The 63,367-nt window shown below is 56.8% G+C and overlaps 2 protein-coding genes across 4 annotated transcripts; one reads left to right on the top strand and one right to left on the bottom strand.

Annotated features, from left to right (window-relative positions):
* Nucleotides 1-18,699: 18,699 nt before the first annotated feature.
* CPLX1 (complexin 1) lies at nucleotides 18,700-58,067 on the bottom strand. 3 transcript variants are annotated; one of them, XM_036853103.1, is made up of 4 exons: nucleotides 57,904-58,067; nucleotides 55,773-55,874; nucleotides 27,773-27,948; nucleotides 18,700-20,489 (listed from the first exon to the last, which is right to left on the bottom strand). In XM_036853103.1, the coding sequence occupies exons 2-4, from the start codon at nucleotides 55,801-55,803 to the stop codon at nucleotides 20,292-20,294; spliced, it is 405 nt and encodes a 134-aa protein (XP_036708998.1). In that variant the 5' UTR covers nucleotides 55,804-55,874; nucleotides 57,904-58,067; the 3' UTR covers nucleotides 18,700-20,291. The 3 variants fall into 3 exon arrangements, with proteins under 3 accessions (XP_036708998.1, XP_036708996.1, XP_036708997.1); XM_036853101.1 differs by lacking the exon at nucleotides 57,904-58,067 and adding an exon at nucleotides 57,215-57,387 and having other exon boundaries at nucleotides 55,773-55,877; XM_036853102.1 differs by lacking the exon at nucleotides 57,904-58,067 and adding an exon at nucleotides 57,215-57,387.
* On the top strand, nucleotides 56,025-62,941 carry LOC118895368 (collagen alpha-1(I) chain-like). The gene is made up of 9 exons (XM_036852273.1): nucleotides 56,025-56,259; nucleotides 57,085-57,596; nucleotides 57,681-57,822; nucleotides 58,147-58,239; nucleotides 58,565-58,813; nucleotides 59,917-60,104; nucleotides 61,207-61,374; nucleotides 61,817-61,956; nucleotides 62,704-62,941. The coding sequence occupies exons 1-9, from the start codon at nucleotides 56,025-56,027 to the stop codon at nucleotides 62,939-62,941; spliced, it is 1,965 nt and encodes a 654-aa protein (XP_036708168.1).
* Nucleotides 62,942-63,367: the final 426 nt, after the last annotated feature.

The following is a 63,367-nucleotide window of genomic DNA, read 5'->3' as shown; positions in this document are numbered from 1 at the left end:
GCAGACAGTTTACTATACCCAAAACTTCTAATTTTTAAAGGTTAAGTAATTTACAGCAATCTTGAAAATCTGAGGAAACTAGAATTGAAAAAAAGGGAGAATATGTTGACCAAAATTATGCTCTCGTGGGTTTCAGATCATTAAACTTAAAAGATAAATTTAGTCTTAAGAAACTGATTTTACCTATTTTACTTACGTTTGGTAAGTCGTTTACTCCACCTAACGAATGTCAAGATGCCAAAGCCGCGTGTAAACGCCCACGTTCACCGAGGCGCCGGGTGAACAGCAGGGCTGGCAGGAAGCAGGTTTCATCCGGCCCCACTCGCTGGGCTCCACATGGGCAACGAGCCGGGGCCCCAGACGCCGGGAAAAGGCGACTCCAGGAAAGAGTGAGAAGGAGATTAGCCAGGCCCAAGGCTCCCCCTGCCCCCCAGCGCCTGAGCCTGGGAGGAAGGGCTGCTGAGGGACAGTTAGCTGCGCCCACCCGTAGCGCTCACAGGAGATCTGCTTCTCCAGCAAGACTCCGTTTGCATGAACATGTAAGTCCCGCTTTAACCGGCAGCGCTGTTACAGATGTGATCCTGCATCCCCTGCCGTGCGACAGAGGCTTTGGAGGCCGCAGGAAAGGAGCACACAGCACGCACGGCCAGGGGCCTCCGCCATACCTGCTGCCTGGCCGAGGGTAAATGTCTCCCTTTGACTTTTGGTTCTTAACGGATAAAACCCCCAGTGGGGCCAGCAGTCCTCGTAGGGGCAGCTGTGGCCAGGCCTGGGGGATGGGGCCCTCCTGCTAGGTCGGTAGCCTCGCGGCGCCCTCTCCCAGTTGCGCTGGAGCGCAGCCGTGCTCCTGTAAGTAACAGGCGACCCCTCCGTCCAGGTGGCACGCAACAGCCCGTGCATTCGGTGTGTTTGGTTTTACGTGGCAGGTGGCCATGCGATGCCTGCCCAGTGCCTGAGGCCTGCCAGTCTCAGCCACCAGCAGGCTGACGTGTCCGTCGGACTCTTGTTGCAGCCTGGATTGTCTGTGGATTTTATTTGAATGTGAAAATATAAATCATTTGACAATGGATCCTGTGGGGTTTGTTTTTTTTTAATGTGTATTGGATACTATAATAACAAAGTTGCTTCTTTAGGAACATTTTTAGTCAAAAATCTTTTGAGGCATAAACAGATCTGGCCTTTATAACGAACAGACCAAGTATAAAAATGTACCAACTAAGTACGTATTCTTGTTGGTGGGAAATGGCTTTTTCCACTAACATCTCAGGAAGCACAAAGCAGGCATTAATTCCAGCTCGGTCCTGGGAGGCGTTTCTGGCGATTCTACTGTTTACAGGCTGTTGTCTGTAGGACCCCAGGGCTTGGGCGGGGAGGTCCTGGGACCCCAGGGCTCTGGGGGGGGGGGGGAGTCCTGGGACCTCAGGGCTTGAGCAAGGAGGTCCTGGGCCTCCAGGGCTCTGGAGGGAGGGGTGTGGTCCTGGGCCCCCAGGGCTCTGGAGGGAGGGGTGTGGTCCTGGGACCCCAGGGCTCTGGAGAGAGATGGGGAATGGTCCCAGGACAGCCAGGGCTTCTGAGAGTCAGGGGTCCCCGGCATCCACACTTCTCTTCCGGGTCCTGCGTGGTGCCTTGGCTGTGCAGGTGTTACAGGTGTTACTCCTCCCGCCCCTCGGCTGTCTCTGACCCCACACCCAGGGCAGCGGGAGGGGCCCAGAGCCCCATCTCCTGCGAACGCAGCCAACACAGATTGAAATACTGCCTGATGGAGCTGCGGCTGGCCCGGTGGGGCCCCCGGGGACCTGCCAGAATCGCAGGGTGTGTGTGCTGTTTGTCGTCCAGTGTTGCCTTTTCACCCATGACGCTCGTGCGCTCAGACCCCCTTCAGGATCTTGCAAAGGGGCTTCCGGGTTTTCCTCCTACAGGCCTCACATATTTCTAGTTTGGTATATTTCTTGTATTTTCTCAGGGAGGTGGGGCATCTGGTTACGTGGAATAGAGAAAACACTGGTGTTTGTACCGCATCTGCTGGTCCCGAGAGCGGCTGGTGGGTGTCCTGGACGCCCAGCCAGGCAGCAGCGTCACAGCAAACACACGGACCCCTTTGCTCCTCTGCGGGCTGCATCTCGGAGAATATTGGCGGTGAAGGAAGCTTGCTGTGCGTTCCGACTTGAGTGAGGAGATTCTTAACGTCTCCATTTAAGCACAGTTGTGGAGTTTTGATAAATACCGTTGACTAAGTCGAGAAATTTCCTTCTGTTAAAGCTCACTAGACATTTTAGAATGTGTAATTTCCATTTTTTAAATTACAAATTTTAAGTAAAAAAAAAAAAAATTTAACCTTTCTGTTTTGTTTTTGGACTTTTAACACATACACAGATTCATGCAACCACCACTACAATCAGGACACAGAATGGCTCCATCATCCCAGGACCTCCTGAGTGCCGGTCCTTTTCTGCCACCACCCCCCGTAATTCCTGGCAACCACTGATCTCCGGCATTATAATCTTGCCTTTACCAAGGCCCAGGCGGCTCCAGCTCCCGCTCAGGTTCCCACAAAGGCTCCCGAGTAGAGACCTTTATCTGCCCATGTGAGGACAGAAGGACTAGTGTGACCCCTGGGCTGCTGTCTGCATGGGGCTGGTGTCCTGTGCTATTTGTACAAGTAAACCTGAGGCAGGATCTGTCAAAAAAAAAATGTCGTGTAAATAGAATTGTACACGTCACCTTTGAGGCTGGATTCCTTGACTCAGCGTACTGCCTTTGAGATCGATCCGAGTGGCCGAATAGCTCCTACTTCCTGTGACATGGATGGGCCACAGTTTGCCAGTTCACCTGATGAAAGGCTTTTGCACTTTCAATTTTTGATGATTGTGAACCTCATGTACAGGTTTGCATGTGGACATAAGGTTTGTTTCTCTACAAAGTAGGATTTCTGGGTCGTATGGTGAGTGTATGTTTAACTTTAAGAAACTGCTGAACAGGATTTCCCTGATGATCCAGTGGTTAAAATCCGCCTTCCAATGCAGCGGGCATGGGTTCTATCCCTGGTTGGAGAACTAAGATCCCACATGCCGCGTGGTGTGGCCAAAAAAAAGAAAAAGAGAAAAGAAACCTCCGAACGACAGTTTCCAGACTGGCTGCCCGACTTTGCATTTCCAGCTGCAAGGCCTGAGCCATTCCAGGCACCCCACATCCCAAACTGTCAGTGTGCTCTTTGATTTTAGACGTTTTTGATGGTGTGTAGTGGTATGTCATTGTGGTTTGAATTCGCATTTCCCTAATGGCTTTGACATTGATCATCTTTTCATGTGCTTATCTGTCATTATATCAACTTTGGTGCAGTATCTATTCATGTCTTTTGCCTACTTTTTTTTTTTTTTTTTGCCTACTTTTTAACTGAGTTATTTTCTTACTGAGTTTTGAGAGTTTTTGTATATTCTGGATACAAGTCCTAAGTTTGATATGTGATTTGCAAATAGTTCTCCCAGTATTTATCTTGTGTTTTCATTTTCTTTACACTGTCTTTGGCAGAGCAAGTGTTTTTAATTTTGATGAAGTCCAATTGATTTCTTCGTTTATGAATTATTTTATGGATTATGCTTTTGGTATCATGTCTAAGAACTCTTTGACAAAGGCCAGGTCATGAAGGTATTTTTCTGTTTTCTTACAAACATTTCATAGTTTTGTGTTTTACACTGATGTGTGATTCATTTTGAATTAATTGTAACATGTGAGGCTTAGGTTGAGGTTCGATTATTTGCATGTGGACGATCAACTGATCAACTTTTCATCACTGTTGAAAAGGCTGTCCTTTCTCCACTGGATTCACTTGCACTGTTGTCAAAGGTCAAACGGCCATATTTATGTGGATCTGTTTCTGGACTCCTTATCATTAATTTCTGATCATTGACTGTGTATTTGTCCTTTGCTGATACCATACTGTTTGGATTGTTGTTGCTTTATGGAAAGCATTCAAATTGGGTAGAGTGATTTATCCAACTTTGTTCTTCTTTGTAAAAATTATTTTAGCTACCCTGGCTCATTTACCCTGCCATATAAATTTTGCACTCTTCTTATCTATATCTAAAAAATGTTCTGCTGGGAGTTCTGGAATTGTGTTAATTCTATAGATCACTTTGGGGGAGATGACATCTTGACTATGTTGGTAACCGAGCAGGACCCTGGGGGGCCTTCCCGGGACAAACATCCCCCACCATGTCCTCCGCCTGCCTCTTGTTCGTAGAAAACCTTTAGCCTCCTAGGCCTTCCCTGAGTTCCAAAGAATACATTTAATCAGAGAAGTGAGAAAATGCAGAAACAAAGGAAAACAGCCAAGCAAGACAAAATAATAATAGTTTAGCCATTAAATAGTCAAGGACCTTTAGTTCCTCCTCGAGGGCTATAGATACTATTCTGAGCCATATTCTTGAGCTGTTTTGCAGATTCTGAAACCCCCCACCAGGTGGAAGAAGTTAACTGTATGCTGCCCACAAACACATAGACTCGAGACTGGCTGAAACCAGAAGGTTGATGATGTTGACTCCTAATTACCTCACCACCAACCAGTCAGAAGAAGGTCCACAAGCTGATCACACACCCCTCGACCCCCCTCTCTCACCCTGTCTTTAAAACCCTTTCCCTGAAAGCCCTCGGGGAGTTTGGGTCTTTTGAGCACTAGCTGCCCTGGACTCCTTGCTTGATGCCTGCAATAAATGCTGCACTTTCCTTCACCACAACCCGGTGTCAGAAGATTGGCATTACTGTGTGCTGGTGAGTGGACCCAAGTTTGGTTCAATAACATGTTGAGTCTTTCAGTCTATGAGCATGTTATGTCTCTTCGTTTATGTAGGTCTTCTTTCATGTCTTTTATCAGGATTTTGTGCATACAGATCCTGTGCGTGTTTGGTTAGATTTATACCTAAGTCTGTCTGTCTGCTTTTCTCTCTCTCTCTTTCTCTTTCTCTCTCTCCCTCACACATGCATTCTTTCTTTCAAGGCTGCTGTTGTTTTCAATTGCAGTTTTCAATATTTTATTGCTTTTTATTGCTTGTACATAGTAATAGGATTGATTTTTGTGTGTTACCCTGTGACCATATTGTTTTAGATTAGTCTGGGATTTTCTACATAGACAATCATGTAGTCTGTGAATAGGAGAAGTTTTGTATCTCCTTTTCCAATCTATATTACTTTTATTTCCTTTTCTTGCCTTGTTGCACTGGCTGGATCCTCCAACACTGAGTAGGAGTGGTGAGAGAGGACATTTTTACCTTGTTTCTTAGGGGGAAATCATTCAGTATTTCACCGTTTAGTGTTACACAATTACACAATTCTGTACATCACAATTCATAGAATTGTATACTAAAGGAAAAAGGTCTTAGTGTATCATAATTTAAAAAATAAATTAAAAAACCAGCAACTACCATCAGTAAACAATTGAAATTTGAAATTAAAAACACAATAGCATTTACAGTAGTACCAAAAAGAAATTAAATACATAGGTATAAACCTAACTAAATATGTATAAGATCTGCATGGGGAACTATAAAGTTCTGATGTAAGAAATCAAAGATCTGAATAGAGGAGAGAGATTCCATGTTCATGGTACAATACCATTTACAGTAGTACCAAAAAGAAATTAAATACATAGGTATAAATCTAACTAAATATGTATAAGATCTGCATGAGGAACTATAAAGTTCTGATGTAAGAAATCAAAGATCTGAATAGATGGGGAGAGATTCCATGTTCATGGGTAGGAAGACTTAACACTGTCAAAATGTCAGTTCTTCCCAACTGGATTTATAGGTTCCATGTAGTCCCAATTAAAATCCCAGCAAGTTATCTTGCTGATGTTGACAAACTCATTCTGAGGTTTATATGGAGAGGCAAAGACCCACAAAAGCCAACACAATATTGAAAGAAAAGAACAAAGTTGGAGGATTCACACTACCCTACTTCAAGACTTACTATAAAGCTACAATAACCAAGACAGTGTGGTATCAGTGAAAAAAGAGACAAACAGATCAGTGAAACAGAATAGAGAGACCAGAAACAGACCCATGCAAATATAGTCAACTGTTGACAAAGGAGCAAAGGCAATTCAATGGAGAAAAGGTAGTCTTTCCAACAAATGGTGCTGGAACAACTGGACACTGATATGCCAAAAAAAAAAAAAGCGAGAGAAAGAAAAAAGAAACTAAGCACAGAATTTAAGCCCTTCACAGTAATTAACTTGAAATGCATCATAGCCCTACATGTAAAATTAAAAACTATAAAATTCCTAAAAAATAACATAGAAAATCTAGATAATCCTGGGTTTGGCAGCAGCTTCTTAAGTACAACACCAAAAAGCATGAAAGAAAAAACTCGTAAGTTGGTCTTCATTAAAATTAACAACTTATGCTCTGTGAAAGATACCATCAAGAGAATAAAAAGACCTCAGACTGGCAGAAAATCTTTGCAAAGCACAAAACACAACACATCTGATAAAGGACTGTTATCTAAAATATACAAGGAACTCTTAGAACTCAACAATAAGAAAACAACTCAAAAAATTGGCAAAAGTCCTAACAGACACATCACAAAAAAGATACACAAATGGCAAATAAGCATATGAATAGACACTCAAAATCATATGTCATTTGAGAATTGCAAATTAAGATAATAATGAGACACCTATTAGATTGTCCAAAATCCAGGACAGTGACAGCACCGAATGCTGGCGAGGATGCGGAGCAGCGGGAACTCGCATCGCTGCTGCTGGGAACGCAGAATGCTGCAGCCACGCTGGAAGATAGGTTGGTGGCTTCTCACAAAATTGAACATACTCTCACCATACAACCCAGCAGTCGTGCTCCTTGGTATTTACCCAGATGAGCTGAAAACTTTCATCCACACAAACTCTTCACAAATGTTTATAGCAGCTTTATGCATAGGTACCAAAACATGGAAACAACCAAGGTGTCCTTCAGAAGGTGAATGAATAAACTGTGGTCCATCTAGGCAGTGGAATATTATTCAGTGCTAAAAAGAAATGAGCTTTCAATGCATGAAAAGACATAGAGGAACCTTAAATGCAAATGACTGAGTGAAAGAAGCCAATCTGAAAATGCTACCTACTGTATGATTCCAGCTGTATGAAACTTGAGAAAAGGCGACACTATGGACAGAGTAAAAAAGATCAGTGATTGGAAGGATTTGGAAGGAGGGATGAATAGGGGGAGCACAGAGGAATTTTAGGGCAGTGAAACGATTTTATATGATAATAGTGGATATACGTCATTATGCGTTTGTCAAAACCTGTGGAATGTACAACACAAAGAATGAACCCTAATGTAAACTATGGACTTTAGTTAATAACAGTGTATCAACATAGGTTCACTGTTGTAACAAATGTACCACACTAATGCAAGATAAAAATAATAGGGGAAACTGGAGGGGACATGAGGGGATGTATGCAAATTCTCTGTACTTGCCACTCAATTTTTTTGTAACTCTAAAGCTGCTCCAAAAAATAAAGTCTATTAAGTTTTTAAATAGACAGCAACTGTATTTTTATTGAAATATAGTTAATTTACAATGTGTTAGTTTCAAGTGTATAGCAAAGTGATTCAGATATATAGGTATATCCTTTTTCAGATTATTTTCCATTACAGGTTATTACAAGATATTGAATATAGTTCCCTGTGCTATACAGTAGGTCCTTGTTGGTTATCTATTTTATATGTAGTAGTGTGTATCTGTTAATCCTAAACTCCTAATTTATCCCTCCCCTCCTTTCCCCTTTGGTAACCATAAGTTTGTTTTCTATGTCTGAGAGTCTGTTTTGTAAATAAGTTCATTTGTATCATTTTTTTTTAGATTCCACACATAAGTGATATCATAGGATATTTGTCTCTCTCTGTCTGACTTACCTAGTATGATAATCTCTAGGTCTATCCATGTTTCTGAAAATGGCATTATTTTTTTTTATTTTATGGCTGAGTAAATTACATTGTATGTGTGTGTGTGTGTGTGTGTGTATCACATCTTCTTTATCCATTCATCTGCCAATGGACACTTAGGTTGCTTCCATGCCTTGGCTATTGTAAATAGTGCTGCTGTGAACATTAGGGTGCATGAACCTTTCCAATTTTTTTTAATAGATCTTTATTGGAGTATAATTGCTTCACAGCACTGTGTTAGTTTCTGTTGTACACCAAAGTGAATCAGCCATGTGCATACGTATGTCCCCATATCTGCTCCCTCTTTAGCCTCCCTCCCACCCTCCCTATCCCACCCCTCGAGGTCATCACAAAGCACCGAGCTCATCTCCCTGTGCTATGCAGCTGCTTCCCACTAGCTATCTACTTTACATTTGGTCATGTATATATGTCCATGCCACTCTCTCACTTCATCCCAGCTTACCCTTCCCCCTCCCTGTGTCCTCAAGTCCATTCTCTATGTCTACTTTATTCCTGCCCTGCAGCTGGGTTCATCAGTACCATTTTTTTTAGAGAGACACATGAAAAGATGCTCAGCATCACTAATTATTAGAGAAATGCAAGTCAAAGCTACAATGAGGTATCACCTCACGCCAGTCAGAATGGCTATTGTCAAAAAGTCTAGAAACAATAAATGCTGGCGAGGGTGTGGAGAAAAGGGAACCCTCTTGCACTGTTGGTGGGAATGCAAATTGATACAGCCACTATGGAGAACAGTGTGGAGGTTCCTTTTTAAAAAACTAAAATTAGAACTACCATATGCCGGAATTTTTTTTAACGGACAAAAGATTTGATCAGAGACTTCTCAAAGGAAGACAGACAATGGCCAACAGGCACATGAAGAAGTGTTCACCATGAGCTTCAGACAAGCAAGTTAAAGCCAAGAAGAGACACCATTACAAACCCACCAAAACGACTAAAACTTTAGACTGTTACAGACTGAATGTTTGTGTCCCCCGCAGATTCATGAGTTGAAATCCTAAACACCGGTGTGATGATGTTACGAGGTGGGGCGTCAATTGTGGACGGGATTAGTGTCCTTTTAGAAGAGCCCCCGAGGGCTCCGTCCACCCTTCTGTCACGTGAGGACGCAGCGAGAAGTTGCCCTCACCAGACACCAAACCTGCTGGCACCTTGATCTCGGAATTCCAGCCTCCAGAACCGTGAGAAGTAACTGTGTTGTTAAAGCTCCCGGTCTGCAGTGCTTTTTGAAAGCAGCCCAAACAGACTGAGAGGCTGACAGGCCAGTTGACGAAGACGTGGGACTGGTTCTCCAGGCATCGCTGGCTCCGCTGACCCCCCCAGAACAGCTCGGCTGTTTCTTCTCAGTTGGGCCGGACCCGCCCACAGCCCAGCACTGCCACTCGTGGGAATTTAGCAAAGAGAAGCAGAGGCGGGCGTCCATACGGGGCTCTGCGGCAGCTCCTCGCGACCGGGCTGCACGCGACCCCATGGTCATCCGTGCGGACACAGCGAGCGTGGGGCCTCCACGGCCCGGCTCCGCCAGGTGGGCACACCCGCCTCCAAGACACGCGGAAGTGCTGGGCACAAAGGGGATCTACCACACGACCCCACTCGTGTCCGGGTGAGAAGCAGAAACACCAAGAGCTGGTGGAGGGAAGAAGCCCCGCAGTTGCTTCTGTCGGAGGATTGCGGCTGCACGGGAGGGGCATGGGGGACCTTCCTGGGGTGACGGACAGATCCTGCATCCCGACCAGAGGAACAGGTGACTAGAGTTTGTCAAAAATCATCAAACTCTGCACTTAAGGTCTGTGCATATTTCTGTATGTAAATTCGTCCACGCTTTTAAAAAAGAACGCAAAAGGAGACTTTGGTGTCGTCGGCCCCTGGATCTCTAGGGTTTTCTCCACCCTCTCAAGCTTCCGTGCCCTGTTCTGCCCGCCTTGATGCCACGGGCCAGTGGGATGTCCTGCAGGGTGTCCAGGGGACCTGGGCACTCTTCAGACGACATGGCCACCAGGAGGAGGGTCCACGTTGAGTGCACACTGCTGGCTGTTGCACGGAGTGCAGGCTGCCCACCCCCGAGACACACTGACCAACGGCTGCGCGCCAGGTGCGGGGGCCTCGCTGACCCCCGGGGAGGGGGTGTCCTCCAGCACGGCGGCCGCTCAGCTTGAACTGTTGGTGCCTCCGGCACCTGTGAGGTCACAGGCTTGGTGAGGGTCCGGTGAAGTAAAGGGGCGTTGGGGACCACCGGCCGCGTCATTCTGGAATCTGTTCTGGAATCCGCACCCTGCAGCTTGGGGTTGGGAGGGGCCCTCGCGGTGTTTGCTGGGGGCAGCTGCAGCGTCTCCATCCCATCCACGGAAGGGCACTGGTTTTCTCCACACTGCGCTTTAGGACCAGCTCCAGAGTCCTTGCCGGGACTCAAATCTCGGAGCCGCAGGAGAGCACCCGCCTTGTGCCCTGCCTGCCGCCCGGCACCCTCGGACCCAGATGGCAGAGCTCGGGGTCCTGTGGCCCTGCCCCTCCGACCCAGCCCAGTCTGGCTGAGGCAGGACCCCACTCTCTGGGCAGCAGCTGCAAGAGGAGGGCGACAGCTTGTGGGGAGGCCACCCTTCACGCTCAGGCCTCCAAGGGAACGGGGTTCAAGACGGCCCCGGGCTCCCTCCGGGCACTTCAACCCAGTGAACTTTGTCCCCAGCAAGGCCCAACTCAGCACGGGAGACCTGGTGGCCTGCCACCCTCACAGCCCTGTCCTGGGCAGTGGTAGCCGGACAAACAGGGTCTCTGGATAGGCTGCCCGAGGCCCCTAGAGTCAGGGTGTCAACACCCTTTGGGACCCTGGTGGCACCAACAGTGACCAGCTGCCTTGCAGCCTTGCCATGGCTGTTATGGCCTTGGTGCTGGGCACATCACCAGGTGACAGGTGTGGTCACTGGGTGTAACCCTCCCCATTGGCCAAAAGCCACCCCTTCTGATCTCATCCTGAGGGCCTGCTTTCTCAGTCCACTTTTGGTGTGGACAGTTCACCCAGAAGTCACCCCAAAGACAAAGGCTGGTGTCCAACTCCTTCACTTGGAGGTGCGGGGATTACCACATGAGGAGCAGGGATGAGATTCGGGGTTGGAAGGCAGCCAGTGAGAAAGAGGAAAGCAGCCCTGACGTCCAGGAGCTAAGCCCTCACCACCCCCCCGGGAGCCGGCCCCACCCCCCACCAGGTGCTGGCGTCCCCCTTCGATCAGAAGCAATTTCACACGACACACCACCAGGCAGAGCCGCCCTGATGGATCAAGACATAAACAAGAGCACATAGTAACTGCATCTGAACACAGACAAAATGTAAACTTTGACCACAGAAATGACCCAGCATCCCCACCCTGGCCGTGTTTAGCAATCACAGTGTTACCCACTAGCCCTCTCCCCTCCAGATGAGATGTACTGAGAAGCCCCATCACAGAAAGTCTCCCAGTTCCTGACAGCACCTGAGCCAGGACAAAGCCCGCTTCCTCAAACTCTCCACCCAAATCACCCACCGTCCCCCAAATACTAGCGGTCCCTTCTCACCGAGACGCCCATCGTGTGTTTTCTCTCCCTAACTCGTTCTGCTGCAGGGCACTGCTGGTGGATTTTGGCTGCAGGACGTTGGCACAGAAGAGGCCGCCTCTTGAGCCATGGTGACCAAAGGTTACTCCTGTGGGGGGAGCTTGGGACTTGGGGGACACATGTGCCTTGGAGATGTTCCCTGTCTGGTTCCAGGGTGGAAGGAGCTGGGGTAGCTCACCCGTATCCCCCCCGTCCCGGCCGGTGCTAGAGTGTCAGCTCCCTGGGACTTCTGGCTGCACGCAAGGGCGGAGCTGCCGTCTGGAAAAAGGCGTCAGACGAAGCAGCGGATGCGGGCAGCTGGGAGGTGACCAGAGTGACCAGCAGAGAGTCCCGGGACACAGGCGGCCACCCCGTCAGCTGCTCTGATGGCTGATGTAACTGGATATATTGGGACTTGGATTTGCCACCTTTTTTGTACTTTCTACTTGCTTCTCTCCCCCCCTTGTTTCTATCCCCTATTAGATTAACCAAGGTTTTTTCCATTTATTCTTCTACAAGTTGGTGAGTTAAATATACATATTTATATTCTATTCTTTCAGTTTTTTAACCAATTTATAATGACATACTAAAAACACAACAATCTATTTTTATGTCTTCTCTGTCCTGTGGATAATTTAGAAGTTTAATTTCCAAACACAGGGTTTTCTGAATCTCTCTTTGTTGTTCATCTCTAGACTAGCTGCCCTGAGGCTAGACCACATGTTTGGTTTTTTGGGGTTTTTTTTTCATTTTGCCATGCTGAGTGGCTTGTGGGATCTTAATTGCCCGACCAGAGATTGAACCCGGGCCCCCGGCAGTGAAAGCGCGGAGTCCTAACCACTGGACCACCAGGGAATTCCCCCACGTGTTCTGCTTTATGCCAGTTCCATGATTTGTTGGGACTAGCTTTATGGCCCGGTCAGCAGTTAATTTTTGTAAATATTCATGGAACTTGAAAAGAATATATTTTTCTGTAGTTTTCAGTTGAGTGCAAAGTTCTATGTATGTTCAACACGCCAAGTTTGCTAATTGCACTCTGAATCTTCTGTATCTCTTCCTGATTTCAGCTGCTTGTTCTGTGTTCTATTTGTTACTGAAGGGATGTGTGAAATGCTTTCCCACAGAACTTGATGGTGATTGAATTCATGTTCTTACGCTGTGTTTCCTGAGTTATTTTTCTTGCAGGGGAGGCCCGGGTAGCCGCTTGTTTGTAGCCTGGCTGTTCCTGGCCCTGCGGGCTCCCCCCGTCTTGCTCCTGCTGGGCCGGCTCTGTCGGCAATTGGGTTCCAGCTGAGACGCAGGCGAGGTTCTGCTCTCTCCCCGTCTCTGAGGCCGGTTTGCTTTACCGTCTGCGTTGGGAAGGAGGGCTGCTGGGCTTTCAAGGACCCTGCACACCTCAGTGGCCTGAGAGGTTGGCAGGGGCCAGGCCAATCAGGCGAACCTGTGCTGGACCAAGACGGTGTCAGGCCACCTGGCCAGGTTCACCCCACGGGGCGGGGCTGGGGCGGCATCAACCAGAGCCGGGAAGGAGCCAGGACTGCCCTGTGGCTTCAGGCTGTGCGGGTGTGTGAGCTGGCTCGGGGCTGAACCCGCGCTTCCCTCTCCTGGGCCGGTCTTTCATTAAGGGGTTGGTTTTAATGTTAACTGAATTGGATCACGCCTTTTTCAGTGAACTTTTAGAACAGTTTTAGATTTACAGGAAAATTATGAAGATAGTGTGGAGTGTTCCGCACACCCCGCCCCCAGCCTCCCCTCCTCTTAACATCTTGTCACATGAATGAACCAACACTGATACATTTGTATTAACTGAAGTCCGTTCTGTGTTCAGGTTCCCTTAGTTGTCTTACTTGATGTCCTTTTTCTGTTCCAGGATATTGTTAAGGAACCGAACTTGGGTCCACTCGCCTGCACACAGTAAAGCCAGTCTACTGACACCAGGCCGTGGTGAAGGAAAGGGCAGCGTTCATTGCCGGCGCCAAGCAAGGAGTCCAGGGCAGCTAGTGCTCAAAAGACCCAAATTCCCTGATGGCTTTCAGGGAAGGGGTTTTGAAGACAGGGTGAGCGAGGGGGCGTTGTCGGGTTCCTGATCAGCGGGTGGACTTGCTTCTGATTGGTTGGTGGTGAGGCAACTGGGAGGCGACATCATCAGCCTCTGGTTCTAACTGATCTGGAGTCTACGTGCTTGTGGGCAGCGTACATAGCTTCTCCCACCTGGTGGAGGTTTCAGTATCAGCCAGACAGCTCAAAGACATGGCTCAGAGTATTATCGATAGCCCTTGAGGAGGAACTACAGGTGCCTGACTTTGTTTAATGGCTAAACTATTATTACTTTGCCTTGCTTGACTATTTTTGTCTCTGCATTTTCTCACTTCTCTGATTAAATGTATTCTTTGGAACTTAGGGAAGGCCTAGGAGGCTAAAGTTTTTCTACAAACAAGAGGCAGGTGGAGGACATGGGAGGGGGGAGGTGTCTGTCCCAGGAAGGCCCCACAGGGTCCTGCTCGTTACGATGTCACATTAGTCGTCATGTCCCCTCAAGTTCCTCTGGGCTGTGACAGTTTCTCAGACATTCTTTGTTTTTGATGACCTTGACAGTTTTGAGGAGCGCTGGTCAGGTGTTGAATAATGGCCCTCAAATGGGGTTAGTCTGATGTTCTCCTCAGGGTTACACTGGGGTTACGGGTTTGGGAAGGAGGACCCCAGAGGTAGGCTTTCTCTCTCATCACATCACATCATGGGCACCTGTTACCAACTCGACCTGTCGCTGCTGACGGTGACCTCGATTCCCTGGGACCTCCATCCCCTGGAGGTGGTGGTGTCAGTCAGCCTTCCCCACTGCGCTTACTCTTTAACTCCTGTTCCATACTGTGTTCTTCGACAGGAAGTCACTACGTGGAGCCCACACTGAAAGAGTGGGGTGGGGAGTTTGCTCCATCTCCTTACGTGGACCCCTCTGCAAGGGAGATTTGTCTCTTCCCCCCCACTTACTTATGTGTTTAAACCATGTACCCTAGCGTGGACTCATGGGTTATTCTCCAGCACGACTTTATTTCGTTGCTCACGTTGGTCCAGGTTTGGGAGCTCAGTCAGTGGCTGCTATGTCCCTTTCTCATGCCCCATCATTGTGGGTTCGGTTTGTTATTAGCATTTCCTTATTTCCAGGCTCATCTTGTGTATTTCCTGCCCCAGCCATCGGTGAGTTCCTCCTGATTGGTGAATTTTGCTTACTTACTGAACTTTATTTCCACTCACTGTATGAATAATTAACTGCAGGAGAGAGAACCCGTGCAGAGTGTCAATCTCCCATCTGAGCCTGGAAGTTCTGGCCAGGTGCAGCCCCTACTGTCTGGCCCCAGTCCTGGGCGGGTGAGGGAGGGGGCCAGGAAGTGTGATGGGGAGTGCCTGCCCACCCCTTCTTGGGCCCCACGGCCCGTGCCTGGTGGATATGTGTGGACAGAGGCTGACTTCTGGCTGACAGACCCTAGAATCTAGGACTCCTTTGAGAGAATCAGGGGTTTGGCCGCCTGGATACAGAGCCCAGGGCCCTCCTGTGGGCAAGCTCTCTCTGCAGCAGCTCTGCTCAGGTGCCAGTGGAACCCACAGATTGAAGCAAATTAAAGGTCAGCACTTGGGCTGGGCTTGAAGGCCAGTCGACAACACATTAACATTTGCCTTTCCAAGAAGCCATCTTTGCACTGGGCACCTGGGAGAGAGCCAGGCAGAGGGAAAGGCAGGAGCCGTGCGCAGGATCTCCCCCAGCCCCTGGGTCTCCTGCTGCAGCAGGACGGCAGCCGGGAGCTTCTGCCAGGGCCTCACCCTGTCCCATCCCAGCCTCAGGCCTTTCCCCAGCCAGGCCGGGCCCTTCTCTCTTTCCTGGCATCGTCCTTTGCCCTCTCCGCAGCATAAATCTCAATGCCCTCACTCAAGGGTGCAAGAAACATTGTTTATTTTGTAGAAATCAAATTAAACTTCATCTCCCATCTTCTGAGCTGAGAAAAGTCACCCTGGGCACCATTGGGGCCTGGTGCTCAGCCCTGAGTGGGGACCCTGGGGCACAGCCAGGCCCCACCCTCAGGGACAAGCTGTGTGATAGTGCAGGATTCTGGGTGCCCAGGACTGGTTCTTCCCCAAGCCTCAAGCAGCAGAGTGAAGACCCACTAACGGCCCCAGCATTGCCACTGGAGCCTACTCCATCCCCGAGCCCCCTCCTCAGCTCCAGCTCCCACGGTGCTGCAGGGACCACTGTGTGGTCCTCCCCCAGCTCTGTCCTTAGACAGGCATAAACCTCTGCTTAGCCAGCTTGGGACCACCTGGGCCTCACACCCTCACCGCCTCACCTCGCGGGGCCAGTCTGGGGGCAGGGCCGGTGGGCGGGAGGGATGACCCCACCGGAAGCTGGCTTCAGCTCCCCGGGCGAGGGTGGAGACCCTCTGCTGTCCGTCCCAGGACAAGCTGTGCGCACCAGGCTGGGCGCGTCTCCTCTCCAGCGCTGGGCCTCCTAAGCACTGGGTCAGTGCCGCGCCTGGACCTCGCTGCCCCCCACCAGGCGGTCCTCTGGGACACGGGCGTTCCTCTTTTTGCCGCAGCTCAGCCTGGCCCGGGGAGGGCTCGGAGGACGCGCGGGGGTGGGCAACGGGGAGGACACTCGGGTATCGAGGCCGAGGACAGTCCCAGACCTGCCGCGGACCACGCCTCCTGCTTTGGCGTCTCCCGGGCTCCGATTAAACAGGCTCTGCCACGTGACCCTCTCGGAGCCAATCGCAGCGGCCTGATCCGGCACGCGCTGATTGGCTCAGGCCGTCCAGGGCGAGGGCGGGGGACGCCAGGGGTCCGCGCGTGGCCCAGACGCCTCGACTTAGCACCCAGGTCTAGTGGCACTGTGCTGGGTCCTGCCTTGAGGCCCTTCCATCCTCCGGGCCACGCAGATGTTGACCGACACTGGCAGGCATTTCAGCAGCCCGAGCCCATCCCCAGTCCCGCCCCCAGCTCGGCCCCTCATCCTGGCTTCCCGCATCCCGCCTCCGATCCCGCCCCCAGCCGAGCCCCCCGGCTTGAGCTCCCCCCCAAATCCCGCCTCCAGTCCCAGCCCAGCCCGCCCCCCCAATCCAGTCTCCGATCCCGCCCCAGGTCCCGCCCCCCAGCCTGTCTCCCACCCCCGCCCCAGTCCTGTCCAAGCCAGGCTCCCCAGTTCGACCCCCTCAACCCCGCCCCTCGGCCCGAGCGCGAGCCCGGCTCCAAGAGACCCACCCTTCACCCGAGACGCTACCCCTCCTTTCGGACCTGACGGGAACCGGCTGAGGCAGGAGTGGAGCAGGTTCTCAATTGTGTGGACACGTGGCCCAGACCCAGGGTTCACCGAGCCCCGCTGGCTGCGATTGTGGACGGCAGGATTGTCTAGCTGCGGATTAGCACAACTAGACAAAATGGTCCTTTATTGCCGCATCTTTAAAAATGTGTCCGACAGCCTTGATGGTTAAGTGGCTGGTGACGCGTACAGCTGGGTGGGTGCAGGGCGCCTGAGAGGAGAGACGACAAATCCTAGCAGAGCGCTGCCCCGGGCTGGCTGCCCGCAGGGACCAGGGCGAGGCCCCGCCTGCCCGCGCAGCGGAGGACGTCTCTGGGGGGCCAAGTATCAAAGCGTGCTCTGCTTTGTCAAAATAGAGTTAACTGTTCTGAAAGGAAGGAGGCTCTGTGAAGAGGCAGTGTGGTCCTCAAGCAAGCCCAGGGGCAAGGGCACGGCAGGCGGAGTCCCCGTGCCACTGTGAAATGCTCAGCTGGCTCCTGCCTCAGGGCTCTGCCTGGAATGTTCTCCCTCCCGAGGCCCACGGGGCTCCCTCCTTTCTTCGTTGGGGCCTGTCTGCACATGTCACCTCCTCGGAGGTGAAATAGCTACCCTACCATCCTCTCTGCCCCCTTATGCTGCTCCATTTCCTACACGGAAGAAACCACCACCTGACTTATGTGTTTATCATCTGGCCACTGGAACAATCAGTCCCAGGAGGAAGGGACCTCAATTACCCCCGGTGCCTAGAACAGAGCTCTGCACAGCATGGGGGCTCGGCAAGCCTGACGTGAACGAGTGCCTCTCCCTGGAGTCCTGGGACCGGGCACCCAAGGGGTCTGCCCCACCAGGCACTGAGGAAGGGCTGGCTGGGGTCCCAAGGGAAGGCGATCCAGGTCGCCGGCACACCTGGCTCCTTGCTCAAGACTCAGATGAGTCCAGGCCAGGCTGGGGGTGAGTGGGGGGGGGGGTGGAGACTGATGATGGGGGCTGTGTGGGGTGCCCTCCTAAGAGCAGCTACGCTGGGGGCGGTGGCTCACAGATCCCAAAGCCAGAATTGGCTACAAAGGCTTCTGTCCAAGTTCTGAGGCAGAGGCAAAGGGGCAATGGGTCCAGGGCAGTATTCTGGGCACAGCTCGGTGGGGAGGGGAAGAGGAATGGGGGTGGGGAGGGGGACAAGTGTGTCCTTTCTGTTTGCTGAGACTGGGCAGGTTCTGCTGGAAGGCTCCCGTGCGTTCTCAGCCAGCAGTGTAAGGAAGGTCACAGATACCACTTTCCTGGAGAGAGGCCCCCAGAAATGGAGGTCAAACAAGGCCTTTCTGGGGACACAAGTGGCCGTGGCATCTCGGGGTGGGGTCAGGGTACCCCGGGCCAGGCTTCAGAGCCAGCAGGTCCCACGGGCACCTCGTCAGGCCTCAGCCTTGACAGGCAGGCGTGGGACACAGAGGCCTCCCTGAGGGCACAGGGAGGACCCCCAGGGCTGAGCCTCAGCTCCCCGCTGGGCCCAAGGTGTGGCCAGCACAGTGGGACCTGGGCCCCAGGGCCCGGTATAGCTGTGGGGCAGGACAGGCCTGGGGTGGGGCCTGTGCTGCAGGTGGGAGACTTGGGGGCAGGGGGCGCTGAGGAAGGGGCCGGGCTGCATTTCAGGGGGAGATGACTCTGGCCGGGACCACCTTAGGGAGAAAGGGCGGCGGGGAGCCCCTGCAGCGGCCCCAGCGAAAGGGGAAGGTGTTCCCATCTGGCCGGGTGCGGGGGCTAGTGGGGGTCGTCCGACAGGGCCCAAAGGGTGTGCATCCCGGCGGGCTCTGGCCCTCCCGCCATGACCCCGGCTGCACCCTCCACCCGCATCGCCTCCCAGGGAAATCAGGGCTCCGGAGGGAATGGCCGCACGCCTTAAATCACTGTGGTGTTTATTGGCTGTGATTCCATCCAGAGAGAACACACGCATTGGCCCCCGACATGCAGGAGGAAGCGCAGGCGCCGGGACAGACGGACAGAGGACATCCACGGTCTACACTAAGCTCGGCTGCTCGGGCGCCCCACGCGCTGGGGACGGGATGCGGGGTTTCTACGAGACGACGCCCTGTCTGCTCAGAGCTGGCTTTTTAAAGTGTGAAAACAGGCATTTAAAAAAGACGAGGAACCGGGAGGTGTCGGGGCGCAGCGCGGACGGCGGGGGATGGTGGGGGTGAGCGCCAGGGGTCGGTATTGCAGTCTAGTCGTTATGGCTTCTCTAAGGAGCTGGGGAGGGCCGCGCCCCTGACCCGCGACACTGGACACGATGAACTTTTGATGTGGACAGAAAGGGCCCCAGGGACCGAGGTGATGGGCTTTCTGTCGAGATAAAACTCCTCAAATACAAAAGACCTCATTTACCTGAGATTCGACATATTGTGATGCAAATTACACAAGGGCAGAGGCCACGGGGACGCTGGGAGGCCCGCGGTCGTTTCCGTCCAACCGGGCGGGCTCTGCGGCTGGGACGACACCCTCGGGGGCCTGCAGGGCGCGGGGGCGGCCTTCCGCGCCACGCCCTCCTGCCTGTGCACAGCGCTCGGCCCACAGGGCTCTGGGCCTCCTCCCGGGCTCTGGGTGAAGGTGTAGGTGTTCGGAGGGTGAGGGCAGGGCGTCCCCCGAGCAGCCTCGGAGGGGACGGGAGGTGCCAACCAGGGAGGGGAGTGGGCCGGGCTCAGCTGGGCTCACGGACGCCGAAGAGCTTGAGCGACAGGGGTGTGTGAGGGACGGGGGTCTGAGCGTGTCCCCCTAAGCCTATCGCTTTCTCTCCCTTCCTGGAGAAGAGAACAGGCCCCAGCAGTCCTAAGAAGCAAAGCCTTCCCGAGGAGGGGGCCGAGGAGGGAGCGGGAGGACAGACACAGGTGGACGAGGAAGGGAAGGGGTGCAGATGGAGATGGGTGGACGGCAGATTCAGCAACCCGGGCGTCGGTGCGGGGTAGGACTTGGGGTCCAGGCTGACCCCGGGGGGTTGAGCCCCAGGCGCCAGCCCCAACCCCGGCCTCACGACCGCGCCGCCTACTATGGCTGTGCTCCCGAGGGTGGGCCCGACAGGCGCCCACGACGCAGGGCCGGCCCTTTTGGTGTCCCTGGCCATGGGCCCTGCTGGGTGGGCGGTGAAGGGAGGAGCGAGAAGGGGCTTCCCAGGCTCTGGGGTAGGTCCAATCCACCCGCTGCCGGAGGAGCCCGGAGGCTAGTCCCCGGGGCCTGCAGCCCGGACCGCGGGGGCCGTGGGGGGCCGGGCGCCCCTCCCTCGGAGGCGGTGGCGATGGCGCTGCGGGGATGGGGTGAGAGGCGGGCGGAGGCTCCCAAGGCTTGAGGGGGCCAGGCGCGGACAGACCTAGGGCTATGGCTTATATTGGCGTTGGGGGGCTGCACGCTGCGCCCGACATCCCTTCAGGCGCCTCCGCGGAGGGCAGGACGGGGGTGGGCGAGGGGCCGGGGCTCCGGGCTCCTGTCCAGCTCCAGGGGCGTTACTTCTTGAATATGTCCTGCAGCGGCCCGGGCAGGTACTTGATGACCGTGTCCAGGATGCTCTCCTCCTCCTCCTCCGGCTCGTCCCCGCAGCCCGGCGGGATGGCCTTCTTGGGCCGCGTCAGGCTGCCCTCCGAGTTGGCCTCCATGGTGGCCTGGGCCTCGGCCTCGCGCTCCTCCTTCTTCTTGATGCCGTACTGCGGGGGACAGGGCGGGCGGGGTCAGACGGGCAGGTCCCGGACCCGGGTCCCAGCCCCGGGAGGGGCGCTCTCGGGACCCGGGCGGGCTAGACCCACCCTGCGTTTGCGGGATCGGCCGAGGGGCCTCTGGAGGCAGCACCTGCGGCTGAGAAAGGCGTGTGCGGGAGCGGACGACCACCAAGACCCCCGGCAGGAGCGGTCCCCACCCCGGAGGCTGCCTGGAGGGGCGGGGAGACCCCCTCGGAGAAGGCGGGGGCGACGCCGGGAGCCTGGACGGGGGACCCCGCTGAGGGTGGAACTGCGGGAGAGGGAGCGGGGGGGAAGGACGAAAGTCGCGTTTCTCCGTGGGGGCGGGGCGCTGAGGCCGTGACCCCGCCCTCCTGCGGTCCCGCCTTCCGGGGAAGTGGGCGCAGTCCTCAGCCCGCCTTGGGCTGTGGTCCCGGAGCCGAGGGAGCCGGGGCGGAACGCCTGCCCACAGCGGTGGAGAAGCCGGTGTTCTGTGGCTGGCGGGCCCCACGCAGCCCAGATCCTCGGTCCGGCGACACGTGGCCACACCCTCCTGCCTGGCCAAGTATCCCCGGATGCCACCAAGACCCCAGTCCCTGGAGGGTCACTCTGCATGCTCCGTGTCCGGCGGTCACTTCCAGGTGGATGTCCTGGAACCCCATCTAGGTGTGCCCTCAGCAACACCCCTGGGCACTGCTGAGCGCCCCCAATTCTGGTTTCCTGCGTGTGTCTCTGCCCTGAGCCCTCTCCCGAATCTCCCCTCAGCAGTGGATTGAATGGTGTCCCCCCAAAATTCATGTCACCTGGAACCTCAGAATGTGACCTTATTTGGAAATAGGATCTTTGCAGATATAATTAAGGTAAGAATAGAGATGAGCTCTTCCTGGGCCCTAAATCCAAAGAGAGTTTCCCTGTAAGAGAAAGAAAAGGATACACAGAGTAGAAGATGAAAACGGAGAAAGGGTTCGGAACGACGTTGTCACAAGCCAAGGACACAAGCATTGCCGGAAGCCCCCAGAAACTAGAAGAGAGAAGAATTCTCCCCCTCAGGTTTCAGAGGGAGCACAGCCCTGCTGACATCTTGATTTTGGACTTCTAGCCTCCAGAACCGAGGAAATAAATTTCTAGGAGACGAACCCCCACCTCCGCCAGGCCCATCAGCACCCTCACCAGCCCTCCCGGATGAACAGAGCCCTGATGGCGTGTGAGCCTGCGGTCATGCGGCCATGAGACACGGGAAACACCTCCTGCCTTAGGGCTGGTGGGAACCAGGTGGGACCAAGCTGGCCTGGTGTGTTGCGGGGCAGGTCGCCCATCTGGTGGGCAGAGCTCAGGACCCGCCCAGGCTGGGGAGAGGGGTGCCCCTTGGCCAGGTCTGAGGTCCTGGCTTACACATTAGGGAATGTCTGGGCGCAGAAGCATTGATGAGGGTAAAGAGGAAGCACTGGGGAGCACGTGGGTGTCAGCGATGGTCGATTATCAATTACTGACAGGCTGCAGAATCCTCCTGGGAAGCACACAGCGCAGGATTGCTGGCCCTGGGGAGGATCCCCCATGCCCGGTCATCTCTCCTCACCAGCCCCTCCTGAAGGAAGCGGTGGGCTCTGCTTCTGGTGCTCGTGGCAGGTGTGTGTGGGGGGGTGTGGAGGGGAAGGGCACCCTGGCCCTCCAAGAAGACCCTTCCCTCTGTTTCCAGACTTGGGGGTTGGGGGCTGGCTGTGTCCTACTCCCCAGCTTACTGAGGGAAACCTCGGCACCCAGCTCCTCCCTCAAGGCTGCGGATGGCTTCAGGCATGGGGGGGGGCAAGGCCCACGTTCAGCAGAGTCTGAGAGAGGGAAGCCATGCTCTTGGCCCACCGGTGACCAGAGCGCAGCCGGGGTCCCCTCAGCCACTGAGGAGGGAGGGAGGAGGGTTTGTCTACCCTTCTTCAGCAGGGGCCTTAGGCAGCCTGAAGGCCCCCCTGCACCGTGAACAAGAGCCAGGAGCGGGGAAAGGGTCTCCATGCGGGGTGGGGGGCGTAGGGCACCGGAGTATATTCTGAGCAGCGGCACGCTGCCCAGAGGGCCTCCCCACTGAGCACCGTCAGGTCAGCTCAGGGCAGAGAGTGCGACAAGCCGACCAGACTGCAGCCACTCGGGTGGACTGGCCCTAGGAGCATGGCCCTCCTCCAGGGTCACCACACCTGCCGCGACCCCGTCACCATGGGGGGCTGTGGTGGCCGAAGCCCACACACACTCACAGCAAAGGTGCACATGCTCAGGGAAACACACGGCGCTGGCGGAACGGGCGGGTGACAATGGCACACACGTAAGGGCGGGAACATGTGGTATATGGTCAAGCAGAGGGACCTCCCTGACTCGGGGTTGGGAAGGGACCTGTGTCAGGGTCCTCCCCTCTAGGGTCTAGGAAGGAGACTCCAGGCCCCAACCCAGTCGCTCCCCTGAGGCTCAAGATCATTCCGAGGCTAACGCCACTCTGGGCAAACCTGAGGGCCGCCTTACTCTCTGGGGTCCCTCCCAGAGCCTGGCTCTGATGTCGTCTGGCTGAGAGCAGGTTTGGACACCCCCCATCCTCCTCAACCACTGAGCTGGCAGGGCCCCACCGCACACCCTGTGGCCGGGAGGGAGCCCAGGGCGGCCAGCACCCTGGGCAATGCGGTGCTCGTTACTGGTGAGAATCCGTATGTGCCCACACCTGTTATTCTCAGCACAAACCTGGGGTGTGGGGGCCGGATCGACTCGGACCCACCAGCTCGGCGCTGGCTTGAGGGTGGTTGTGGCTCGAGGCTGCGGAACGTGGGCAGCTGGAAGCACCAAACCTGGCAGTGCGTGCGCAAACCAGAAGGTGGGTATGCAAATCAGGAAGAGCGTATGCAAATGACGCAGGGGGACCAGCCTCCCCTCCCACCTGGACCCGCGCAGCGCCAGCCGGCGCGTGAGATGGTAAGTCCCGAATGCAGACGAGATCGCCTGGGGAGCTGGGCGCCCAGACGACGCGTGACCCCGGCCTGGCCCCTCGGCCCCCATCTGATGGACCCCCCCGACCCGATGGGGCCCTGTATGGCGCAGCTCGGTGGGATCCCGTGCCATGCAGCTCGGCACCCTCTTCTCTGACCAGACATGAGGTCTGGGGGTGGGTGGGGAGACACGGCACCAGGAGAGGGCTGGAAGAAGTGGGTCTGGAGCCCCGGGGCCAGCGAGGGCCACTGGGGGAGCCACACCTGAAGGCCAGGGTTCCCACCTGTGGGGAGCAGGAGGGCAGTAGGGGGTTGCCTAAGCATGCCGGGTGGAGAAGGGCTCTGAGGACACGGGTGTCCGGTGGACTTCGCGGGGGCAGGGCCTGGGGGCGTGGGGAGGGGGAGGGGTCGGTGGGCAGGGGCGCCATGCGCTGAGCTCCCCTCAGAGTCAGGACAGCCGGGGCTAGGCGGGTGCTCTGGCCTGCACCCTGCACCGCCAGGGAAGCCTCTCCTCCCACTCTGAGCGCCGTCCACTTCTGGGGGGACCTGGGGCTCCTGGGGCTCCAGCGTCCAGAATGTGGCAGACCTGTCCTGAGCCACCTCTGACCCACGAGTGGGGGCAGCTCACCATCGCCCTCTTCCCTGCACACCCCCAGGCCTGGCCCAGTGGCTACCGCCTTGGTTAGCTCTGCAGTCACCCAGGAAAGGCCCCCACCCGGCGGACTCAGCTCTGTGGTGGCCGGGGGGGCCCCGGCAGGCGTCTGTGTGCTCCCCAACGCACCCCACACCGTCCCTGCAGGCCGCCCTCCAGGAACGGGCCCTGGCCCACTAGTCCCGCCTAACCCCGCGACAGCAGGAGAACTGCTCTGGCAGGGCCGGTGAGGAAACCTGCGCCCAGCCAGTGTGTGGGGCGGGGGCCAGCTCTGACCCCTGCCCTGGCCACTGGACTCAGCAGACACCACCCCGCCCCCTGGGCGGGCCAGATCAGACCCTGGCTGTGCACACGAAGCAGGCCCCAGGCATGGTGGGGTGAGGCCTGCCGCTGCGGCTGGTGGTGCCATGGCGGGTCTGGGGGTTGGCGGGGGTGAGGAGCAGCCTGGGGCCTATGGAGGCGGTTCAGAAGCGAAGGTGCTCACCCACCCAATGCGGGTCCCAGATGGCGGGGTGCTCGTCTGGGGAAGCAGGACCCCTGCCCAGGGGACCCACGGGGCACAGGCTGGAGGGCCCTGGGGCTCTGCCAAGGGTTGCAGCCTTCCATGTGGCCGCCCCGGAAGCTGGGGTCCTGAGGACAGGGGAGCACATGATCCATCGCCTGCCCCTGGCTGGCGGGTGGGGGTGGGTGAGGGTCACCCTGCCCCCTGGCCTCACATGGAGCTGCAGGACCTCAGGTGCCCTCAGGGTGGGGCACATCCCCACTTCCACTGGGACTCACTCTGTGACCTTTAAGTCCCACTAGATGTCTCTGAGGAAGAAGAGGACCCTGGAGCTGATGCTTATTCACTCACTCATCACTCACTCATTCATTCATTCACACACTCACTCATTCACTCATTCATTCACACACTCATTCACTCATTCACTCATTCATTCACATACTCATTCACTCACTCATTCACTCATCACTCACTCATTCACTCATTCATTCATTCACACACTCACTCATTCACTCATTCATTCACACTCATTCACTCACTCATTCAGTCACTCATTCATTCACACACTCACTCACTCATTCATTCATTCACTCATTCACTCATCACTCTCATTCATTCATTCACACACTCATTCACTCACTCATTCTCTCATTCATTCATTCACTCATCACTCATTCATTCATTCATTCACTCACTGCTAGCTCAGCATCCAAGCGCCAAGTGCAGGCAGTCAAAGCTCCTGCCCTCCCCGTGAGGGAAGGACAATGAACAGCACACAAGTAAAAAGCATGAGTGCGTCAGATGAAGGCAGGTGCAGAGCAAAATAAAACAGGAAAGGAGGGGGAGGGGGCGGGGAGGGAGGAGCCTCAGGGAGCTCCAGAGAGAAGCAGTCACACAAAGGCCCTGCGGCAGTGGGAGCCCCGTTGGGGTGGTGGGGGGGGAAGAGGTCACTGCACACGTAAGGCTGGGGCCCTGGGAGAAATGGGGGCCACGGGCGGGTCTGGAGAGAGGAGGGACAGAAGGGCCTTTGCTATTAAAGGCAAAACGAGCGGAGTGTGTAATGAACAGAAACCCACACCGTCAGCGCCCGCCCCCACCCACACCCTGGCTGAGCCTTGGCCCCTATCTACATGCATACCTGAGCCCCTGGATAGTTCCCGAGGCTTGGGGCAGGGGCTCACTGGGCACCTGGCTCAGAAGGGGGGAGACTGGGGAAGCCATGCCCACAGTGCCACACCCCCAGGGGGCTCCGACCTGGCCACACATTGTGACCTGTTTTGGGGGCTCGAGGGCTGGGACAAATAAGTTCACCCCCCAGGATTCCCCACTAGGTGTCCACCTGGGGCAAAGCCATGGCTGGCAGGCTGGCTGAACACAGACGGACAGTGGACAGATGGTCCTCCCCATCCTTCCCCCCGCATCGCTCAGTCTCTGTCCCTCCCTCGCGGCTACCCCCCATTACTCCCCTCTCAGAAGACACTCTGCCTGGGCGGCTCTCAGTCTGTCTCTGTCTCTCTTTCTCTCTGCCTCTCTGTTTCTGTCTGTATCTCTGTCTCTGTCTCTCTATCCTCTGACTCCCCCCAGCCCTGTCCTCCATTTCCGGATGGCTACGCTGCTGTCCCCCAGCACAGCCTGAGTGGGGTCTGGCTGTCTCTGCTGTCTGATCCATGGTGCGCACTTCCTGGCTCTTCCGCAAACAGCTCAAAAAGCCTCGAGTCCTCAACTCAGGACGGCAGCAGGGCTGGTCCTGGGGGTGGGGAGCTCATGAGCTGCCATCCCAGCAAAATCAACTCGAACTTTCTGCAGGTCCCAGGAAAGGTGTCCAGTGATCAGCGGGGGGACATCAGGGTGAGTGGCCCCCACGCCCCCATCAATGTGGGGGACGCCTCAGAGACCTGCAGGCGCCCCGCCTGTGCCCCGCCTCAGCTTCTGCGTCAGGCTGAGGTGCTGAGACACCAAGTAGGTGGGAGGGTTCTGCGGCCTGAGCCGTCCCGCCCCGAAGCCTGGGCATCTTGGCTGGTCCCCCTAGGGCTGGGGACTGTGGAGATGCCCTCGGGAGGCCCGACCGCCCCCCACCTGGCCCCCTACCCACAGATTTCATCCCCAATGTCTGGGAGCGCTTCCCTCGGGCCCAGAGACGGGGTGTCGGGGTGAGGGGCCAGGACAGAAGCAAGCGAAGCAGCATCCCCCAAACTGAGTTCCCCACCTGGGCTCCAGGACCCAGTGACTGGAATCGAGCACCTTCGATGGAGGGGCCTGGCCTGTGCCGGGCCAAGGGTGGCGGGCGAGCCCCGAGATGGTGTGGACCTTGGGAGGCCACGTGGCTCAGGGACGCCCTGGGCTCCTAGGGAGGGCTCCTCTCCTCCACCTGGCGCCCAGCCCAGCCCACCCCGGACAAGGCCAGAGCTGCTGCCCCACACTTGCCCTCTCCCGGCCTCTCCAGCGCTTCTGACCCAGGCGCTGGATGGGCAACTGAGGCTGGGCAGTGGACATGCCCCTGGGGCACAGCCCACCCGTGGCCTAGCTGCCGACTCAGCCTCATACACCCGCCCCTGCTCTGGGCCTCGGTTTCCGCACCTGGGACGATGCTCTCACTGCCCTCACACAGAGGGGAAGGTCGCCCAGATGGTTCTGGAAAAGGTCGTGGCCTCCAGCTTGCAGCCAGCCCCCAGCCAGACCTCACAGCTCACAGACCCGCTCCCCCAACACCCTGTCCGAGGCCCACCCAGGGGTGGTGAGGTGCCTCCCCCGCCCATGACGACTCACCCACCCAGGGCCTGCCTGTGGGCCAGCCCCTGACTGCCCTGCCCCTCCCCTCCGGGCGGGCCTCCCCTCCGGGTCCTTTGGGGCAGTCCCGGGGCTCAGCAACAGGAAGAGTTGGGTTAGGGTTGACCCCGTCTAAGGAGCCCGGGAGGACGGGACCGGGTCCCTGCCGTCAGGGCCAGGAAGGACTAGGGGCCCCACAGAGTGGGCCCCAGTCCTGGTGAGCCCGTGTGGCAGACGTGGACCCTGGGGGGCGGTGCCCTCAGCTGCCTGTTCCCCTCCCACTGGACCACCCCCAAGGTCTGTCCTAGAGCCGCAAGGAGGGAGGGGCAGCCGGAGGCCCTCGCCTGGCAGCACCCGGTCCGCGCGGCGCAGGGGCCGTCCTCGTCCTCGCGCCCACCTTGTCGCGGATGCCCTGGCGCATGGCCTCGCGCTCCGCCTCCATCCTGGCGCACTTGGCCTTGCGCTCCGCCTCTTCTTGCCGCAGCGCTTCCTGCCGCTCCTCCTCCCTCTTGGCGGCATCGGGGTCCTTCTCCTCGTCACCCCCGAGCATCTTCCCCATGTCCTTGGTGGCCCCTGGGCACAGGAAGGCGGGAGTCAGGCCAGGCCCGCCCTGTCCCGGCCCCACTCCCGTCCCGCCCGGCTCCCCCGCGCAGCAGGGCAGCGGCCTCAGGCTGTGCTTGTAAGGGGGGCTCAACTGCACACGCAGGCCTCTGTGCTGCGGCTGTGTGTGCGGCGGTGCGTCTGTGTGAGCTCCGGGGGTGGAGCGTGTGTGTCTGTCGGTGTCTGTGGGTTGCTGTGTGTGTGTGTGTGTGTGTCTGTCGGTGTCTGTGGGTAGCTGTGTGTGTGTGTGTGTGTGTGTGTGTGTCCGTCGGTGTCTGTGGGTGGCTGTGTGTGTGTGTGTGTCCGCTCTGGGCCCGGAATGCAGCAGAGGCTCAGCCTCTCGAGGTGGCAGCATGGCTGGGCGAACGGCTGTGTGGGCTGAGGCGCGGGGGACAGGCGACAGGCGTCTGGCGGGCTCTCGGCCACTGTGTAGGGCTGGGGGCCGGCCTTGGCCCAGAACTGCTGGCAGCTGCATGTGGCAGCACCAAGGCCATAATTTCTCTGCCTCGCCAGCCCCACTTTCCTCGTGAGCTCCTGATTCACAGGCGACAACAAACACCTCCCTGGATGCTCTCTCCGGCTCGGCCCCTGGGACAGAGATGCATAATTACAGCCTCAGAGCGTGGTCCTGGCCCACAGCGGCCCCAGCCCCGCTGCACCCGGATGCACGGGCATCATGGGGAGGGGAGCGCAGTGGTTAGCGCTGCGGGTCAGCCGATCTCAGCCCCTGCGGCCAGTCCCCCAGAAGCGCCCCGCACACACCCACACACGGCCGACAGGTGTGAAGCCAGCGCCCCGTCACCCCTGCACACCCCCTGGGAACCAGCCACACTCCTGAGGGGACCCCGGGCCAGGTTGCTGCCCTGTGCCCGCCGTCCTGTCCCCCGCCTCTCTAGCCACCGGTCTCTGCAGGTCCTGCCTCTGTCCTCTCATCCCGTGATGGTCCCTCCCAAGCGCGGCCCAGGGCTAGTTGAGTCCACGCCTCGGGAACAAGCCACGAGGTGGGTGGGTGGGTGCTGACACCACCACCTCTCTACACCCATATCCAGGGGTGCCCCCTTCCCCGCCCTGGCTTCGAGGCCCGGCTCTGTCCTGCCCGCTTCTCTCGGAGTCTCCACTGCACTGTCCTCCGCGCTCCAGGGACTCCCGTTCTGTTCTGAGGCTGCACAGGTCCGTGCTGCACGGAACCTGGAGAGACTCCCTGCCCTGCAGACACCTGCACCAATGCTGCATCTGCCGGTTCCTCGGGAGTGACCCCCTCCCCCCGTGTGGGCAGAGGGAGCCATTTGGTGGGAAGGCGGCAACTTCTGGTTGAGTGCTCTGGGCTGAAAACTGGACCTCCGTCGGGCCGGGCCATGCCTGCACCACGTGGGTCTTCCTAGCTGCCGAAACTACTACAGGGTCGCAGGGTAGTTGCCACCACAGACTGTAGGGACGGGGAGCCCGCCTGGACGGGGCTCGGCCGACGGCGCAGATACAGACGCGAACAGAAAAGCAAGAGCCTCGCGTCAGTTTCCACCCACATCTGCAGAATTCTGCGAGGAGGTTTCAAGCCAGTGGCTCAAGGAGACTGGTCACAAGCAGGGCTGCTGATACACTGTCTCATCGCTCCCTGGACGAGGGGCCGGCATCTCCCCGCCCCTGGGGCTGCCGTCCCCGGCAGGCGGTGGGGGAAGCAGGAGCGAGCCCCAGTCCGTTAGCAACTGCAACCTTCCCAGCCTCCCTGGCCGGGGGGGCCCCCCACAGCTTCGGCGGGCAGCTTTCACGCAAATCTCCCCCCTTGAACGAGCTCGTTCACGCTAAAGTGAGAGCGACTGATAGCTCTTTCTCCCCCCGGAAAGTCCTGGCATCTTAAGGCACACGTGAGTGAACCAGTCTCGTCTACATCTCTGTCCCAAGAGGGAAAGTGGGTGGAGGCTGGGGTGGGGGCTGGAGGGGCCTCCCTGCCTGGGTGGTCTGGGTCCCCAGACCTGCTCCTCCAACGAGCTGTGTGGGCTCTGGGCCTAGTGATCCAACAGGCGTTCACTGAGCCCCCGCTGTGTGCTGAGCTCTGCACACCAGGAGCCCCACCCCGGACCAGGGGCCTGGCCCTGCCCCCACCGGAGCGCTGCGCTGGCCCCCAGGAGGCAGAGAGGGCCCGGGGGGAGCTACCCCAGCACGCGGAGGGGACGCTGGAGGCCGGATGGTCTCTCCACGGCCGGGGCGGGGCACCAACGCTCACTCTACCGCGGTGTGGATGCCCGGCACCAAAATCGGCACGGACGCTGCGGGCCCTCCCCCGCGGCCCCCGCCCTTCACCCGACCCCGCCTCCGCACGCGGCCCCCCGCCCCGTCCCCACACGGTGCCCAAGGCTGGACCGCCAGCCGCAGCCCAAACCTCCCGAATCCCAGGCGGGGGTCCCGCAGCCGGCCGCGCCGGCCACGTAGGGGTGTGGGCACAGGGGCTGACCCCCCCACTGCCCTGGCCCTTCTCGCAGCCTCAGCTTGCCGGTGACTAGCGGGGAGGGGAGCGCCGGGGCGGGGGCGGGGGTCCCAGCCCTCCTTGACAGTCAGACAAAGCCCCGGGGACGACCTCAGTGCAGGAGGAGGTGGCGGCACCTTTCTAACGCTGGAGCAGGTCCCACACTTGGGTGCGGGGTGCGGGTTACGCAGAAACCCAACAGCTAGAGAGAGCTCTCTAGAACAGCGTCCGCGGGGTGCCCGCACAGGAGGAGACGGGGTCTGCCCGCACCGCGGCCTGTGGACAGGGTCTGGCCCGGGCCTGCCCTGGCCTCCGCCTGCCGCAGCTCTGCCCTGTCCCTCCGTCCACGCCCCCCCCCACCCCCGGTCCTCCTCCCTCCCTGACGTAATACCCACCCCGACCCTGTAGGAGATGAAGGTGCTCAGATTTCTCTGCAGGCCCGCGGTGGGGGGAGGCGGGGCGGGCGGCGACGTGGAGTGAGGGGCTGCGACGTCCCTACCTTGGGGCCTTTGCACCTGACGTTCTTCCTGGCGCTGAATTCCCGAACCGCCTCCTACTTGCTCCCAACCCAGGGTCTTTCTAGACAGGTTTTCCTGGGACTCCTTGGGTGCACTGGTGGCCCCTGTGGTCAAAACCCTTCTCAGCATTCACCACCTTGGCTGCATCCGTTTACGCTACCTCATACGTGATGGAAACGATGTCCATTTAAACAGTACGTAAATTAAAGCTGATCTCTAAAACTTCATTTGGAAATAATTTTAGGTTTACAGAAGAGTCACGCAGGTAGTCCAAGGGCTCCTGAACGCCAGTGGCCACCATCACCCCGTGTTAACCCTGGTACGTTCATCAAAGCGAAAATAACCTACGCTGTGCTGTCAACCAAACCGCAGGCTGTATTCAGATGTCACCACTTTTTCCACTAATGTCCTTTTTCTGTTCCAGGATCCAATCCAGGGTACCATGTTGCATTTAGACTAAAGTCAATTTTTTAAAAGAGAAAAATACTTTTTAAACTTGAAATAAAACTATGGGAAAAATTATGAAATTTAATGAAAAACTAAAAAACACCTAAGTAAAGAAAGATACTTGTCATGCTTATGGATGGGGAGACTCCGTAATGTAATGTCTGTTCTCCACAAACTGAGTCACAGATCTGTGCAATCGCACTCAGACTCTCAAGAGCTAGAAAGGAAATTCTGTGACAATTGGCAAGTGAAGAGTGTTGCATAAAGAAATGCGAAGGCCCCTGGTCAGGAGACACCGCAGGGAGACGCAGAGGAGGTGAACCCGCCAGGGGCTGCCATGCGTGGGACACAGCGTGCAGTTCTGCAGGGGAGGGAGGCAGAGTGACCGAGTGGACAGACTGCCTGCAGTCACACAGACACGGGGCTCGGACACGTGGCCAGTGACAGCAGGGGCCTCAGAACCCTGGAGAAGAGAGCCATATTTCCCTGGGGTGATTGAGCCCTTTGTGGGAAGCATGAAACTAGACTCTCACGTAACGCCACAAATTTTTATTGATTATCAATCTGAATATGAACCCAAAATAAAGTGGGCAAAGAAAAACAGCCCTCACCACCCGCCGTCCCATCACCCAGCTTTATGGTCCTACATAGCCCGTCTCGTTACCTGAAGTGACACTATATGCTTGCTGGCTTCTTTGTGTCAGTCTCTGCCAACAGAAGGTAAGCGCCTTGAGAGCAGGGACCCTGACCAGCGCATGGCTGTCCTCCCAACACCTGCAACAGTGCCTGGCACATAGTAGGTGCTCAGTGCATATTTGGCAAATAATGAGTTTTAAACATTTAACAGCTATGTATTATGTACTCAGCCACAAACAAAACCTTAGCAAACCCTTCAGCTAACATCATAGTCTGTGCTGAAATACTGAACACTTTCCTCAACTCAGTAACGAGCAAAGGATGCTCCCAATCCCCTTGTACTGGAGGGTCTGGCCATTGCACTAAGACAAGAAAAGAAACAGAAGGCATGAAGATCGAAAAGGAAGAAGTAAAACTGTCTTTGTTAACAAACAACATATCATCTGTGCAGAAAAGTCGAAGGAATCTATAAAACCACTACTAGAACAAATAAGTGAATCTTGCAAGGTCACAAGATTAATAAACAACAAACAAATGGATTGTTATATATTAGCAGCTAACAATTGGAAGATGAAATTTAAAAACAATTCCAGGGCTTGGCTGGTGGCGCAGTGGTTGAGAGTCTGCCTGCCAATGCAGGGGATGTGGGTTCGATCCCTGGTCCAGGAGGATCCCACAAGCCGTGGAGTGGCGGGGCCTGTGCGCCACAACTACGCTCTGGAGCCTGAGAGCCACAACTGCTGAGGCCCACGTGCCTGGAGCCCGTGCTTTGCAGCGGGAGAGGCGACCGCAATGAGTGGTCCCCGCTTGCCACAACTAGAGGGGGCCCGTGCACAGCAGCGAAGACCCAACGCAGCCAAAAATAAATAAATAACTAAATAAATTTATTAAAAAGAAAAGTAATAAAAACAATTCCATTAGCAATGCTGACAAAAACATAAAAATCTATGACTATATTGTTAATAGATGTGCAAGCCTGTTTTACCTAAGACTATAGAATTGTTGAGAGAAATTTGAAATGACCTAAACGAATAGAGAGATACACCATGTTCATGGGCCCAGCATTGCTATGAGATCAGTTTTCCCGAGACTGATCTATGGATTCAGTGCAATCCCAAACAAAATGCAAATAGGCCTTTTTGAACAAATTTACCAGCTGATTCTAAAGTTTATATGGAAATGGCAAAAGACCTAGAATAGACAAAACAATTTAGCAAAAGGAGAACAACTTTAGAGGACTTACCCTGCTTGCTTCCAAGGTCTACTATAATCCAGACAGTATGGTACTGACAGGAGAATTGACGTGGGGACCCACGGAATGGAATAGACAGTCCAGAAATAGACCCACCCATATATGGTCAGGTGAGTTTTTGACAAAGTTGCAAAGATTGTTCAGTGAAGAAAGGATAGTCTTTTCACAAGTGGCACTAAAACAATGAGATATTCCTATGCAAACGCACAAACTCAAAAATGTCTTCCTTAACCTCACACCTTATACAAAGCTCAGTAATAGACCTAATGGAAAAGCTAAAATTATAAAATTTCTAGAAGAAAGCATAAAAGAAAAATCTTTGTGACCTTGACCTAGGCAAAGATTCCTTACATAGGTGACAAAAAGCATGAGCCTTAAAAGAAAAACTGATAAATTGGACTTCATCAACAAAAAACTTTTGTTCTTCAAAAGACACTGTTTAAAAAAAAAGGCAAGACTGTGAGAATATATTTGCAGACCATACGTCTGATAAACTCTTATATCCAGAATACATTACGAACTCTTACAACTCAAGGACAAGAACACAAACCACCTGATTTTAAAAACAGAAGATCTGAATACACATTTTACCAGAGAAGAGATACAGATGGCAAGTAAGAACCTGAAAAGACGTGTCTGCTTTTACAAAAAGCTGATCAACACGCTCGGTCGTGAGGGTGCAAACTGAACTCACAAAGCGAGACCACCAGGCGCCCACACGAGTGTCTGCGATGAGAAAGACCAAGCACAGCATGTGCTGGGAAGCCGGGGAGGACCCAGGACCCTCGCCTGTGGCCGGCCGGAAGGCGGGGGTGTAGCCGCTTGGGACGACAGTTTGACGGTTTCCTGTAATTAAACGTGCACCTCCACCGCAATCCCACTCCTTGGCATCTACCCAGAGACATGGAGACGCAGTGTGAACGGCCTGTGCAGCCCAATCTGTAAGAGCCCAAAAGAGAGGCCCCTCAACGCCCGTCAGGAGGTGAACGGACACACGAAGGCTGGTCCGTCCACCCGAGGGCACTGATGCTCTCGGCAGCGTAGAGGAATCTTAAAACCTTTACGCTGAGTGAAAAAAGCCAGGCACAAATTCTATGATTTCACTTAATGTAAACAGAAGTGCAAATCAGTGTATGGTGACCGCAAACACGTCAGGGTTGCCTGGGGCCCAGGGCAGGTGGGGAGCTGCGGGTTGCCAAGGGGCCGTGCAACAGTCAGAACCCAGGGAAACGCACTTCACCCAGGCAGTGCTCACCCGGCGTCAATCACATCACAGCCAAACTGATCTAAAACCCTAACAAACGAGCAATGAGAGATGTTATACAGGCCATCTTCCCCAGTCATCACCCGGTCAAATCACAAATAATGAAAAGACGACCAAACCCATAACTTTACAAGTTTGACTTTTAGAAACATGTCCCTAATTAATCCTTAAGTTGAAGGGGAAATAAAAACTGAAATTGTAAAAACTCTAGAAAGCAAAGAAAAATAAGCACTTTCTGTCTAAACTTAGGATCCATGGCTAAAACTGTTTTTGGAGGAAAAATTATAGCCTTTAATTTTAAAGAAGAAAAAGAGAAAATTTAGGAACTTCATTGTTACCTTTAAAAAATTGTTTTGGAGGGTCTACTGAATTTCATAAGGAGAAAAATTAAGGGGTATTATACTATAAAAGGAGATATCAAATTCTCTCTCTCTCCGCACCCACCTCTTTTGCCGGTGACATGATCATATACCTAAAAAACTCATGACATTCCAGTGAAAACCAACCAGAACCAATGATGGAATGTGGCAGAATGACTAAGTGCAATATTTATAGATAAATATTAATTTTTAAAATTTGCCTCATACTATCAGTAACAAGCTAGAAACATAAATGGAAACAATGGTCCATTTACAATGATTATAAATGTAGAAAATAGGAATACGTTTAACAAAGAGACCTATGGCACGTGCATGTAGAAAATATCACCTCCTTAAATGTGACGGCTTTGCACAGACTCCTGAGGTTCCTGACGGGCTGGCTCAGTGTCATGAAGATGCCAGTTCCTCCAAAGTTAATACGTGATTGTACGCAACCTGGGTTACGCTTCCAACGGAAACTCCAACAATTCTTTCTTTTTTCTTTTTTGGGGGTTTAGATAAAGTTAGGGTTCACGTGGCAGAATAAATGTCAGAGGAGATCTGATCCAGGTGCCTTACGGATGGGAAATGGCATCCCTGCTGTGGGTCCTGGAAACACCTGGAGAGTAACAGTGAGAAGGTCATTGACTGGAGATTTTTTTTTTTTTTAATTAAAAAAAAAAATTCATTTTATTTATTTATTTTTAGCTGCGTTGGGTCTTCATTGCTGCGTGTGGGGTTTCTCTAGTTGCAGCAAGCGGGGGCTATTCTTTGTTGCGGTGCGCGGGCTTCTCTTTGCAGTGGCTTCTCTTGTTGCAGAGCACGGGCTCTAGGTGCATGGGCTTCAGCAGTTGTGGCGCGTGGGCTGTAGAGCACAGGCTCAGTAGTTATGGCGCACAGGCTTAACTGCTCCGCGGCATGTGGGATCTTCCCAGACCAGGGCTCGAACCTGTGTCCCCTGCACTGGCAGGTGGATTCTTAACCACTGCGCCACCGGGGAAGCCCTGGGGATGTTTTAAATGCGACCATGTCTATTGCTGGGGAGCCCAGGAAGGTGCCCCCATAGTCTGGGCGGGTGTGTGCTCGCAGTGGGTTGGGCCGCAATCACACTCAAGCGCATTCAGAATCCACTCACCCATCCACCCCGCCGGCCCCTCCCTACATCCATCCCAATAAACTACACCCGTCCCTGGAGGAGCCCCTGCTGAGGCCGCTGACTTGGCCTGTTTGTTTCGGTTGCGGCCCCTGCAAATGGCTGGAGACGAGCTGACCTCTAGGGCACAGGGCCACGCGGCCACGATGCCCCCATGTCAGGGAGTCCCAGGCGGCCGCGTGCGGGAGGCTCCACCATTCACTACGAGGGCCGAGTGCAGCCAAGGAGAAAAAAAACGCTGTGTACGTTTTTATGATTATCTAAAGACAGAAAACAGATTGGCAGGTTACAAACCAGGTTCATGCCAAACCTAGATCCTAAAAAAAAAGCCTGTGTTTTTTTCAGACTCATGGAATGTTCACAAAGAGCAATGAAATGTCCGTCCACACCACGAAGAGGTTCACCTCACAGTCATTATGATGGCCATTATTTAAAACACAGACAAACCAAAACCAACCCCGGGAACAAGTGTCGGCCAGGATGTGGAGAAACCGGAGGCCTGTGCACTGCTGGTGGGAACTTAAAATGGTGCAGCTGCGTGGAAAGCAGTATGGAGGTTCCTCAAAAAATTAAATATAGAATTACCATGGGATCCAGCAAATCCACTTTTGGGTATAAGCTCAAAAGAACCGAAAGCAGGAACACTGAGAGAATCGAAAGTAGATGCACGTGCCCCGTGCTCACAACAGCAGCCTCACAGTAACCCAAAGGTGGAAACAACCCAAACGCCCGCCGACAGATGACGGATAAACAAAATGTGGCCCGGCCATACAATGGAATACTATGCAGCCTTTAAAAGGAATGCAATTCTGACACGTGCTACAATGCAGGTGAACTTTAAAAATATCATGCTAAATGAAACAAGCCAGATACAAAAGAACAAATACTGTACGATTCCACTTACACGAGGTCCCTAAAGTAGGCAAAATCAAAGAGACAGAAAGTAGATGGTGGGGGCCAGGGGTGGGGGAGTCAGTGCTTCATGGGGACAGAGTCTCAGTTTGGGAAGATTGAAAAGTTCTGGAAACGGATGTTGATGGCTGCACAGCAAAGTGAATGTACTTAATGCCACTGAACTGTACACTTAAGAATAGTTAAGGGACTTCCCTGGTGGTGCAGTGGTTAAGAATCTGCCTGCCAGTGCAGGGGACATGGGTTCGAGCCCTGGTCTGGGAAGATCCCACATGCCGTGGAGCAGCTAGGCCCGTGTGCCACAACTAGTGAGCCTGCACTCTAGAGCCCGCGAGCCACAACTACTGAGCCTGCACTCTAGAGCCCGCGAGCCACAACTACTGAACCCGCGCACCTAGAGCCCGTGCTCCACAACGAGAAGCCACCACAATAAGAAGCCCGCACACGGCAACGAAGCCCCTGCTCGCCGCAACTAGAGAAAGCCCGTGCACAGCAACGAAGACCCAATGCAGCCCCACTCCCCCAAAAATAGTTAAAACGGCAAGTTTTATGTCATGTACGTTTTATCACAATAAGAAAAGAGAAAATTTAAATCGATTTATAATCCCATGTCTCACAAAAAAATGTCAGACTGCAGAGACAACCTCAACATGTTTTCAAAGTAGGAATGAGACCGAGTGTCTGATGGTGTCAGGAAAGCAGACAGCACGAGAAACAGGGAAACTGGGAACAAGAGCCCTCCTCCCAACCCTACAGACGTGAAGTTTCTCTTACTCAATAGAAAACACGGGTGAAACTACAGTCACTGCATTTCTGGGAGCTTGAGTTCGATGCGATGCAAGATCTAGTGAGATCTTCGGGGCAGCCAGCCCGCAAACCCCTGGGGCCATAGGGCCTCACACCTGGGCTCCGGCCTGGGGGCGGGGGGCGGGGGGAGGGCGAGCCCAGCCTACAGCAAGGGCACCGCCCTAAAGAGGCGGAGCTTCAAACACCGCGGACGTGGACAGGCAGGCTGCTCGGGTCGAGGGGACGGGAAAAGGGCACAAAGATACGCGAATTCAGGAAAAAATGCGGGAGAATCAGCTGCATTAGACATTAGACGTTAGAGTGATCAAATAACACCTTTACACTCTATCCATACACTTGAAAACCTGCGTGAAGTAGATTTTCTAAAAAATGTTGTCAAAAACTCAGAACTGTGTCTAAGAATTCACAGATGCATTCTTTCAAACAGTCAAGAAACAGATAATTCCTACGATGTTTAGAATGTTCTTGGAAGGGAGGAAAAGAAGGAAATCCTCCTGGCTATTTCTGTGAAATCAGCACAAGAACGATGCCAAAACTCGGCTGGGGTGGGCCAGGCTCCCACGGAAACAGCAGTGCCAAATGCTAAGCCAGAGCTGGGACTGAAGGTTGGCATTTCTTACAGAATTCTACAGAAAAGGTTCGTTTTAGGGAGGCAAAGGTGGCCCGATCAGAAAGCAGTTATGTGCCGACGCTGTCGGGCCCCCAGCCCACCTGGTGCGGCAGGAGCCGTGCGCCTGTTCCCAGCCCCCGCCCAGGGTCCCGGCACGGCCTCTCCCTTCCTCTCCGGTGGAGGGTGCTGAGCTGATGGGCCGCCCCGCAGGCACGAGGGCAGGGGCTGAAGCTCTCGCTGTCCCGGCCTGCCTGGAACCCGCCTCAAGCGCCGTGGTCCACACACTTGACCATCCCAACGGCAGGCGTCCTCGGTAACACAGCCCATCTTAAAGCAGCTTAATGGAGGCATAGCGGCCATTCTATAAATCACGCAATTAGACAAACACGCACATCCAAGGAGCCATCACCACAGTCAGGATACTGGACACGTCCGTCCTCCCGAAGCTCCTGGTGGCCCCGTGTAATTCCTCCCACCAAACCACGTGCAGACGACCTCTGGTCTCCTCTCTGTGCCTGCAGGTCACTCCCCAGAATCTTATATAAACACAGTCACAGCACAGGCGCCAGCGTGGGAAGGGGCCGGCTGCTCCCCGAGGTGATCTTTGCTGAGTGCCCACCGCTCCTTCCCTTTAGGGCTGCGAGGGTGAGCACCGAGGGTGTGTCCAGTCACCGGTAACGGACACTGGGGAGCTTCCAGTTTGGTCTTTGTGGATAAAGCCGCACGGACAAGTCTTTGTGTGCGTGCCTGCTTCATTTGTCGCGGGGGGATACCCACGAGTGGACACGGAGTCGTATGGCAAACTGTTTTCCAAAGTAGCTGTACCATTTTAAACTCCCACCAGCGTGTACGGGGGCTCCCATTGCCCCGCGTTCCCGCCAACACGTGCGCCTAACTGTCCCTGAAGTTCTAACCACCGTGGGGGGTGTGAAGCAGCCGCCGCACTTCTCTCCTGAACAGGGATGTGAAGCATCTTTTATGTGCTTAGTAGCTATTTTTATATCTCTTTTGATGGAATCCCTTTTCAAATCGTTTGCACACTTTCAAAAATGCACTTTTTATTTTGGAACAATCTTACATTTACAGAAAACTTATGAAGAAAGACAGTACAGAGAGTTCCCCCGTGCCCCGCAAACACGTAACATTAGAGTAGCGCAACTGTCACAATCGAGGAGCCCACGTCAATAACGTTATTATTAACTGATTTCCATAGTGTCTGCCTGAGGTTCCCTCTCTGTTCTGGGATCCCATCCAGGGACCATATACGTCAGTCATCACATCTCCTTAGGCACCTCTGGGCTGCGACAATTTCTCAAACTTTCCTTGGTTTTGATGACCTGGCCAGCTTTAAGGAGTGCTTTTTGGGAATTTTGTATGTCTCTCAATTAGGATTTGTCTGATGTTTTTCTCTTGATTAGACTGGGTGATGGGTTTGGGGAGGAGGGCCCCAGAGGATGCAGTGCCCTTCTCATCCCCTCCCATCCCATCTAGGTCATACTCTCGTTGTGACCTGCCACCTCGATCTCCCAATTTGAGCTGAGGGCTATGGTCCACCTCCTTGAGCCTCTGCCCATTTCTTTCTTTCTTTTTTTTTTTAAAGTCATGTGCATGATATATATATATATATTTAATAGATTTATTTTATTTATTTATTTATTTACTTATTGGCTGTGTTGGGTCTTCGTTGCTGCGCGTGGGCTTCCTCTAGTTGCGGCGAGCGGGAGCTACCCTTCGTTGTGGTGCATGGGCTCCTCATTGCGATGTTTTCTCTTGTTGCGGAGCATGCGCCCTAGGCGCGCAGGCTTTAGTAGTTGTGGCATGCGGGCTTCAGTAGTTGTGGCTCGAGGGCTCTAGGGCACAGGCTCAGTAGTTGTGGTGCATGGGCTTAGTTGCTCTGTGGCATGTGGGATCTTCCCGGACCAGGGCTCGAACCCGTGTCCCCTGCATTGGCAGGTGGATTCTTAACAACTGCACCACTAGGGAAGCCCCTTCTGCCCATTTCTTGATTGGGTTGTTGATCTTATTATTGAATGGTAATTGTTCTTTATATATTCTGGATACAAGTCCAATTTTATTAATCTTCTTAACTAACTTTTTTCATCCCCACCCATTTCATTAATTTCTATTTTAATTTTTACTTCCTTTCTTCTACTTATTTTGGGTTTCATTTGATTTTCTTTTCCTAGTTTCAGATGTCAGAAGTTAAGGGACTTTCCTGGTGGTCCAGTGGCTGGGACTCCGCACTCCTAGTGCAGGGGGCCTGGGTTCAATCCTTGGTTGGGGAACTAGATCCCACATGCCACAACTAAGACCCGACGCAGCCAAATAAAATATAAATAAATAAATATTTTTTAAAAAAGAAGTTGAAGTTCATCATTTGAGACTTTTCTTCAGTTCTATTGAGGTGTTTAGTGATATAAATTTCCCTCTAAACATGACTTTCCTGAATCCCACAAATTACCTTTTTAAAATTTCCATTCAGTTTACAATAATTTCTTATTTCCCTCTTGATCCCTTCTTGGCCCCATGGGTTGTTTAGAAGTGTGTTGTTCAGTTTCCAAATACCTGGGGGGAGTTCCCAGGTATCTCTCTGTTATGTACTTCTTGTTTCATCCCAGTGTGTACAGAGAACACATTCTGAATGACTGGAATCTTTTACGTTTATCGAGACTGGTTTTGTGGCCAAGAGTAAGGTCCATCCTGGTAAGTGCTCTGTGAGCTGCCATCTGAAGTGCCTGTAGAATAAGGTCCATCCTGGTAAGTGCCCTGTGAGCTGCCATCTGAAGCGCCTGTAGAATAAGGTCCATCCTGGTAAGTGCCCTGTGAGCTGCCATCTGAAGCGCCTGTAGAATAAGGTCCATCCTGGTAAGTGCCCTGTGAGCTGCCATCTGAAGCGCCCGTAGAATAAGGTCCATCCTGGTAAGTGCCCTGTGAGCTGCCATCTGAAGTGCCTGTAGAAGCAGCCGGCCAGGTCAGCTGGCAGTTTGCTCAGGTCTGTGCGCCCTTCTGAGCGTCACCGCCCGAACCTGCAGGTTGTCTGTTTCTCTTCTAAGTTCTACCGGTTTTTGCTCACATGTCTTGAAGCTCAGTTATTACTTGTAGAAATGGTCGGGACTGTGGTGTCCTCTTCATTAACTGGCTCCTTTCTCACTAGGACAGGGCCGTCTTCACCCTTGGTCACAATCTTTGCTCTGAAATCTACTCTGTCTGACATTGATGTGGCCCCTCCAGGCTTCTTTTGATTAATATTAACATGGCTTCTCTTTTTCCATCTTTTTACTTTTCCCTTATTTGTGTCTTTATATTTCACGTGGGTTTCTTACAGGCCTCATAAAGTTGGGTCTTGATTTTCCACCCAATCCAACGTCTCCGCCTTTTACGAGAATGCTCCCAAGAGGAAGAGCAGAAAAAGCCGCAGATCAGCAGGCACCCCTGAGAATAAGAAGAAGGGGCAACCTCGGCTGTGGGGAAAGTTATCCTCGACTAAACATGGCTCTGATCCCACCTAACAAAGCTTAAAAACAAGACAGGAAAGAATCAGACTGTCTCTAAATAACCTGATCACATACTGAACAAAGTGAGTATATTTAGGAAAACAAAAATATCCAGCAGTGACAGGGTGAACTAAGTCACAATGTGTGGCATCCAGTGAAAATTTTCCAGGCATGCAAAGAAGTGGGAAAACACAAACCATGACGTGGAAGCACTGACAGAGCTGACTATATAAATACGTATGGTGAAAACATCTAGAACATCATAGAGTTAAATGGCAAATGACAAACATGGAATGGTTAAATAACAGAAAATTCACCTAAAATGTATAAATCATAAATAATGGCAAATACTGGGTATTCAAAAATTTTGCTGAGTGAATGAAAGATGTTAAATCACACTGTTATCCCCAAAATGTAATTAAAAATAAGATCAACTTTATCCATCCAATCAGCAATAGTTTGACAAAACCCCATGTTGGGGAGCGTGTGTGTGATCTGCGTGATGGAGCCTGGCCGTGGCATATTTTAGCGAGATCTACTTAGAGGGCAGCTTGGGAACGTGTGGCAGAAGATTAGCCGTGCACATCCTTCTGCCGTATTGTATTCATGTCAACAAAGATATCGCGTGCTATTGGTACCATGTATAAAATAGATAACTAATGAGGACCTACTGTATAGCTCAGGGAACTCTACTCAGTGGTCTGTGGTGACCTAAATGCGAAGGAAATCCAAAAAAGAGGGGATAAGGACTTCCCTGCTGGAGCAGTGACTAAGAATCCGCCTGCCAATGCAGGGTACACGGGTTCGATCCCTGATCTGGGAGGATCCCACATGCCGCGGAGCAACTGGGCCCGTGAGCCACAACTACTGAGCCTGCGCGTCTGGAGCTTGTGCTCCGCAACAAGAGAGGCCGCGATAGTGAGAGGCCCGCACACCACGATGAAGAGTGGCCCCCGCTTGCCGCAACTAGAGAAAGCCCTCGCACAGAAACGAAGACCCAACACAGCCATAAATAAATAAATAAATAAATAGACCCCAAAAAGTTAAAAAAAAAAAAAAGATATGTACACTGTTTTTTTAGACATAATGCTGTTGCACACTTAACAGACTACACTGTAGTGTAAACACATCTTTTATTTGTACTGGGAGACCAAAAAATTCACACAACTCACTTCATTGTGATATTCTTTATTGCAGTGGTCTGCAACCAAACCCGCAATATCTCTGGGGTCTGCCTGCACTGGTCTTCCCGACACCCGGCGGGCTCACTCCAGCTAACCCTGTGCTCCATGTCCTAATTCCAGGAGGTCTAACAACTGACGGTACCATGTTCTAGTTAAACATGCTGGATCGAACGCACGTGCTTATCTACACCGCTTTCCACAACCCCACTAAAACTGGAGCAAGGAAATGTAAAAGTATAATTCCACAAGGACAAACAGAACAGGAGAGGAGAGAACAAGGTAGCCGAGGTATCCAATTTGGGGAAGTGGAGAGCAGACGTGCAGGCGGCACCCAAGCAAGAACGGGGGGAGAGGCCAAGCTGATGTGCTGGCAGAACCCAGGACGACTCTGGGATCAGAGGCGCTAGGCCCTGGGGGAGGTGGGGCGCGAGGGAGGGGCTGAGGTCCGCATGAGGGGCACCTGCGCTCCACGCCCTGGGGACCAACCACCCAAGCGGCAAGGGGGAATCAAAAACCCGTTTCGCTGGAGAAACTGAACCAGAGCCCCTCCAGGGTCAGACCAGTCTCAGGCACTGTGCGGGCAGAGGTGACGCATCCACCTGCAGACAGGGGTCAAGGGGATATTTGTTTCCTGAACTTGGGGACCTCACCAAGCCCCCACCCACTGCCCTGCTCACGGAACCCGCCATCCAGCCACGCAGAATCTGTTTCTGGAGAAATGCAGCCACGCCCCCCAACAAGACGGAAAGACGCTACCATCTGGGGCTCTCCAAACGTAAAAGCCAGCTTCCCACATGTTTCTCCCACAGGTAAGTCAGAAGTCCCCCACAGCACACAGGACCTCAGCCAGGCTTTCAGAACTCACCCAGAGAGCCCCCAGCATGAAGATGGCACCCAGACGGGCAAGGGTGCTCAGAGGAGACAGGACAAGGGCCAGGGGAACTCTTGAAAGGGAGGGTGTTCAGAAGGCATGGAAGAGATTTTGGAAGTTAAAAATGTAAATGCAGAAATGAAAAATTCAGCTGAAGAGTTAGAAAATGAAAGTAAGGAAATATCCCAGAAAGTAGAACAGAAGATAAGGAGATGAACAATGGGAAAGAAAACACGAGGAAACAGAGAATCAGAGCAGAGTGGCCCGGAGCTGAGAGGGGCCGGTGAGGGACCAGCAAGGAGGCAGCCAGAGCCCTGCCCCCAGGCTGAGTAAGTGCACCCGAGGGGGATGAAAGAAGACCCACAGCAAGGTCCTGAGAGCCTGAAATTTCAAAATGCCAAGTCAAAGAGGAAACTGTAAAAGCCTCCAGAGAGAAAAGCAGACTGGTCATGTAAAAAGCACTGGAAGTGAGAAGAGCATGGGACTTAATAGCAGCTTTAGAACCTGCAAGACAACTGAAAAAAGGTTTCAAAATTCCCAGGAGGAAATGCTTTAAAATCTACAACTTTATACCCAGCCCAACTGGCAGTTATGCCCCGAGGCAGAATAGACTCCATGGCCCTCCCGCGCGCCCTCTGTTGGAAAGTTCCCAAAGGCCCCGCAGGAGAGGAGCAAGGAGAGGGGCCTCGTCCATGAGGCGGGGACAGCGCACAGTGCCGAGGGGGCGGAATGTGCCCGAGTCCCGGGCAGCAGCTCCAGCAGTTTGTCTGGGACCTTCAACCACGTGGCAATATCATGAGGGGGTGGGGCTGCTGGAGCACGGGAAGAGTTAGAGAGAACACAGAACGTCAGACAAACAGGAAACGAGATACGTGTTAACTCAGGGCAAACCACAGGTTCAGGAAGAAAGAGTGTCGTCAAGGCGCCTGTTGCCGAGGGGACATGGGGGGAGGGGAAGGAGGTCTCTCCCAGCTCAGGGCCCCCACCCATTCCAGGAAACTAGCAGAATGTCTGAGATGATCCACGAGCGCATTACTGAGGAACAGCGGGGACGCGTCCACGAGGACCGCTCCTTGCTGGCACTTTCCATTCCAATGGGCTCCTTGGGTCTGGATTTGAATTATACCTGCAGCCCCGCCTCTGCCAGGAGGATGGGAGGAAGGTGGGCAAATATGTACAAACTGTTCCTGGAACTTGGAGTTAAGTCTGTACTGATTCTGTAGCTAATCACCCAAAGGGCGAGTTTCGTCTAAACCTGTCTACACAACAGACAGAAACTTCCCTGAAACACGCACTGTTCAAAGAGCTGCTGTCAGGAAACAACGTTGTCCAGCGTTTTCTGTCTAAAGCTGTTTTAAACCACAGTCACCGTGGCAGGCTCATCCTCCTCCCCCAGCTTTGGAATAGCCAGCTGACCCCCGAACTAGTTCTAATAAATGGACAGCATAAAGAACTTTGCAGAGTCTTTTAAAATTAGAAATAGATCTGAAGGCACTTCTCCTGGAAAAAAATAATATTATTTCAAATAAGTAATGAGTGATTCTAGCAGATGAGTTTGAAAGCAATGCGGTGTCTCAATTTTCCATATCACTTCTTTATGCTTTTCTGTATTATTTCAATTCCCTACAATGAACATTTATTAGTTTCATGGTAGGAAAAAAACCCACTTTCATGTTAAAAAAGAAATGTGGATAAATAATTCAACAAATTGAATGCAAAGATAAAAATACGTTTATGTATTAAGAAAACATGGGCTGTAATACCAATCCTCCGGATCGAAATCACAAAGAACAGAGGTGGGTGTGGGTGAAGGCCGGACAGAGGAGCTCACAGAACTGCTGGAAGGACTTGGCAAGAGCTTGAAACACACAGCGTCGCTCCTGACAGCAACAATTAGAGCTTGAATAATATTTTCAAAGGGCGTGTGGGTTCCAAAACACTGCAGAAGGTTTTTAAAAAGAAAATTTAGTCCATGTATTAAGATTAAATAAGTGAAATAGCAAGGAAGCATTTTAAAAAGGTGAAAGTTAAGGTGACACAAGTTGGATCAGACGTTAATTGTGATGATACACATTCAACAGTTAGTGTTCTTGCAAAGCGAAACATAAAGCGACGCCCCTCAAAGACGCCCACCCCACTGCCCTGTGGAGGGTGCTTGGCCTGAGGGGCCTGTGGCCGGGGTCCGCGGGCACCGCCTGCCTGGCCTGCGTCAGAGTCTCCTCGACACCCCGGGCCAAGGAGCAGCCCAACCTGCCTCGCCCCCGTCCACTGCCCGTCGTCCACCTGCCTCGCCCCCGTCCACTGCCCGTCGTCCACCTGCCTCGCCCCCGTCCACTGCCCGTCGTCCACCTGCCTCGCCCCCGTCCACTGCCCGTCGTCCACCTGCCTCGCCCCCGTCCACTGCCCGTCGTCCACCTGCCTCGCCCCCGTCCACTGCCCGTCGTCCACCTGCCTCGCCCCCGTCCACTGCCCGTCGTCCACCTGCCTCGCCCCCGTCCACTGCCCGTCGTCCACCTGCCTCGCCCCCGTCCACTGCCCGTCGTCCACCGCCCCGGGGCCCGGCTTCCGAACGCCTGCCCAGCCGCACTCCCACCCACTGGCCAAGCTCCAAAGGAACCGGAGGAGGGCGAGTGGGCTTTCTGCCTCATCCTAGCCGGCAGACAGGGCCCACCCCCTCCTGAGTGTCTCTGCCCAGCCCTCGGGGACGGGAGGCACAAGGCACGGGCCCTGTCTCACCCTGCTGACCACCATGCTCTGGCCCCAGGCCTGGCGGCCTCGCCTCCTGAAGCTGGCCGAGGGGCACGGCCGGGGGGCTGGCCGGCTGGCTGGTCACGTGGAAGGTCCCCGCTCTAGTCTTGACTAAATCAGACCCCAGCCTGCACTGCCCTCATCTTCTGCGGTGCTCCTCCTGCTTCTGTGGCCTTGGAAACCTCTCTTGCTGGTCTGGGGCACCGGTCAGATGTTCCACACCCGTCGGGGAGAGGCCCCAGGCCACCGCTGTCCCTGCCTGCTAAGCCGGGTGCCAGGTGGCGCGTCTGGTCTTGGCTTCAGGAGGGGACACATGGAGACAGAGGCGAGATGAAAATGCCGATTAGCGAGTCCAAACAGAACCAGGATCTGAGACAGATGGCGCGGCCGCCGGCTTCCTCGCGCCTGGACCCCAGCTCCCCTGCGCTCACCCGCTGCCCAGTCTGCCAGGGGAGGGGCACAGGGCCAGGGGGAGGGGCCCGGGCCCTGAGGCCACCTGAGGCGGGAGCAGAGGCTCGCGAGCTTCTGCCCCCCAGCAGCCCCTCCTAGCCACCTCCACGCAGGCCCGGTGCCAGGTGCACAGACCCCCTTGACCACAGCCCGATGCACAGCTGGGGTGGGACGGCGAGGCACGGGGGCACCGGGGTGTTACCGTGTGGGGACTCAGGGACCCGGCCGTGTCTGCTCCTGCGCAGGGCGGGCTCCGCCAGCAGGGTGTTGGCAGGCAGCAGCCCGTGGACCAGGCGCAGAGCAGACCCATTTCCAGAGGCTTCCTTCTGAAGGACGCTAAGCGCAAGATGGTCCTCGGCCCCAAGGACCCTCCAGGGCCTGAGGCTGGCAGTCTGCTGGGGCTCCGCCCTCACCTTCTGTTAAACTGTTTCTATTCTCCTTGCTTCCTCCTCCTGCCCGCAGCCCTTGCACTTCTTCCTCTCCCAAGAGGCCCCCCACCTGTGGCCTTCCCGCCAGTTCTTGGGCCGCTGGGGGCCACAGGGTGAAGGCAGAGGCCTGGGGCTGAGGCGGCCTGGGGTGCACGCGATGGACAGCACCCTCTTGGTGAAGCCCACCTCCCAGCCCAGGAAGCAAAGCTCAGCACGCGGTTCTGACGTTTCCGCTCGGACAAGGCCACGGCTTTCCCAGGGAGATGTTAGGAGCAGCCATTAGCACCGAAAGATGCAGAGCCGGGGCTGCTCCAGCCAGCTGCCCGACCCCAGGGTGCTTGACCTTCCGAGTCGCAGTCTGCACTGGCACCCAGCACCCAGCACTAGCACTCAGAATCCAGCCCACAGCACCCTCGTCACCCAACATGCAGCACCCTCAGAGCTCAGCGCATAGTACCCAGCACCCAGCACTCAACATGCTGCACTCAGCACCTAGCACCCAGCATTCAGCACCCAGCACTAGCACTCAATCCAACCCACAGCACCCTCGTCACCCAACATGCAGCACCCTCAGAACTCAGCGCATAGTACCCAGCACCCAGCACTCAACATGCTGCACTCAGCACCTAGCACCCAGCATTCAGCACCCAGCACTAGCACTCAATCCAACCCACAGCACCCTCAGAACTCAGCACAGAGCACCCAGCACTCAACATGCTGCACCCAGCACCCAGCACTAGCACTCAGAATCCAACCCACAGCACCCTCGTCACCCAACATGCAGCACCCTCAGAACTCAGTGCATAGTACCCAGCACCCAGCACTCAACATGCTGCACTCAGCACCTAGCACCCAGCATTCAGCACCCAGCACTAGCACTCAATCCAACCCACAGCACCCTCAGAACTCAGCACAGAGCACCCAGCACTCAACATGCTGCACCCAGCACCCAGCACTAGCACCCAGAACCCAACCCTCAGTACCCTCAGCACACAACACGCAGCACCCTCAGAACTCAGAACGCAGCACGCAGCACCTGGCACTCAGTACCCAGTATCCTAAGCCTTCCGCTGGCCCCCAAGGAGGGGCCTGGCCTCAGACACGACAGTTCATGGTCTAGTCCAGGGGACCAAAAGGGACCCATAGGGTGGGACGGGGGCTCTCCCGGACCCTGCCGGGCTGCCCCCCTAAGAAGCAGCCAGAGGTCCTGACTGATCCCTGCAGGGGTGAGAGAAGCCGCATTCTACCCTGTCCAGGAGATGAGAACAGTGAGGGCAAAGCTGGAAAACAGTGATCTGTACAGAGCCCAAGCACAGGCAGGCCAGGAGGAGGCTCTGGAGGGACCCCAGCCAGAGTCCCCCGCCCTCCCCGCAGACAGGATCCGGGGGCTCTGAGCAGCCGACAGCCAACGGCAGGAGCCTCAGGAGGACCCCATTCTCCTCTCCTCTGCCACGTGGAGCAGGAGCCCCGAGGGGGGCCGCCCTAGGGAGGGGCCGCTCGGAGCTGCCGGGAGCCCCCTCCCCTGATCTGCTTTGACCTGGGTTTGGGTTCACGAGGCCGAGGTCTCTGAAACTTTGTCAGCATTGGGATTTGCCTGGACTTGATGCTGGCTCTGAGGTTTTCATTAAGTCCCTGCCTGCTCTGTAAAATGTCCCAGCATTAAATGCAGGGCGACCCAGAGCCAGCCTGGCAGCCTCCGATGTCAGCACAAGATTACTGAGAGCTCGTCACGCAGGAACTATTCAAACAAGCGCTTTAATCCCAACCAGAACTCCTCGCCAACCAAGGCAAAAAATAAAAGACTTTATGCGTTGAAGTGCATTATATGCAGTTTATTCCCTGGTTGGGGCTAAAGCATTTATAACTGAGTGGCGGCTGAATCACCAGGAGTGCCCTCTCCTGAGGGAAGGGCTGTCCAGGGCTTCGGGAGAAAAGGCAGTTTCTCCAAAGTGCCCTTTCAGCCTCTACGAGACAAAGGGTAAGAAGCGTCTTCACTGAGCCCCATGAAGTAAGCTAGCACTCTCTCGATCCAACATGGCATCTGGGAAGCCCATTCTGAATGAAAATTGGTATTTTATCTTCAAGTATTTGCCAGCCGCCTGTGGAGGAGGAGCCCGGCTCTCAAGGGTGAGCAGGGGAAGGAGGAGGCACCTCTGCCCTCTGAGAGCTCATGGTCTGGGGCTCCCGCACCTGGAAATCAAGGTTTCCCAAGCTGATGCACGCTGTGCTGCCTTGTTTGGAGGGTGATGTGCCTCCTTGGCCCTCACCTTCTTCCCAGACCTTCTTGCCCAAGACACAGAAATGGAAACCATCTACAAGATTCCATAGACACACTTGCCAAGCAGACAAAGGGATTGTCTCCTTCTTCCTCCCCTAAGTGTATATGTGATGCTGGAGCAGCAGCAGCCACTTTGTGACCGTGAGGAGCAAGCTGACTGCTCCACTAGGATGACAGGAGCACAACGAAAGCCAGAGCCAGGTCCCTGATGGCACCGCTGAGCAGCTGAGCCACTTCCTGACACCTCATCATGTGAAAAAAACAAACTTCGATTCAAAGCACTCTCTGTCTGGTTCTCTGTAATCTGAGTCAAAAGCATTTTCCCCAGTGCAGAATTCTCAAGTTTCCCCTCCCAATCTGCTCCTTTCCCTGCAGCACAGCTCAGCTTGTGATGCTCATCCTACCAGATGCCAGAGAACTGGCCTCGCCTGGCCAGTGTCCCAGCAGAGCAGCCCTGGGCATGTGGGAGGCCCCTGATAAACAGAGTGAACCCTGAAACAGACAGACAGGGCAGGGGAGCCTGTGGGACCAGCCCAGGCCTCAGGACCTGGGTCTGGGACAGGATGGGGACGCCTGGCCTCGCCCTCGATGTAGAGTCCCATGGGTGGACACTGGGGGCCGGGACAGGACTGCCTCTGCGGCCCTGACCTGAGGTCCTAGGAGGCGAGGCAAGGGAGGGTCTGGGGAAGAGCCACGTCTGACCGGCAGAGACCTCAGGAGCCCCAGGTCTGGGCCCCCCAAGCAGCTGCAGACAGGCCTCAGCTGGGCGCTGTGGAGTTGGCAGCAGGGAAGGGGGGCTCCGGCTGCTGCACAGGAGAGGAAGGGGGCCCCCAACAGCCCAGGGGTGGGGGAGGTGCTGGCCCTGAGGGAGGGGCTCCCCTGCCCAGGGCTTCTGGCTCACAGAGGGGGCTCTCCCTCATGTGAGCCCCGAGGTGGGCGCTGCCCCCCTTCTCCTGGATCTGGTCCCCGTGGCCCCTAGACATCTGGGAACTGATCCCCACGAGACCCCCGAGGTGTCCCGGCCAAAAGCGCATAGCCCACCACCAGCAAGGCGTGGAGGCCCCCGGCCCAGGCTCTCCCTGGGGGGTGTCAGTAGAGCACTTTCCCTCCCTCCGTGCAGGTCTGGGTGATAGAGCCCCTGCTGCCCGCACACGCGCAGACGTGCCGGCCTCAGGACAGCGGCTGGTCATTCCCTCGTCCTCTCCACGCACCAGGCACAGGCCCCCTGCCCTCCCGCTCCCCGAGAGAGGGCAGCCTCTCAGCTGAGCCCAGGCCAGCCTCCCTGCCCGCAGGACGGGCCCAGGGCCGACTCACCGCAGGACACCATCCACACTGACCGAGCCCCTGGATGTGGCCAGGGCAGACCTGAGCTCGGGGAGAAGACCCCTTAGGCTTGGGCACTGGGCTGCCTTCCAAGCCCGTCCCAGCCCCTACGGCCCCTGGACCTTTGCATGCACTGTGTCCCATTCTGTCTACTCCTCCTTGGAGCCCACCTCGGAAATGCCCTCCTCCATGAAACCCTCCCCTACCCCTCACCAGCCCTGAGGACCTAAGCAGGTTCCAGACACAAAACATGCCACACTGAGCAGAACAATGGGACAGACAGCCACGAACCGGGTCACTTGGGCCAAAATAGACACACTGCTCCTGATTTAGTCTGATGGGCGTCTACAGGGACCACGTTAACCCGACAACTGCCCACGCTCTTGTCCACGAGGTAAATATAGCTCCAGGGCCATTTGCCACTTCCTGGTCTTGGGGGAAAACAGTTTCTTCAAATTATACCCTTGAGGACCCTGAGTCCCAGATCTGTGCAGATGTGGCCGGAGGGCCTGGCCCTGGCTCAAGGCCACTTTGCCGCAGACAAGCTCCCAAGCCATCACGTGACTGTGCATCAGTGTTTTCTTCTCTTGGGGATGGAACGCTGGCTCATTTAAACGTGGGGGTGTGTTGATGGATCTCAGGAGGCCCAAGACCCGTCAAGTCCTCCAGGACGTTTCTCTCGGGGAGAACAAGTTTGCCAATAGCTGCTCACTTTCCTCGACTACTTGGCCCCAGAAGAATGCTCCCTGGCCAGCCCCGAGGGCCCCCAGCTCCCTGGCCTCTGGGCAGACGCCAGCAGAGCCATGTCCCAGGGATCATGTCTTCTGAGTCTGAAGGAACCCAGGCGCCCTGTCAGTCCACGGAGAACTCAGGCCCTAAGAGCAGACACTCCAGGGGCCCCGCCCGGTCCCACGCGGGCTGCGTCGAGAGAGAGGGAGGGAGAGAGGTGGGCCCTGAGCAGAGCCCTCCAATGTCCACTCCAGGGGCCCAGAGGCCGGGCGTCTGCGCAGACCCTGCCGTCTCACCTGTCCCTTCCTCTGTGGCCCACGCCACCCACCTGCTCTCAGAGGAACAGCTCGAAGCCGGGAGTCTGCGTGAAGTCACGATTTGGGGCCGCTGGCCTTGCTGAGACGTGACAGGGCAGGACAGCTGATGTGCCAGCACCCGAGTCCCACTGTTCACCACCCACAGCCGGGCCGCGGACAGCCCCCGCCCCCACGCCCGCAGCCCACCTGCCGGCCCCTCCCAGCGGCCCTCCCCCGCCTGCCCGCACCGCCCCCGGCAGCCCCTCGTCACCACGACGTGACACCTCCGCACCAACCCCCCGTCCCTTCCCTCCAGCAGTAGGTGCCCCCGAGGTCCATGCCTGCTCCCACGCGACCTGTGGTCCCCAGAGAGGTGGGCTCTGCGTCCGACCAGACAGGCCAGTGGAGGAGAGGGCCCTCAGCAGGGCCCCGCGGCGGCCACAGCGGCAGAGCCAGAAGCCCGCCGGCAGGGCAGGGGCCCCAGTACGGGCTTGCCCGGGGCCCAGCCCCGCCTCGTGGTGCCCAGATCGTGCCGACAAGCAGGACGGACGGGGCAGAGGCTGCCGGTGGAGCGGAGACCAGACGATTGAGGGAGTGAGAGGCGTGTGTGCCCCGGACAAGCCCCGTCAGCCCTCCCCGGAACGCTCAGCGCTCGAGGGCGCTGGAGGGGGGCTGAACACGTCAGGGCCAGACGGGTGGAGGCCAGAGGTGTGGAGGGCGTGCACCTGTCCGCGGCCCTGCAGGTCCCAGGCAGGTCCCAGGCTGGGCTCCCCCTAAGAGCCCCAGAGTGGACAGGCTGGGCAGACACAGGCCTGCGTCTCGGGGGCTGTGGGCGCCCCGTCTGTCTGTCTGTGTGACGCGGGATTCCTGAGTCCCGCAGCTGCTATCCCCGCCAGGCGGTCACCTGGAAACCTCTGCCCCAACAAAGGGCTTGCCTGAGATGCAGGGCCAAGCAGATGGCCCAGCTTAATTAGGGCGCACGGAGTCTTGTCCCCAGCGCGGCAAGCAAGGCCTGCCCGGGGCTCCCTCCAGGCCCGTCTCTCCCCTCATGTCCGCTGTGAGCCTTTCTCTGAGTGAGTGTGTGTGTGTGTGTGTGGACGTGTCTCTGCTTCTCGCCCTGACTCTATTTCTCAGTTTGTTTCTAATACATCCCTGTCTCTGTGTGCCTCTCTGTCTGCCTGTCTCTCTGTTTGTGTCTGTCTGTCTCTCTCTACCTGTCTGTCTCTCTATGTCTATGTCTGTCACTGTCTGTCTCCCTGTGTCTGTTTTTCTGTCTCTCTGTTTCTGTCTCTCTGTTTGTCTGTCTCTCTCTGTGTCTCTCTGTCTCCCTCTCTGTCTGTTTCTCCTTATCTGTCCCTCTGTCTATGTCTCTCTGTCTGTCTGTCTCTGTCTACGTCTCTTTGTCTGTCTCTCTGTCTGCCTCTGTGTCCTGCATTTACACTTCCTGACCTGATTCCTCGGGTTCCCCAGTCTCCGTCTCGGCCACCCCGTCTTTTCCATGGTGCTTTCCTCAGCTGTCCTGCTCTGAGCCTCTGATCCCCCAGCCGCCTTCCCTGCCTGACCCCCGCAGCCTGGCTCCCGCTGTCCCGCTCCCGCACCCATCTCCCTCCCGTCCCATTTCCCCACATCTCTGTGTCTCCAGTGTCAGAGGCATTTCCCTTCGTCTTTTTCTCGGTCTGTCTCTGGCCGTATCCCCTCTGAGTTAGCCTGTCTCCGGACGGCATCCGGGGTTCGTCCCGCCTCTGTGTCCGGGGCTCTGGCCTGTCTCTCTTGGAATCATCTCTTGGTCTCCATCTGTCTCTCACCCACACTCATCCGGAGAGAACAAAATGACGCCCACCGGGGGAGAGAAAACACGGCAACAGAAAGCAAGGCCTCACCTGGAGCAGCCCCTGCCCCCAGCAGCACTGGGGTGCGAATGGGGTGGGAGTTGGGGGGAACGCCGGGTCTGGGGCCCCAGGGAGTAGCTCCTGCCCGAGGGGCCTCCGCTGGCGGCGCCCAGGCTCCCACATCGCTGGTGAAGCCGCCCTGTTACCGCCGCAGGAGAAACTTTGGGCTGACACGGAACAAAGGGAATCCAGGCTGGCAATTACCCAGCTAATTTCAGTTATGCAGACAGCGAAATCAGATATTTCAGTTTTCTTACAAGCCCACCTCGGGGCCTGAATTAGCCACCTAATTAATTACCTGTGACAGCCTGGGACTGGCTGGGTGCAGCCTGGGTCCCTCCTGGTGCCAGGATGCTGCTTGCCCCTGAATCACGTTCCAGTGACGTAACCATTATAATTAGACTCAACCTGCAGCCTATCCTTGACCACGAAGTCAGGAAATGTGGCCCCGGGCCAGGCCCAGACGTCTTTCCATTTAATTTGTGTTGAGTGGAAATGCAGTCACTCTCCAGGAGACAAGCCCACCCGTGGGGCTCCTGTCCTGGGCACGGTGGCACTGGTCCCTCTATCCTGCCCCTCGTTCCTAGCACGAGAGCCCCCATGGTGCCCCACCTCTGGTGAAAAGCTCTCCATCACTCCTGCCAAGAGGTGGCCTTGTCATGCATCACCTGACACGTGCCCAGCTGTGAAAGGCATCAGGTCAGAGTGTGACCCACAGAGGCCACGTATGGCCCCAGGGTGGTCCCGTCGCACAAGGAAGACATCTCTAATGGCAGAATCAGGCAGCGGCCGCCAGCTCCCATCACAGGGAGCTCCCAGAGCTGGCGCTGCACCAGGGGAGCCAGGGTGCACAGGGTCGGCCCCGTGGGCCAGGCTGACCAGTATGCAACTGTGCCAGTGCGGACCTCGATCCACTCCCCCGCCCACCTTCTGGGCCAGGGTCTCAGCTCACTGTCCTACATCATCTTCCTCTCCTGGGCCAGGCTCTCCGGCTGTGGTGATGGCCTTGACCCAAGGAGGCACAGGATTCCTTTCAAAAGCCTCAGCAGGGTTGGAAGCGGGGTCCCCTCCCTCAACACACAAAGAAGCTGCACTGCCTTCACGGGGGCGGGGAGGTGGGGACGCAGGTGGGCACACACAAGCTACCCGGGGCCTCTTCTCTCATCCCCTGTGCTCAGCCAGCCCCGGCTCCCTGTGCACGCCGGTGGCCCCTCCCTCGTGACACCACAAAGTCCTTGCTGGATGCCACAGGGCCAGCTCTGCTCCTTACCCCACTCTCCCTGCTGTGGCCACTCTGCGGCCTCCTGCACCTCTGCTCATCAGAAGCAAAGTCCCTGTGGGGGGCCACCGGATCTGACCAGTGAGACTGACCCCTGGCGCCCCCTGGGGTGTGCTCCCGAGGCCGACGGAGGTGCCGCTGCTCAGCACCATGTGGGGGGCTCCGCCTGGCCACGGCGCACTGGCATGCCTCCTCCCCCACCCCCAAAGCTGGCCAAGGGGATTCAGGACGCACTGCCTTTGGCCCCTCCCTGTTCGTCCCCCCGCCCCACCTTCCATCCCCGGTCCAGAGGGAGCCTGCAGGTGTGATTGCGGGGGTTGTGTGGTGAAGTCCGACGGTGACCATGTGCTGCGTGAGACCCCGTGTGTCTGCGTGCTGCTGGGTGTGCAGGGTGCCCCCCTCTCCCTACCTCCCAGGGCCTGTTTCATCACGAACTCCATGGTGACGGCTTTGAGTTCTCAGCGGCTCCTCGGAGGGTCACAGCTCACATGCGAACGTGGCCAGGAGTTCTCTGCTTGGGGAGAGGACATGATCACAGGTCACCAGCGGGGCTGGGGGAGGGCTTCTTCCTTGTCCCCTCCCAACTTCCCCTAGGAGCAGGTCTGGGGCGTGAGAGAGCATCATTCGTGGTCCCCCCAACACCTGGAGGCTGGACCTCAACATGGGACAGGCACCTGGGTCTGGGAAGGTCCCTGCAAAGCGGTCTCTCTGGGCCCCTGGGGTTTGTGAAGCCGGCATCCGGCTGCTACCGCAGGGATGGGGGCGTGCAGCTCTGAAGGAGCCTGCCTTTGAGAAGCGGGGGCAGGCCCAGGGGCGTTTGGAGGTGACTGGCTCTGCTGCCTCTTTGGTGGAGCCCTGGGCCACAGGGGCGGGGACCCATCTAAAGGATGGGAAAGGTCAGTGTGGATGGGACCTGGGCGGGAGCTCCCTTTAGCTTCCGATGGAAGAGTCTTGGGAGACCAGGTTTCACCCAGGGGAGAGGCCAGCACCCACTGCCCCCTGCACACAGCAGAGACTGGGGTGGAAGGGAGAAACGGCAGGGGGCCCAGCCTTCGGGGAACAAATGAAATGGGGGGGCAGACCACCCCTCCACCTGCATCCGCATGGGTGGGGACCTCCAGGGTCCAGGCCAGCTGCAAGTCTGGTGAGGAGGTGCTTCCTGTAAAATCAGCAGCTGCAGTGCCCCCCCACCACACCCGTCTGGTGAGGTCTCTCCTGGCAGGGAAACCCAGGTCCCTAGAGATCCACTGTTTTATGGGTTTTTTTTTTTTCCTTTTCAGATGAAGGAGACCCGCGTGTGTGCAGGCTGGGGAGGGGTGGGGGGGGGCGGGCGTCCCCCTGCCTCCCCGCAAAGCGCTGGCGCGCAGGGGCGCCTTTGCCGCAAAGCAGATTCTCTTCCAAACTTCTCCCCTGCCTCCTGGTGGGGAGGGAGTCTCAGGGCCCAGCCCTGAGAGGCCGGGGCGCTGCTGGAGCTCCCCCAGTGCTCCCACCGCCCCCCCCCCCCGCACGGCTCAGGGCTCCCGCGGCCGCCGCACCCCTTGGCTTTGCGGGCGAGCGAGTTGCCCGGCTCTGCCAAGCGGCCCTCAGGCGGGAGAGCGCCAGGAGAAAGAAAGAAAGAGACAGAGAACGAGGGAGGGGAAGGGGAGACGCGAGAGGCAGGAGACTCGGAGAAGGAGCAAGAACGAGGGAGGGCGCGGGCCGGGACCCCTGGGCCGCTTCAGCACCGCGCCGGCGGACAGCGCCCGCCGGGGGCCGACTGAGCGCCCAGCCCGGGCCGGGTAGGGGGCATCTGGGGCCGAGCGCCCGCCCTGCGGGTCCTGGGAAGGAGCTGCGCGCGGGGGCGCCGGTTACCTTCCTGGGGCTGGGGCCGGGGCGCGGGCGGGCGGTCAGCGGCAGAGCGCGCTCGGGCCGGCCGGGTCCATGTGGCGCCCCTGGAACTGCGGCGGCAGCTGAAGGGCACCGCGAGGAGGGCGCATCACATGTAGGCGCTCCCCGCCCCCCGCCCGCGTCCGAGCGTGACGAGGTGGGCGGGGCCGCGGCGGCTGGGCGGGCGCCCGCGGGAGGCGGGGACCGGAGGGGCGGAGCCGCGCCCCCCTTACCCTCCGAAACGCTGCCCCCGGGCCGGATTCGGGGGGGATCCCGGGGCGCGAGCTCCCGAGCCAGCGCGCACGACCCCGGCCCACCCCTCAGTCCAGAAGCCCAGATACTGCCCCCAGCCACCGCCACCCCCTCTGTGTGGACCGGGCGGGGGCCGCCCCCCCAACGGCTAGACAAGGTCCCGCACTCCCATCCGCTTCCGCCCGTGCGGGGCACCTAGCGTGCGGACGGATACGTGCGCAGCGCCAGTGAGCGAAGTCCTTTCCCGTCTAGCCGCTGTCGGGGGGAGCTGGGCGTCGCGGCTCTGGTCGCCATCCCACTCTCCGCCGACGCGCGCGGGAAGGGGTTCCCCGGCGCAGCCGGTGACAGCGGTCCCCACCGGGCCGAGTGCCCCTGAGCGCTGTCCTGGCCCCGGACCCCCGCCGTTCCCGGGCCTTCCGCACCGCTGGGCGTGAGAAGGGAGCCCCCAGACGCCAGAAAACCCATCCAACCGTTGGAGGAGAGCAGCCCGCAGACCACCGGGACCTATTTTTCTGCGTAACAGAGTCGCAGAGAAGGAGCCACGCCGTTTCATTTTAGTGGGACAGAGGCCGAGAGACCCTCGCCCCCTCGGCCGGCGGCCCCACGCCGGGCAGGGACGCGCAGAGGTCACTGCGGACCGGCCGCTCCGCTCCGTGTGCCCGCAGCCCCGCCCCCGCCGCGGCCGCCCCCTCCCCGAGGCCTCCGGGATTTCCTCTGCGGCGTTAACCGCGCTGCGGGGAGACCGGGGTCGCTGCAAGGTCGGCGGCTCGGCCTCCAGTCCCACCGCCCCTCCTGGGGTCACAAGAGTGTTGTGGGAGGGGCCCGGGTCTCCGCTGGCCTCCTGGTTGGTGGGCGGACACCCCTGGTGGCCGCTGCGTTAGCTTTCACCCTCCCCTCTCAGCTGAGGCATCAGGACTCCCTGGGCCTGGGTGGAAGGGGCAGATGCTGGAAACCCCACCCCGAGGGAGCACTCCTCACGCCGCTCCCCCGGACAGTCGGCCTGAACTCCAGGGGGCGTGCCTGTTTCCCCCCATCTGCTTGGAGCCCGGGCTCCCAGCGCCCACCCCTCGCTGACCTCTGCAGGCCCAACTGTGCGCATCGGTGGCCCGCAGGGGCCCCAGCCGGCAGGGGTGAGGAGGGGAGGGGACGGAGGAGGCCAGGGGCACCGCCACTCTGCAGCTGCTCTGGCCAGCGAGGGCCCGGCTGGCCGTGGGGGAGGCTCACATCCCAGGACGCACGGGGCTGCAGCCTCCCCGGACGCAGGGGCCGTGGGAGCTGGCCGCGGCTCTGTCCATTCCTCCTGCCAGCTGGCTCTGGGCAAGGAGGTGCAAGGTGGGTGCAGTGGGGCTGCTCAGAAGGGGGGGCCTGGGGACCGAACGCGAGGCTCACAGAGGCTGCAGGGAGCGCCTCTTGCTAGCCCGCACTGGCCGACCCCTGGAGTGTGAGAAGCGCGTGTTCATTGCACCTCTACCCCCACCCTTCACGTGACGTGGGTCGAAGCCCCAGGCCTTTTGCAGGTCTGGGGACAGGTGCTCTGTGGAGGGAGTGGTCGCCTGTTTCCAGGTGTCTGGGGGTCTGAGGTTCCAGCCTGAGCCCTCAGGGTCTGCTCAGCCTGGCCCTTCAGTGTCCTCAGAACCTGGGTGTGGACGCCGGAGGGAGAGGTGTGGGTCCAGGAAAGAGAAGCCCCTTCTCCCCACTGGAGCCTCTGCCCTCCGCCCCTACCACCACGTGGACCTGGGGGATGACCCACAGCTGAGTCCAGAGCAGCCCCACGACCCATGAGCCCAGCTGCCCTTACAAGCCACGGAGACACCCCGTTGACCTTGGGGCATCCAGGCGGGGTGTGACTGGGTGTGCACATCACCAAGACAGGAGTGTAGGGGTCCGTGCTCGGCCCACAGTTTCCATGACCCCAATGACCCTGTGACCCAGGCCTGTGCCACGTCGGAGGACAGAGGACAGAGGCCCTCCGCTGGCCTCGCTGCCTGGCCCTCCATCCCTCTTTCTCTTTTTCCTCCCCTCCTTCTCTCTCCCTGTGGGGTCACCATTCAGAGGTCACCTGTGGGGTCATCACCTATCTTTCTGTCTCTGTCTCTGTGTCTCTGTCTGTGTCGTTACCCCTCTTAGACCCACCACACACATAGCTGCCTCTTCAGTTCTCACATTTGTCCAGGCCCTGGGCTGGGGTTGGGGGACCCAGCAGGGTCTCAGACCCTCCTATGGAGAAATAGACAAGGTTGGTGACAGTCCCAGGTCAGGATGACTGGCACTCTGGGAGAGGGAGGCCGGGCGGCTCTGGGACCTGAGGAGGGCTGGAGGGCGGGGGACCCCTCTGGGCATGAGATGAGGGGAACTGCCCACCAACCAGGCCAGCCCCCACGGCAGGGAGGCAACTCAGCCCACGGCCTCCGCCTGGCCTCGGGGCCACACTCCAGGTGGGCGCTCACGGCCCCATGAGCACCCAGAAGAGGACCTGGGTTCCGGTGACCAGTGCCCAAGCCTGCAGCCGGCCAGAGAGGCAGGAGCTGAGCGGGAGACGTCCATAACGGCAAGAAAGGCCAAGCCAAGGGCACCCGTCAGCGTCAGCGGGCTGAAGACCCAGGAGGGTGTCGGGGTGGAGGAGGTGGGCGGCGGGAGGCCAGGCTGGCCAGCAGGTGCAGGGGGCTAGAGAGGGGGAGGGCGGTCAGCTTTGGCGCGTGTGTGTTTGGCCACGGCCACATCTGGGCTGTGGAACCCTGGCCGGCCGGCAGGACAGGGATGGAGCCCTGAGCTCAGTGCTCTGCGGGCTCTTCGGATGCAGAAATGGGCCCCTGACGGCCAGGAACCCCTGACCCAAAGCAGGGTTATGCCGAAGACCAGGAGCACATGGCACTAGGTGTGAGACGTCACCACCACCACCTCGAGTCCCCTCTGCAGCCCCCACGGGGTCACTCCAGGTGTCAGGAAGGGGAGGCGGCCGCCTTGCTCCAGCAACTCCCCCCCCCCCCCCCCCCCCCCCCGAGCGTCCTGGAAGCCCCTGCCTGGCTCCCTGCACTCGCTCCAGGGAGGCCTGGCGCCTGCTGGTCCCCTCTGTCCCGGGAGGGCCCAGGGTCACTTCAAGTCCTTCTTCAGTCCTGGCATGGGGTCTGGCAAGGGGGTCGCAGACCCCCCCAGGAAGGGCTGGGATGGGTTCTCGGCACACATGGGCTCACCAGCAACTTCAAATACAAACTTAATAATTTAACACGATGAATAATTCAGTCCCCAGCACCAGCACCATCTGTGTTGCCATTTTCCTGCTGGATTTCATCATTACTTGCCAGGTAATATAACACGTGAAAAGCAGAAGCAAAGCAAGCTGGAAAATCATCACTGCTGCTCCTCAGAGCTGGGCCAGAACACCTCGGCTGTGTGTGGAGGAGGCCCTGTGTGCTCCCCAACTCCAAGGCCCCTTCCCTGGCCACGTGGGCTCCTGAGGGTGGAGCTGCAGGCGCTGGCCCGCCCTGGGGTGGCCTGCTTGTTCCTCGGACTCCCGCCCCGTCCTGGGTCAGGGCTGTGTGTCGAGATGCACTCTTCCTCATCCCCACAGAGGCTGCTCCTCGAGTTCCAGACAAGGGGGCCCCTCGGTTACCACCCGGGAACCCTGAGGACGCCCCGCTTCCTGAGGAGGTGGCCCAGGGTCTGGGCTCAGCGCACAGTGGTGGCTCCTGTCCCCTGCACTTGCCCCTGCTCTCCCCGGACCCCAGGCCCCTGATCCTTCCACCCCTCCCCACGGGGAGAGAGTGTTGGAAAGGGGGAGCTGTGACTTCCAGAGCTGCTTGGAGAAGGGGGCGACCACGAGGGGCTGTGGCTCCCATGCCCCCCTCTCCTTCCTGGCTGCTGCCTGGAGCCACCACCCGCCCCTGTGCGCCAAGGTAAAACTAGCAGAGTTCACAGGCCTGAAAGTGGGATTCTGCTTCTCACCGCTCTGCTGGGACGGTGGCAGCCGTGGCGGTGCAGGGCTGCACAGACGCACCAGGGTGGCCTGAGCAAGCGGAGGGCCTCGGTCACCAACAGGAGGCACGGGGGACGATGCGGGAGAGGCCATGCTTCTGAAGGCCTCTGCCTGGTGGGAGCCCAGGCCACCGGACGCCCTTGCCCCAGCCCCGGGCTCGGCTCGCCCAAGCCTCACGTCGGGGCCTCCATAGGCGAAAGGAGAGGGGTGTCCAGCGGAACAAGCGCCCATACCCAGGCTCTGGGCCCCTGAGTCTCTGTCCAGCGGTCCCTCCCTCTGACGCGTCGTGTGACCCTCCTGGGGAGAGTTCCCTGGGCTGCAGACCGGGTGTCCCTGCTCTGTGAATGCCCCCCACCCATCAGCTCTGCCATCACCCCCATCCTACTCCAGAGGCCTCCTCCACCCCCCATGGGCTGCCCGGACCAGCCTCGGGGACCTTTCACAGGACACTCCGTCAGAGGCCTGGCTCAGGGCCCGGACAGAGGGCGGTTGGCCTGGGCAGGTACAGGACCGAGGGAGGGTCTAGGGCCCCCGGGGTGGGCACAGGGCGCCTGCTCGGGCCGAGCGAGGTCTGGGCTGTGCCATCAGGCAGCTTCAGGTGCACGCAGTGCTCAGAGCTTCCTGCACCCCGTGTCCCTCGAGGCCCCGGGTTGGCTGCACTCTGTGTGGGTCAGGCCTGGACTCCCTCAGTCAGTGACCCGGATCCAGCAAGGGCTGAGTTGGCGGACAACAGAGCTGGCCCTTGCGGGGAGTGGGCTTCAGGCTCAAGAAACCCTTCCCAGAAAGGCAGGTCGTAGAGAGAAGTCACCACCCAGGAGCGCCACCTCCCTGGCCGCCCTCCTCCCTCCGGTGGCACCCAGAGTGAGGCCAGGCCTGTGTGGGTCCCGCTGGAGGGTTTCACGCCCAGGAGGCACGGGGAGATGCCTGTCTACTCAGTGGGGGAAGGGTCTTCCTTTGGTCCCGGGTCGTGGCCCTCTCCCGGCTGTGCTTGTGTCTGGGGGGCCTGGCAGCCCCGGTCAAGCGTCGAGGGGTTGCGGGGAGGGGCGGGCGGCTGGATCCAGGCCCCGTTCCCCTAGGCCGGGCGTAGGGTGAGGCCCCAGGCCTGCCCCAGGGGGCAGGGAGGCCGCAGCAGCCAGGCCCGTGCAGGCCAGGGGACTGTCCAGCTGAAGAGGGCAGCACCCAGTGACTTCACAGCAGCAGCCTGGGGCGTCAGAAGCACCCCATCGGGCTGTCTGTTCTCCTTCCTCAGAAAGCCTGCGGCTAGTTCCTCGGCGCACCCGGAGCGGTCAGCCTGCAGCCCGGGAGGGGAGAGGAGGCCGGGGGCCGGGCCGGCTTCTCCGGGTCACGTCCACCACCTCGGAGGGGCCAACGAGCTGATGCAGGACGGCGACCCCTCGTCCACTGCAGAGTCCAAGCCCCTGTTGTCCCCGTCACCACCCGGTCCACCGCCGGCTAGGGGGCTGTCCTGGCGCCGCGGGGGCCGCTGAGGAAGGCAGGCGAGGCGGCGCCTCTCAAAGCTTTTGCTCTCAGACGCCACGGGGTAAGCGCCACGCAGAGAATCAGAGACTCAAAACAGCGGAGCCGGAGAGACGTGGAGCCTGTGAGCGCGGGTGGCCAAGCCGGGCCTCGGGCCGAGTGACCCAGTGTCCCATGCTCCAGGCAGCAGCCCTGCAGGCAGGAAGGAGGTCTTGAGCCAGGTGGGGGAGGGCTCGATCGCACCTCCCAGGGCCAGGCTGCCCCCCACCGGGCCCCGTACCCGAGGGTTCAGGAGGGCCTGCGTCCCACGCTGCCTCTTGGGGGTGAGAAACACCCGGAAGGTGTGATTTCCACACCTGTGCTACAGGTGCGGCTGGCATGGCCCAGACGGGTGGGACCTGTGTCCACCTTACGCGGGTGGGAGCCCTGAAGGCCCC

The sequence above is a fragment of the Balaenoptera musculus genome, chromosome 5 (genome assembly GCF_009873245.2).
Source record: "Balaenoptera musculus isolate JJ_BM4_2016_0621 chromosome 5, mBalMus1.pri.v3, whole genome shotgun sequence".
Taxonomy (NCBI): domain Eukaryota; kingdom Metazoa; phylum Chordata; class Mammalia; order Artiodactyla; family Balaenopteridae; genus Balaenoptera; species Balaenoptera musculus.
This window is presented reverse-complemented; position numbering and strand designations above follow the sequence as displayed.

Excerpts from the sequence above, each read along its gene's own strand:
- CPLX1 (XM_036853103.1), bottom strand. The coding sequence starts at position 55,803 with ATGGAGTTCGTGATGAAACAGGCCCTGGGAG. Across the intron at positions 27,949-55,772 it reads GATGAAACAGGCCCTGGGAG|GGGCCACCAAGGACATGGGG; the intron begins GTAGGGAGAGGG and ends TCCTGTGCCCAG. Across the intron at positions 20,490-27,772 it reads GCCAGGGCATCCGCGACAAG|TACGGCATCAAGAAGAAGGA; the intron begins GTGGGCGCGAGG and ends TGTCCCCCGCAG.
- LOC118895368 (XM_036852273.1), top strand. The coding sequence starts at position 56,025 with ATGGGACAGGCACCTGGGTCTGGGAAGGTCCCTGCAAAGCGGTCTCTC. Across the intron at positions 57,823-58,146 it reads GGGGTTCCCCGGCGCAGCCG|CCCCGCCCCCGCCGCGGCCG; the intron begins GTGACAGCGGTC and ends GTGTGCCCGCAG. Across the intron at positions 61,375-61,816 it reads ACCCGCCCCTGTGCGCCAAG|CTCTGCCATCACCCCCATCC; the intron begins GTAAAACTAGCA and ends CCCACCCATCAG.